Source organism: Cajanus cajan, chromosome 4, assembly GCF_000230855.2.
Source record: "Cajanus cajan strain Asha chromosome 4, NIPB_CcT2T_4, whole genome shotgun sequence".
Taxonomy (NCBI): domain Eukaryota; kingdom Viridiplantae; phylum Streptophyta; class Magnoliopsida; order Fabales; family Fabaceae; genus Cajanus; species Cajanus cajan.
This window is the reverse complement of record NC_138520.1, coordinates 25,638,356-25,710,444: the sequence shown is the minus strand read 5'-3', so window position 1 is coordinate 25,710,444 and position 72,089 is coordinate 25,638,356.

The following is a 72,089-nucleotide window of genomic DNA, read 5'->3' as shown; positions in this document are numbered from 1 at the left end:
AAAACTGTTTGTCGACTCAGTAACGCCGACAGTGGCCAGAAACTCCTTCGTCGCCGTCAAGTACAGGTGAGAAGGGGGATCAAGGAGGAATCCCCATTCTATACTGTCGAAGTAGCCTCGGACTTCATCCTCCAAGCCCACTGTACGGAGAATATCGAAGTCGAGCGCCCTCGACGGCTCGAAGGTGAATGACTCTATGAGCTGCAGCCGTTCCTGATGTCTGTCTGTCATCTCACGTCGAGCTGGGGCCCTCTGCCTCTTTCTAGATGATTCTGCCATTTCTGAGGTTTCTTCTTGGGGTTCACTCACAAGCAGGATGCAGAGGAATGAAGATTGGAATGCAAAAATGAGAAGGAAAACACTTATTTATAGACAAATTTTCGCCAATACGTCCCGTATTGATTCAATACGGCCGTATTGGTGTAGCCGTTATTGGGCAATTTTGGCAACCAATACGGCCCGTATTGAATTTAATACGGGCGTATTGGAGGTCAATACGGGCGTATTGGATTTAATACACCCGTATTGAAGCTGAAAGGTTGCTTCAACGGTCGTCTTAATACGGCCGTATTGAATTCAATACGGGCGTATGGACTCTTTTTTTTTTTTTTTTTTTTTTTTTTTTTTAAGATAAACAGAGAATAAGTGATCTTCTAGTACACCTATCATCTGTATGCATGTATGCAGTATGATGCACCTAATTCTATTTGATTCATTTTTCAAAAGAATTAATCGATGCGTTTTTTGCTTGGATTGTGCCATTCCTCCAGACGGACTGTGCGCTGCCGACTTTTATGACCAAGGAATGATGCATATTTGTTTTTTGTGTCATCAACCAAATGATCTTTCCCTTCCTTTAGAAGATGTGTCAACCCTCCTATTGACCACTATATCTCCATGTTTCCACTAGATTATTAAAAAATCGCTGGGACAAGAGAGAAAAGAAGGAAAGGATATATTTTCAAAAGTTTGTGTTTTAGAGGGGATTATTTATTTTTTGAAAAATGGATTTTGTAAGAATGGCTTGGCCAATGGTAGGCTTAAGTGTTTAGGCTTGTTTGATTAAACACTTATGAAGTTAAGCACGTCTTGGTTATTAACATTTGTGATTTGACAACTTGGATAGCTTTTCTTGAGCCCCTTTGTTGAATTCAGTTGGTGGTACCATCATGGATTTATTCTGTTTTTCGATTGTCCTTATTTTTGCCTAAAACACCCTTTTGTGGCGTTTTAGCGGACCTTTGTTTTTTGTTTATTTTTGCAACCCTAATTTTTGCCTAGGTCACCCTTTTGTGGGATTCCTAGCGGGTCTTTTGCTCTTATTTTTGCGCAGTCCCCCTTTTGAGTTTCCTACCGAGCTTCTTTTATTTTGAAAGATTTCTTTTTACCCATGATGGCACTTGTCAAGGCCAAGGGAAGGTGCTCCAAGTTGTCACACACACCTCCATATAAAAATGATGTGGGTTTATTATTATTAAGATGATTTTAATCCTCATTCATGTTTATTCAAACAGGGTTAAATAATGTGGTCTAGAATTTTATTGTAAGCAAGAAAAGAAGCAACAAGAAATAATGAAGAATGATTTTATTATAATCATAGTGGAAACATGTGCCCTATCGAGGCTCGGGGGTCGGGCTGTCCCCGAGGAGTAATCTCTAATAGTCATCAGGTCTATACATCCCTATTGGAAGGAGAAGAACACTTGATGACGACGACCGGCCTTGACGTTTGTGAACCGGCCTTCCTAAAGATCTGGCTTAAAGAACGTCGAGAAGGATCTTGATTCCTCTTCGTTCTTTGATCTTTAACAGGGTTGTATCCTAACCCTTGTTTCCCCGGATTATCCTTGATGATGGGTAGCTCCGGAATTCCTTGGGAATCCTTGCCAAGTCCTTGTCCCGGCAAGTATCCATTCTTGGTGAGCATATGGGCTACCTTCTTCATTTCTCGAGGAAATGTCTCAACATTGGCGATCTCCAATGCTTGGAAGGCGGTTTCTAAAGCTTCCTCTGCTGCATCCACATAAGGTATGTTGGATGGCTTGCTGATGAGTATGTCATCTTCAGCTTGTACGGTCACCAGTTTGTCACCCACTATGAACTTGACTTTCTGGTGGAGCGTAGAGGGTACAGCTTTCGCATCATGAATCCAAGGTCGGCCGAGGAGACAGCTGTATGCAGGAGTGATATCCATTACTTGGAATTCGACATTAAAGATAGTGGGCCCAATTTGGATTGGAAGACTGATTTCTCCCACCACTTCTCTTTTAGATCTGTCGAAAGCTCGAACGATCATGTTGCTCGGGCGCATTTGGACTCCCTTGATTGTCATTTGGTCGAACGTTCTCTTTGGCATTACGTTCAGGGAAGATCCATTATCCACCAAGACCTTTGCGATGTGATACTCCTTGCACTTTACAGAGATGTGCAAGGGCTTGTTGTGGTTTGGTCCCTCAGCGGGGATCTCTTCATCGGTGAAAGAGAGGTGATCATTAGCCGTGATGTGACTAACAATCCCCTCAAATTTGTCTTGGGAGATAGTATGCGACACATATGCCTCGTTCAAGACTTTCAACAGAGCTTGCCGATGCGGTTCGGAGCTTAGGATCAACGACAACAAAGTGATCTTTGCTGGTGTTTTGTGAAGTTGATCCACAATGGAATACTCGCTTTGTTTGATGATTTTTAACAGCTCATCAGTCTCCTCCTCGGATTCTCTATCTTCCTCGGTTTTCTCCTTTTCTTTTCCTTTATTCTTGGGAGCTTTATCGTGCAGATCTTCGGGAGTGTAGATCCTTCCACTCCTAGTCATGCCCCCAAGTCCAGCGATGTTGGAGATATCGCTATCGGCAGAAGAATGGATGTCGTATATCCACGGCACAGCCTTATTTGATTCGTAGGGGAAAGGCCTTGGAGCGATGATCCTTAACGGTGTCGGACCTTTCCCTTTGTCTGTCTTGATTACCAACAACGGAGTCGCCGTGTGCTTGCTTGGTGCAGTTGTTGGTTTGCATTTAATTACCAATGGCGTGCGATTCATTCTGAACATACGCATCGATTAATTCTTTCTTTTTATTAATATTTATTATTAAATTACCGGGAGAGATAAATGCAAATGAATGACTAATGAGATGCAAAGGCAATAAATCTCAAAAATACAATTTTTATTAATTGAAGAAAGTGTACAACTTTTATACAATGCTTTGAAGCAACTTTTTACAAAAAGAGAAAAGCCGGTAAAAACCCACAGGCGGGTTCATATGTCTTTGCCATTCATCTTCGGCTTCCTCCACATGGCGGCCCATTGCTTCAATCTGAGTATGGACCGCTTGGCTCATATCATCACTGATTTTCTGAGCATCTTTCGCTTTTTGTATATGATAGTTGATCATGGCCTGCAGCTCATTAAGCTCATCCTCGGCCCGATCCTTCTCCTCTTGGAGTTTGGCCATTTGTGCCAATCCTTCCCTTTCCTTTTTGCGGAAGTCGGAAAGGTTTGCGGCTTGTCGTTGAACAACTTCCCGCCATTGTTGCGCATCGGATCGAGTCAAAAGCAGATCGTCTTGCATATCCTTGATCAACTGTGCCTGCTTTGAATACTCGGCCTCAAGGTGTGCTATCTTCATGTTGACTTCTTGGAGTTGACTACTCGGTTCAACCTTTGGCATTTTGGGTGCCCGAGTAGCCTCCTCATTGAGGTTAGCACACTCATCCTTGAGCCGCTCTATCTCGTGGTCTTTCTTCTTGCATTGCCTTTGAAGACCACCAATAGTGAAACTGGATTCTTCATTTTTCTCTTCAAGAACTCTCATCTGAGCTCCCATGATTTCCAGTTTCTTGGTCAAGGCGTCGACTTGCTCTTGCAACACCTTCCTTATTGTTGTGGTTGCACAAGAAGTGGATGGTTGAGGCACCCCCCTCTCGCTCCTCCATTTCTCATAATCGATGGAGACGGATACCCGAGGCTTTCCAAGCTCGAGATCTCCCTCATAGGTTGGTCTCTCCCACGCTCTCATGACAGCGTGCATGTCCTTCTGATGCTCGGAATCGAAGGAGAAACACAACCCTCCAAGCTCCTCTATAGTAGGAATGGTCTGAGTCCTCATCAGTTGCCTCATAACCAATCTAGGTGAGTAGGCTATACAACCTCTGAGGCCCATCAATGGTATGCTTGGATAACTGCCGCATCTTATCAATACATGGCTTGGACGGAACCAAGGGCAAACCCACGTGAAGTGCTCGATACTCCACTGTTCCATCTCTTCCTTCCACTCAGAAGCATATCGGCGGCGTACGGGAATTTTCGAAAAACTCCTCAAAGGGTCGGGCAAGGTCCCCATATGACTAGAGGCATAGAAATGAGTGATGCTCCACACATACAGCAAGGAGGTGCAGCATCGGATGATTTTTCCTTGCTTCTGTTGAGACAGATGAACAGAGAGCAAGGTGTCGGCAAGAATAGCAGGCACGGGACTCTTCATGTGTACGTCCCAAGCGAAGAAAGCGTCCATCGCAGCATGGTCCACTGTGTTAGCGTGAAAGGGAAATAGGATCATCCCAAACACAGCTAACGCTAGAGGCTTGTTGAAAGCTAACCAATCTCCCTCACCAGCCAAGGAAGAAAGGTGGTCCTCAATCATAGCAAGCTTCCAACCTTTAATACTGCCGTTCCCCACTAAGGCAGCTGATCGTGATGGTAATTTGACCTGAGTGGCAACTCTCTCCACGGCCACATGGTTGTCATGAAAGATAAAGACCCCGGCTGATTTGGGCCATCGTAGCATGAGCTCGTACTCCTCGAGAGTAGGAACTAGGTCAAACTGGGGGAACTTGAAGCAGTGCAAATCGAGACTCCAGAAGTGAACCAGTGCTCTCAGAAATGCTGGATCCACACAGATCTTCATCAAGTAGAGGACTCGTCCATATGATTTCTCAAACTTGACGCGAGCCTCTCTTGGCATCAAAGTACAGAGGTGATCCAACCTCTCAGCACGGTATAACAAGAAGTCTACTTTCTTCAACTGCCCATGCATCTCCTTAGACCTCTCCATATTCTACAATACAATGCATGATATGAGATGATGGAGATGAATATGCATGCATAGTGTTTATTCAACTAAGCATTATCATGTTTTGGGATTTTCCTAAGATGATGCATGATATTGCTTGGTTTGGATAAATGCATATTTTTTCTTTTGGATATTTTGTATTTTTTTGTATTTTTTGGGTGAAAAGGGAAACTACCTATATGAATGCAATGAAGGTAGATGTTAACACCATGTACTAGAAGATCTTTATTTCTATTTATTCTTATTATTTAAAAAAAGAATGTTGTATGTTTAAAGAAATGCAATGTATGCTCAAGCAATTTCACATAATCAATGCACAAACAATTCACTCATCCACGAACAGTCACGAGCGAATCACGAGGTAGGGGTATCCTGCAGAAAAGTGCATATTCAAGGAGGTTCTAACTGTTCTCACCAGTCCAAGGCCCCCAAGGTGCCCCCATTATAGGGACCCAATTCCTCTCGTCGTAAGTCGATGGAAAGCTCCAACGCACTGTCGGACTCGAGTTCATGGTTATCACCTTGAGTGACGCTTTCGACAACCGGCCGTACTAAAATCCACTCCCTATGGTTTACCACTCATGCCCCCGGGTATAGAGGGAACTGTTGTGTGCAAAGGTTTGTGTGCAGTTTGTATTTCAAACAATTGCAGAAAATTAAACAAACAACAGTTATTAAAGCCAAATAGGTAAAACGTGTTATTATACAAGCAAGGGGTAATGAAGTAATTTTAACTATTATTTGTTAAAAATAATCTGTCACTAAATGGGACTGACTCTCGAGGCTTCCCCAGTGGAGTCGCCATCTGTCGCCACCGGCCCGAAACGGGCTTTCGGCATTCGCGAAGGATGGTTGGACTCTTTTATTTGTTTAAAAATATGGATTGCTAGAATGACTTATTCTCAAACTGAGACCTTGTCAAACGAGCAATTTTATTAAAAGGCTCACCAATCCATGTTAATCCCAAGCGGGACCCTCCATGGATTAGCGGTTTTCATAAAAAGGAAGGGTTCATGGAGTCGCCACCAATGTTTTACTCAAAACATCGGAAAAAGAAGTTTAAGGCAATCGATTCAAAAATCGACTTCGGCCATTACAACCAGAGTTGGGTAAGGGAGTCGGTTACGCGTGGGGAAGGTGTTAGCACCCCACAGCGCCCCTTTCGGGTTCCCTATGACAGATTATTTAAAAAATAATAGTGCGAAATTACTAAATTACCCCTATTTATTCTAAGCAATTATAAATTAACTATCTACATGATGACAGTTTAAATATGTACACACAGAAAGCGGTAAAAGAAGGGACTTTAAAGAGATAAACCTTTGAAGCGTGCTTTCTTATATATCTTGACAGAAATTGGGAAGCGTTTTGGCGTTCCCTCCCTCTACAAGACCGCTCGCTCCCTCCTATAAAATTTTAACTATGGAAATCCGGAGGATTTCCCTTCGACTAGGTTCGAGACTCAAGCAAATGGCTCGTGACTCAAGAACTTCGTCGGATCAACTCTCCGAGTGATTTCTAGGCAGAGCACTGCTCAAAAAAACCCAGAATACTCAAGAAGAGGGTTAAAACTCAGTCCCAAAGTCCCGAATGACGTCCCATTGACGTCATATTTATAGGGATGAGGCTCAATACGGACTCTGGGGGTCAATACGGTCCGTATTGAAGTTTTGAACTACAATACGGCCGTATTGAATTCAATACGGCCGTATTGAAGTTCAAAAACCTCAATACGGCCGTATTGAAGTTCAATGCAGCCGTATTGAAGTTCAGTGCAGCCGTATTGAATTCAATGCAGCCGTATTGAAGTTCAGTGCAGCCGTATTAAATTCAATGCAGCCGTATTGAAGTTCAGAAACTTCAATACGGCCGTATTGAGTTCAGTGCGGCCGTATTGTAGTTCAAAATGTGCAGTACGGCCGTACTGAACTCCAAGGAGGCCGTATTGAGCTCCAAACCTCCCACTTTCTTATTTTTGGCTACTCTAAGACCTCTAAACCGACAGATAGTCATCCTATGGTCTTCTGGGAGTCCTTCTGGGTGACTTTCCTTCGATCTTTGAGAGTCTTCGAGTCTTATTTCCGACCCGGACAATTTTAGGGGTCTACAGCAGTCCTTAGTGCTCTTGTACTAGTTTTGAGGCTCTAGCAACCTTTACTGCTCTTGTACTAGTTTTGTGGGTCTAGCAACCTTTGAGGGAGTATGTTTTGAGCTCAGCCTCTGTAGACTGGACTGATATTTGAGGCTTCAGCCAACCCAATGCTAATTTTGGGGGTCTAGCAACCCTTATTGCTCTTATATTGGTTTTGAGGGTCCAAAAACCTTTACTGCTCTTGTAGTATGTTTTGAGCTCAACCTCTCTAGGCTGGACTGCTATTTGAGGCTTTAGCCAACCCAATGCTAGTTTTGGGGGTCTAGCAACCCTTGCTACTTTTGTATTAGTTTTGAGGGTCTAACAACCTTTACTGCTCTTGTACTAGTTTTGAGGGTCTAGCAACCTTTGAGGGAGTATGTTCTAAGCTTAGCCTCTCTAGGCTGGACTGATATTTGAGGCTTTAGTCGGTCCAATGCTAGTTTTGGGGGTCTAGCAACCTTTACTGCTCTTGTATTTGTTTTGAGGGTCTAGCAACCTGTATTGCTCTTATGCTAGTTTTGAGGGTCTAGCAACCTTTTCTTCTCTTGTGCTAGTTTTGAGGGTCTAGCAACCTTTACTGCTCTTGTACTAGTTTTGAAGGTCTAACAGCCTTTGAGGGAGTAAGTTCTAAGCTCAACCTCTCCAGGCTGGACTGATATTTGAGGCTTCAGCCGGCCCAATGCTAGTTCTAGGGGCTAGCAACCCTTATTGCTCTTATACTTGAGGAACTCAACAGTGTCTTCTCATTGGTAACATGGGATGCCCCTTGGATTGACAGATAGGGGAATACCTGAGATGCCCCCCATTTTGGACTAGGGCTAGCGGAATGAGTGATGCCCCGCTACGTGAGTATTGTAGTGCCTTTCCAGGTGTCTTCTTTGGAGTATGAGATGGTTAGCAGGAATTTGGTGTTGTTCTTGCCAAAATGAGTATTGTGATGCCTCTCCAAGCGCGTTCTTCTTAGATGCTATGGCTCTTCTTTTGTTGATGATTGACCGTTGTGTTGTCGATGTGGGTTTGCTTGACCTTGTTTAGCTGTCTAATCTGATCATTATTGTGATGGGACCTTTCCCCTTGCTTGTAGATGGTTCCCCAGGTTGAGGACTTTCTAGCGTTCTTTTTTTATTTATTATGATTTTAGCTTTGTCTTTTTTTGACGCTTTGCCTTTTTCTATTTTGTCTTTTGTTGACATCATTGATGGAGGGATCCCTTCCCATGATGATGTTATTTGCTAAAGTATTATTTTGGAAAGCCATTCCTGGCTTTGGTGAGGGAGCCATTCCTGGTCTTGGCATTCTCTTGGATCATCTTTCATTCGGTTGAAGGGTAAGACGTGATGATCTCTTCATGCTTATAGGATTGCTTGTTCTTCCTTGTCCGTTCTACTCCATCTTACTATTGATGTGTCTTTCTTTGCTTGGTGGCTATACGGAACCACTAGTAGGGAGTGCCCTTGTTGGGGCTAGGCTTCTCGACATGATTTTGGCTCTTAAGGCCTTGTCTAGCTGTTGAGCTTTTTATGAGTTCTTCGACCTTTAAATTCCCACGTAACAGGTAGACACAAACAAAGAATGAAAAAGAAATGCAAATAAAGAATGCAAAAGAAAATGCAAAATAGGAATGGATTGGATTTTCTTTTTTTTTCAATTTTTTTTGAAAGTGAATTTATACCCTTTTGTGCATACTTGTGCCATATGTGTGCCATGTAATGATGCCTCTATGCTAATTCTTAAATGCAGATTGATTTTACTTTCAAGAAATTAATCTACGAGCATTTAATTATTGGCATGGATTTTTAGCCTTTAGATGTGTCGAATTCATTCCAAGTGTTGCCTTTTGAACCTGAGGCTTGTGTAGTTTGGCTCTCTTGCTCATATCGGATATGATATATTAGCCTTTTGAATCAAGTTTACCTAGACTCTATTCTAGGACACCTCCAACTTCTCCTTGTGAGTGTTCATTGTGTATACTCTGTGTATCTCTCAACATTACCTTAATATCATATAGGTCAAGAGGAAAGAAAGGAAGGGGATATATATAGATTTTTTTGCAAAAGTTTCGTTAAAAGAGATTTTTTCAAAAATGGTTTATAGAAGAATGGATGGCCGAGGTAGGTTAGTGTCTAGGTTAATAAATGAGGTGCATCCTTTGTAGGGAGGTTTGTTTTTGTACTTAGCCTTTTCCTTTTATAGAAGTGATAACTTGGGGTCGTGCTTTGAATGAATGATCCCCCCTGAGCTGCCTTTCGGTTTTCAACTCAGGTTGTTGCTTTAACATCCTAACTTTTGCGTAGGTCACTTGAGATGTGTTCCCTAGCGGACATTTTTCTTTTGATCCTTACTTTTTCCTAGGTTACCCTTTTTGTTTGTGGGTCTCCTAGCGCACCTTGCCCTAGTTTTTGTGCAGCCCCCCTTTTAGTGGGTTTCCTATCGGGCTTATGTTTTTGTAGCGTTCATTTGAGATATAGGATTCCTTCTTTGTTTTATTAACCCCAGTTATGTTTTCAAAATTTTATTGTAAGGCTTTCATTTGAAGGTTGCCCCTATTCCGAACATGCTTCGTTTATTGCGGGTTATTCAGTAAGGCTTAGAGCAAAGAGAAAGAAAAGAAATGAGATAGATAAAAAGTATGGCATTAAAATAAAATTTTGATTTACACGTTCCCTTTTAATGGAGCTCAAAGGCCTAGGCATGCCCTGAGATCATGATTCATACACAGAGAAGTAGAAGGAAGGTGCCCCTTAGAGAGGCCTAGATGATCTGACTACTAGAGCTAGTCCTCCACTTGCTTGGATGTCATCGCTTCAAAAGATCTCGTGTAGAGGGAGGTCCTTCGGCTTCTTCTCTCATGAAGGTGTTGTCAACCCATATCCTGAGCCTTTTCTAGGAAGTAGGGATAGGTAGAAGCGATGATAGAGCTTGGCATAACACTTCCATGGAGTCCTGCTTCTCAAGAGACATTGCCTTTTTTTTTTCCTAGAATGCCTTTTGCGGGTTTTTGTTCCAGCGATTTCTTAACAAGTAACGCTCTTAGGTATAATGCTTCCTTTCTCCATTGAAATTATCTTTGCAAGAAAGCTCTATTCACTTTGCCTTACGTATTTGAGGGATTCGTTTTCCTCCTCAGGTATTCTTTATTAGCTTGCAACTTATTAGGAGTGTGGGTCTGTTCACTCCTAGTCATTCATCCTATTCTGTTTGGATTTCACGGTCCCACGACACGACTTTATCTTCTTTTTTTTGGGCAAGAATTGGCGTCTTGGTGATTAACGGTTGTGGCGTCACTTGCCCTTTACCCACTCAAATCGTAACTAGTTTAACCATTAAGTATGTCCCATTTTAGAGCATGGGCTTGATTACTAGCGGCTTACTTTTCATTATTAATGCGCACAGTTCAATTTCCCTTTTATTCTTATTTATTTATTTACAAGGTAATATATGTTTTAAATGAATGTAATGCATAATGTAGAGAAATTTGAGAATTGATAAATATCAGTCTCATTGATTTGTTTATCGGTGAATGCCTAATGAATTTTGACAGTATTGCAAAAGATTCTAAAGAGATTTTAAGATGGCTAATGTCTGTGTGAAACATGCCTCATTAATTCCTAAATTTGTACTTTTTTTTACAAAAGGTCCATATTAGATTCTAAGAAGGCTTATTTCAACAGACATAGCAAAATAAGAGCCCAAGTATAATATTTTTAAAATCGATTTGGGCCTTTCTTTAGAGTAAAAATAATGTCGCATATTAGAGATTACTTTTCTGAACTTTCTATACATGCTGCTCCCTAATCCTTCCATAACTAATAAAATAAAATAAATGAGAATTAATGAGCTAGTCTAAAATGTATGTCATGTTTTTTTTTTGCCTAAACTTTATCATGTTTCCATTATCGAAAAGGGGATAATGCATGGTAAAGGTAAGGATTTTTTTTATTCAATTTTTTTAAACAAAATAAACTACATATATGATGCTTAATGAAATGATGAATTAAGAATGTACAAGAAGGCATAAATTTCTTTATTTATTATTTTTTTTCTTTATTATCTGTTTGCTTGTTTTAAAATTTCAATCCACTTTTATTGAGACAAATAATATAAACAAACAAATGCACACACACATGCTTAACCAACATATACCCACGAACAGTCACGTTCAAATCCATGGTCTGGGGTCCCTGTCAAATAAAGTGTGTTGTATATGACAGTTCTAATTATCCTCACTTGGTCTTTAAAGGCCCCCAAGGTGCCCCCATTATAGGGACTCAGTACCCCTGTCACCGTCACCTGACAAACTCTAAGGTCTGTCGTAGTATTTCGGGCTAGAGTAACTGGTTATCACCTTGAGTGTGATTTCTAATAAGACTTGCAGGCTCTAAGGCCATTCTTAGGCCGGTCGTACGTCAACCACTCCCTATATTTACTCTCTCATGCCTTCAGGTATAGAGGAAACTATTGTGTGCAAGGATTTGTGTACAATTGTTATTTCAAACAGGTGCAGAATTTAAACAAACAAATAGATATCAGAGCCACTCTAAAAAAAGATAAGCATATATTGGCAAAGGAGATAAAAGATAAAGAAAAAGATAAATAAGATAAAAGACAAAGATAAAAGATAAAGATAAAAGATGAAGATAAAAAATAAAAGATAAAGATAATAAATAAAGATAAAAGATGAAGATAAAAAATAAAAGATAAACATAATAAATAAAGATAAAAGATAGAAAAACAAGATAAAGATGAATATTTACAAACATGATGAAAGGGAAAAAATAATTAAATTATTATTCTTATAATGCTAACTTCATCAGGTATTGTTAGAAAAGAATGGCTCAATCTAAAAGGGGGGTGAATTGGATTCTATGACTTAAAAGATTTATCAGAGTTTTAAGGATCTTTATTTCAACTTAAACTTTTCTAATATGAATTCTCAAAGAAGTTTCTTGAAAGACTTGCCAATGGGAATGAGTCCTATTTGTTTTCTTGATTAATCTTGATTAAGTCTAGTTTTAAGAACAGATAATATGCAATACTTTGATTCAGTTTAAAGCAATGTTAAGCATACAAACATATTAATCTAGATCAGCCATTTTATCACTCAATTAAGGTTTTGCTCAATGTAAGAGATAAGGGTGAGAGAAGAATGCACAAGTGTTTTATCTTGGTTCAGCCACTCCACATGTGACCTACATCCAGTCCTCAATCATAACTTGATCAAGATTCGTTCCACTATCTTAATGTAGAAGTTTTACAAGCATACAACACATGCATATACTCTTACATTCAAGATAACCACTTTCTTTCCCCCAAGAAAGCACTTCTTGTAAAAACTCACTACAAGAATTCCTTACCACTTGAGACACCTACTCAAGATTTTCTTAAACATTACACAAAGAATTAAAGGAACGAATTCACCTGGAATCTAAACAAATCATATTGTGAATTCCAAACAAATCTTAATCTTTCTCTCCCAAGAATGTAGTGATGATGATGATCTTTTTCAAAGCATTTCACAAAATGTTTCTCTTCTTGGTTTCACAAAGAAAACATTCCAAGAAGGTCACAAAGACTTCAGAATATTATTTTTCTCTTTTTTTTTTTTTCATTTCATCTCACTTCTTAAAGTTTCAAAGTGTGAAAGCTATTTATAAAGTTTTCAGATCCAGATAATCGATTATTTTAAAGGATAATCAATTATTTTGCTCTTCATGATTTCTGGAAACCACTCAAGAACAGAATAATCGATTATTTTGCAGGATAATCGATTATTCCAAAGATTACTTCCTAGAATAATCGATTATTTCACAGATAATCGATTATTACAGCAGGGCTTTTTTCACCTGTTGTTGGAATAATCGATTACACTTAATGATAATCGATTATTTTGAGTTAGCTTTCAAAAACTCAATTTTATACTTCAAAAATCTTTCCAAGTATTTTCAATCATCATCAGACTCACTCTCAGTCAATTTAGATTAAGATTAACTCATGCACAAAGCATACACATGCAAAATAAACTAATCAAGGCAAATCAACACATAAGAAATCATGAGCTACTCCTATTACACATCATGAAATTCATATCTTCCTTTCTTAACTGGTTTGTGTCCTTGGTCAGCTTCAACTCCTTTGTTATCATCAAAACTCTCAAAATCCATCCTTTTTTATCATCAAAACTCTTAGACTCGATGATGTGCTTCCACTTGGATGCACATAGGAAGAACTTTAAGTCTCCACGGATCCTTGGAAGAGGCGTCAAGGATTGAAGCTCCAAAGAGACTCAAGGTGGCCGAAGCTTGCTTCTAGCTAAGTTCCACGGAAGAAAAGGGTGTCCTAGCTCTACAAAGAGAAGCACTCAAGGAGGGTAGAGTAGGAAACCAAAATGACTTTCGGAGGGAGAGGTTTCAAGTGAAGAAATCTCATTCAATTAATTCCAAAAGTGCTACAAGACTCGGCCATAGGAAGATTTATAGGTGAAATTAGGTTAAGGGTTTAAGTTGGGTTCACCTAGAGTTAAGTAAAACCATGGTGTGGTTAACTTAACTCTAGGCGCCAAAATTTGAATTCTAAAATTCAAATTTTGGTGCCAACCGGCCACCCCCTCCATGTGCTCCCATTTGGCATGTAATTAGGAGGCCATTTGAGTTGCATTTCGGATCACACCATGTGCATGTGTTGCACATGGCCGAAATGCACACCAAATGTGCTTCTAATTACATGCTAATGAAAATACACATGCAACCTTAATTAACCCTAAATTCCAAATGACCTCTACATGTAATTCCTACACTACAAAAGGCCGAAAATACAAGGCCCAAAAGAAAATACAAGGCACCAAGGCCCAACCCTATACTAACCCTAATCTAATGGGCTTGAACTAAAGCCCAACAAAATAAAGTGATGGGCCTTTCTTGGGCTTGGGCCCACTCTTCATGCATCTTTCTTGCCATTACTCTAGTAGTTGGGCCCTTAGCCCATGGGCCTCCTCCATCATCCCCTCCCTCTTGAAGAGGATTTGTCCTCAAATCCAAAGTGTCCTCCTCTTGTGTAGCTAGTCCTGTAAACAAAGAGAGATCAGAAACATTGAAACTAGAACTAACACCATACTCAGAAGGGAGATCTAGAACATAGGCATTGTTATTGATTTTCCTAAGGATTTGGAAGGGTCCATCTCCTCTAGGACTAAGCTTTGACTTTCTTTTGGAAGGAAACCTATCCTTCCTAAGGTGTAGCCAAACCCAGTCACCTTCCTTGAAGATAACTTCCTTCCTACCCTTATTATTGTATTTTTGGTATTTTGCTGTTTGGGATTGAATATGATCTCTAACCCTCTCATGTAATTTCCTAACAAACTCAGCCCTTGAAGTACCTTCTTTATGAATGAAAGAAGTCACATCAGGGAGAGGTAATAAATCCAAAGGGGTAAGAGGATTAAAGCCATAAACAATCTCAAAAGGAGACATGTTAGTGGTCTTGTGAACCACTCTATTATAGGCAAACTCCACATGAGGGAGATAGTCATCCCATGACTTTTTATTGCCTTTGAGGATTGCCCGCAACATAGTCCCGAGAGACCTATTGACTACCTCAGTCTGTCCATCAGTTTGAGGATGACATGTGGTAGAAAATAGAAGTTTAGTTCCAAGCCTTGGCCAAAGAGTTTTCCAAAAATGGCTTAAGAACTTAACATCTCTATCAGAGACTATAGTTTTGGGTAACCCATGTAGTCTCACAATCTCCTGAAAGAATAACTTAGCAATGTTACTTGCATCATCCACTTTGTGGCATGGAATAAAGTGTGCCATTTTGCTAAAACGGTCCACAACCACAAATATGGAATCCTTTCCTCTTTGGGTTCGAGGCAAACCAAGGATAAAATCCATGGAAATGTCTACCCAAGGAGAAGAGGATATAGGCAAGGGTGTATATAGCCCATGAGGTTTAGTGGTAGACTTTGCTTGTAAGCAAGCAATGCAACTACTACAAAACCTTTGGACATCTCTCTTCATATGAGGCCAAAAGAATTTCTCTCTCAAAAGTGAAAGAGTCTTGTCAATTCCAAAATGCCCCATGGGCCCACCCTCCCTAACCAAAAGTTTTCTAATAGATCCTTGGGGAATACAAAGTTTGTTTTCTTTAAAAAGAAACCCCTCAGAAATATAGTAACCTTGGTAAGGTTTTTGAATACATAAAGAATAAAAGTTAGCAAAATCAAGGTCTTTCTCATACAACTCCTTGATGTCATCAAACCCTAGTATTTGAGAACCTAGGGTATTTAACAAAACATGTCTTCTTGACAGAGCATCAGCCACTACATTGGTAGAGCCCTTCTTATATTTGATGACATAAGGAAATTGCTCAAGGTACTCAACCCATTTTGCATGCCTTTTATTTAATTTATGTTGTCCTTTCAAATATTTAAGTGATTCATGATCACTATGGATGACAAATTCCTTGGTCACAAGATAATGTTCCCAAGTTTGAAGGGCACGAACTAAAGCATATAACTCTTTGTCATAGGTAGGGTAGTTCAAGGCAGCCCCATGAAGCTTTTCACTGAAATAAGCAATGGGGTGGCCACCTTGTAACAACACAGCTCCTATGCCAAGTCCTGAAGCATCACACTCTAGCTCAAAGGTTTTTGAAAAATCAGGCAGAGCTAGAACAGGTGCTTGAGTAAGTTTATGCTTTAAATCTTGAAAAGCTAAGTTATGTTTTTCCTTCCATTCAAAGACCACATCCTTCTTCACCAACTCATTGAGAGGTGAAGCTAATGTAGAGAAGTTAGGAACAAATCTCCTATAAAAACTTGCCAATCCATGGAAGCTCCTAACTTCACTTACATTAGTAGGAATAGGCCATTCTTGGATGGCTTTGATTTTCTCGGGGTCCACATGAACCCCATTTTTACTCACCACAAAACCTAGAAAGATAACATTATCTACACAAAAAGTGCACTTGTCTACATTGGCAAACAAGTGATTGTCTCTAAGAACAAGAAAAACTTGTCTTAGGTGATCCACATGATCACTTAGACTTTGGCTATAGATTAGAATATCATCAAAATAAACAACTACAAACCTACCAATGCAATCCCTAAGGGCATGATTCATCAACCTCATGAATGTGCTAGGTGCATTAGTAAGCCCAAAAGGCATTACCAACCATTCATATAGTCCAAACTTAGTCTTAAAAGCGGTTTTCCACTCATCACCTTCCTTGATTCTAATTTGGTGATATCCACTCTTAAGATCTACTTTGGAAAATATGGATGACCCATGCAATTCATCAAGCATGTCATCAAGCCTAGGAATTGGGTGCCTATATTTTATGGTGATGTTGTTGATGGCTCGACAGTCACAACACATCCTCCATTTTCCATCTTTTTTTGGCACCAAGATGACTGGTACAGCACAAGGGCTTAGACTCTTTTGAATCCAACCCTTCTCCAACAACTCTTGTACTTGCTTCTCTATCTCTTTGGTCTCTTGTGGATTAGTCCTATAAGCTGGTCTATTTGGAAGACTAGCCCCAGGCACAAGATCTATTTGATGCTCTATTCCCCGAAAAGGTGGGAGTCCCATTGGACCTTCCTTGGGAAATATATCATCAAATTCATGTAAAAGATTTTTCACCTCAAGAGGTAGAGAAGTTTCCAAAGAAGATGTGGCAGTGCAAGTTAATGTTCCTCTACACATGAGGATATGAGAAGATGGTTCAATAAAGAGAGAAGTTTTGTGCAAAGGTTTTGATTGAAAACTCTCTTCTTGAACTATCTCTAGAGAGGGAACATTAATCTCTCTAGAATCCTCTTTTTCATTAATTTTTAGAAGTTTTTTTTTTCAACCTTTTTTTGTTTTCCTTTTTCTTGCTCACGTTTGGCCTTCATTTGTACTTGATCTTCTATCACTTGTGAAGGTGACAAAGGATGAAGCACAAACTTTTTACCCTTATGAGTGAAAGTTATTTTATTAGTTAGGCCATCATGATGAGTTTGTTTATCAAATTGTCATGGCCTACCCAATAAAATATGACAAGCCTCCATAGGAACTACATCACATTTAACTTTATCTTGATAGCTCCCTATAGAAAACTCTACTTCCACTTGTTGGTTGACCTCCATATCCCCATCATCATTAAGCCATTGAAGTTGATAAGGTTTTGGGTGGGGTATGGTAGTCAAACCCAACTTTTCAACCATCCTAGTGCTACAACAATTGCACCAAGACCCACTATCCACTATGAGAGAACAAGCTTTGTTTGCAATGTTACATCTTGTATGAAAAATGTTCTCTCTTTGGGATTGTGTATCACTAGGTTGGTTATTGAGGACCCTTCTCATCATAAGAAGTTCCCCATTATAAGGATAAGTGACTTCACATGATTCTCCTTCACTTGCTTCTTCTTCATCTTCACTTGAAGATGAAGAAATAGGAGCTTCATCTTGGCTACTATAAATGTCTTGGCCCCTTAAAATCATAACTTTCTTAGTAGGGCATTGAGAAGCAATGTGGCCTCTCCCAAGACACTTAAAGCACTTAATGTCACTAGTCTTAGTGCTAGTGTGTGAAGTGTTTGTTTTTTTCTTTTTTTCCTTTTCTTTACCCTTGTCTAGGCCTTTAGAGGGAAAAGTGTTTTTCTCAAAATCATTTTTCTTGCCCTCCCTCTTGTAGTCAACTTTAGAATAAGATGATGAGTATGAGCTTTTAAAACCTTTTCTCAAATTTTGTTGTTCAACCTTGATGCAAAGTTGAACCAAATCATTCAAATCCCTATAAGGGAGAAGCTCTACTTTATCTCTTATTTCAAAAGTCAAACCACTTAAAAACCTAGCAATGGTAATGTTTTCCTCCTCCCTAATTCCAGACCTCATTAAGTATAACTCCATCGTTTTCCTATATTCTTCCACAGTCATATTTTTTTGATGGAGTCTTTGGAGCTTATTGATAAGCTCCCTAGTATAGTAAGAGGGTATATGCCTCCTCCTCAAGGCACTCCTTAATTCATTCCAATATTGAATTGGAGGGTCATTATGGAGACGCCTATCTCTCACAAGAGAAGTCCACCAATACATGGCATGACCTTGAAAGCTTAGGGTGGCTAAGGGGACTTTTCTTTCTTCACTCACTTGATGGCAAGTGAAAATTTGTTCTACCTTCATTTCCCAATCTAGGTACCCCTCAACATCATCCTTTCCATGAAAATAAGGGAGATCTACCCTAGATTCCCTTGGTTTGGGGGTCCTATGCACCCTTCTAGGAGGTGGTTGATAATGATCTCCTAAAGCAAGGCTATCATCATTCATTGACTCTCCTAGAGTTAAACTATGTTGGGAGCTATGTCTACTTCGGTGCTTGTGGTGTAATTTTTCTTCTTTCTCCTTTAATAAACGAATCTCTTCCTCTAAGATAGCAAGTTGAGCCTCTCTTTCAAGTTTTTCTTTAAGTTTTTGCTTGGCTTCTTGCTTCTTCCAAATCTTAAGTGATCTTAATTCATGTGTTACTTTTGACAAGTCATTGTAATCACTTGAATTACTATCACTTTGAGGAGTAGAAAACTCTTCCATTATAGGAGAAAGTTGCTTTTTGAAGAATGATCTTTGAAAATCAATTGTTTTTTATGCAAGGTTAAGACTAAGTACTTAGAGGATTATGTATACAAATTGAACTTTGGAGGGAGATGAGCTACTAGGAGCCACTTAAAAACCAAGCCTCTTCAAGTAAAAATTACTAATCCCCTTTGTAGTTAATCTCTACCAAATTCTTTTCAATGAAAATTGTTTTTGATGTTTTTGTGAACTATGATAAACTAGACGTATGAAAGCAAGTAAAACAAGTATTAAGCAAAAAATTAAACTACCTAAACGTGTCCTAAGGTGAGAGCTTGAGAGATACCAAAGATCAATCAAGGACCACTCCCACCAAGTACTAACGAAAATTGTAAACTTAAGGAGAGATGGTTGTGTACCAAAGACACTCCCAAGACACTCCTTGAAATGGCCAAATACAAAGTATAAACAACAAATAACAAGTGGCTGGAATGAAGGATTAAAAACAGCCACAAAGAATTAGTGATGGATTAGTGACCAAATTTTGCAACAAAAATTCAAATTAGTAAGGTAAAGTCGGTCACTAACATCCACTCCCTGAAGGTGAGGAATTGGAGGTGAATCAACAAGTGAAGGTCAAGTTTTCTATAGGGGATTATAAAGACAAAGTTTTATGTGATGTGATCCCTATGGAAGCTTGTCATATTTTGCTTGGTAGGTGTAGACCCCTAAAATTGTCCGGGTCGGAAATAAAGCTTGAAGACTCTCGAAGACTAAAGGAAAGTCAGCCGGAAGGACTCCTGGAAGACCCTAGGATGATTATCTATAGGTTTAGAGGTCTTAGAGTAGCAAAAAATAAGAAAGTGGAGGGAATGAAGCCCAATACGGCCTCCCAAGAGTTCAGTACGGCCGTATTGAACATTTTAAACTACAATACGGCCGCACTGAACTCAATACGGTCGTATTGAAGTTCAATACGGCTGCATTGAACTCAATACGGCTGCACTGAACTTCAATACGGCCGTATTGAGGTTTTTGAACTTCAATACGGCCGTATTGAATTCAATACGGCCGTATTGTAGTTCAAAACTTCAATACGGACCGTATTGACCCCCAGAAACCGTATTGAGCCTCTTCCCTATAAATATGACGTCAATGGGACGTCATTTCACACTTTTACACTGAGTTTTAACCCTCTTCTTGAGTATTCTGGGTTTTTTGAGCAGTGCTCTGCCTAGAAATCACTCGGAGAGTTGATCCGACGAAGTTCTTGAGTCACGAGCCATTTGCTTGAGTCTCGAACCTAGTCGAAGGGAAATCCTCCGGATTTCCATAGTTAAAATTTTATAGGAGGGAGCGAGCGGTCTTGTAGAGGGAGGGAACGCCAAAACGCTTCCCAATTTCTGTCAAGATATATAAGAAAGCACGCTTCAAAGGTTTATCTCTTTAAAGTCCCTTCTTTTACCGCTTTCTGTGTGTACATATTTAAACTGTCATCATGTAGATAGTTAAGTTATAATTGTTTAGAATAAATAGGGTTAATTTAGTAATTTCGCACTATTATTTTTAGAAATAATCTGTCATAGGGAACCCGAAAGGGGCGCTGTGGGGTGCTAACACCTTCCCCACGCGTAACCGACTCCCTTACCCGACTCTGGTTGTCATGGCCGAAGTCGATTTTTGAATCGATTGCCTTAAACTTCTTTTTCCAATGTTTTGAGTAAAACATTGGTGGCGACTCCATGAACCCTTCCTTTTTATGAAAACCGCTAATCCATGGAGGGTCCCGCTTGGGATTAACATGGATTGGTGAGCCTTTTAATAAAATTGCTCGTTTGACAAGGTCTCAGTTTGAGAATAAGTCATTCTAGCAATCCATATTTTTAAACAAATAAAAGAGTCCAACCATCCTTCGCGAATGCCGAAAGCCCGTTTCGGGCCGGTGGCGACAGATGGCGACTCCACTGGGGAAGCCTCGAGAGTCAGTCCCATTTAGTGACAGATTATTTTTTAAATAATAGTTTAAAATTACTTTATTACCCCTTGCTTGTATGATAAAATGTTTATCTATTTGGCTTTTAATAACTGTTGTATGTTTAAATTTTCGCAAATGTTTGAAATAAAAACTGCACACAAACCTTTGCACACAACAGTTCCCTCTATACCCGGGGGCATGAGTGGTAAGCCATAGGGAGTGGATGTTAGTACGGCCGGTTGTCGAATGGGTCTATAGGTGCCCGTAGACCGTTGTCGGAAAGCATCACTCAAGGTGATAACCATGAACTTGAGTCCGACAGTGCGTTGGAGCTTTCCATCGACTTACGACGAGAGGAATTGGGTCCCTATAATGGGGGCACCTTGGGGGCCTCAGACCGGTGAGAACAGTTAGAACCACCTTGAAAATGCACTTTTCTGCAGGATACCCCTACCTCGTGATTCGCTCATGACTGTTCGTGGATGAGTGAATTGTTTGTGTAAATGCTTATGTGCAATTGTTTGTGCATTAATAAATAACCTCGTGATAAGGTCTAAGAATAAAACCCCATGCATGAAAATGCCATGACATGAGGGAAAAGACCATGTGTGAAAATATAATAAAAAGCGAGGAGCATGTACATCATTGCCAATAAGACCTCATGCATCCTCATCAATTATTCATTTTAGGATCACCAATACCCTCTCGATGTGAGTAAAAGGGACCCATGACTATTGAGATTCTCTGTTGGGGAGAGATCATAGGCTAGGGAGGGTGATAAACCTTCATCTTAAAAAGGCAGCGCCTTAAAGATGGAGTCTTATCAAGCTCACATCGAGAGTGTATTCATATCATGAATAAACTAATTAGAATAAAACATTCATTTTAGAAAGTGGCTGGTCATCTCTCTGTCCTCACACGCGCGCAGAAAATCAAGAAAATGGAAGCATTGGAGGAGCAAAATAAGAAGCTCACAACCGAGCTTTCACAGCTTAAAGAGCAGATGGCGCAAATGATGGAGCTCATGCGTCATCATAATGTACATGGGTCTCACCACAGTGACCATGAGTCCCATCATCATGAGGAGGAGGAGCACGAGGAAGAACCTCCACGAGCTGTACCCCTTGGGGCGGGGATCATGATTAAAGAGCCCGAAGTTTCAAAGGAACAATTCCACGCCCTAGAGGATCGGCTAAGGGCTATGGAGGGGCATGACTTCGATATTAAAGATGCCGCCGACATGTGTTTAGTGAGGGACATCCAATTCCCTCCTAAATTTAAAGTGCCGGATTTCCCAAAGTACGTGGGATCGACTTGCCCTAAAAGTCATCTCACCATGTACTGTCGCAAAATGGCTGCATATGCCACAAATGAAAAGCTCTTGATCCATTGCTTCCAAGAGAGCTTAGCCGATACTGCGCTCAATTGGTATATGCAGCTAGATGGAAATCTAGTACATACATGGAGGCAGTTGGCCGACGCCTTTCTCAAGCGCTATAAATACAACATCGACCTAACACCCGATAGGTCAGATCTTCAAGCCTTGAGTAAGAAAAATGATGAATCTTTCAAGGCGTACGCCCAACGATGGAGGGAGTTGGCGGCACAGATAGAGCCCCCGCTGTCGGATAAGGAGACGGTGTCCTTATTCATCAACTCGTTGACTGGTCCCTATTACGATAAAATGATAGGGAACACAACGACACTCTTCTCGGACATCATCACCATTGGGGAGAGAGTGGAACAAGGACTTAAAAGTGGGAAGCTGGCTAAGCCTTCCCAATCATATGAAGCTAAGAAGACCTTCGGGAAGAAGAAAGAGGGAGGAGTCAATGCTATAACCATACCCTCGGCTACTTTCACTTCGAAGTCGGGAAGATCGCAATTCACCCCTGTGAAGAAGTTTGATAAACTTCCGACCACTTATAGCGATCTCCTGCCGAAGCTAGTAGAAGCCAAACTTCTAGCTCATGTTCCACCAAGGAAGATCGACCCACCTTACCCCGATTGGTACAAGCCACAAGACAAATGTTTATACCATTCGGGGGCACCAGGGCATTCAACAGAGAAATGCCTAGCTCTCAAATACAAGGTCCAAAACCTTATTGATGCCGGGTGGGTCACCTTCGATTTGACAGCGCCCGACGTGAGCAAGAATCCTCTGCCAAAGCAGGAGTAGAGAGAAGAACAAGCCACGATAGGGCCCTTTCATTTTTCTCTTTTAGGGACTCATGATCAGTACCCGAGATCATGAGAACCTTTTCATGTAAATAAGGGTTTTTGTACAGTTTTAATACATATCAATAAAGAGGCATTTTTCGCACATTACTCTCTTTTTTGTTCTTTTCTCTCTTTCCTCATTAACATTAATAATTCTAAACCTAAACAGAACCAATAAAATAATTATGTCTGTAATTGTTCGCTCTGACCGGGATCCGAAGGTGAATGGGTTGAGTTGGACAGTGATGAGGAGACCATCTCTCCGGATCTGCAAAGACTGCTAGAACGAGAAGCTCGCATACTCCAACTCATCAAGAGAAATTGGAGACTGTGAATTTGGGGCATGGCCGAGAGATATAAGAGGTCAACATTGGGACCCATATCAGTGATGAAATAAGGACACATGTTTCCGCTATGATTATAATAAAATCATTCTTCATTGCTTCTTTTCTTGCTTATAATAAAATTCTAAACCACATTATTTTTAACCCTGTTTGAATAAACATGAATGAGGTTAAAATCATCTTAATAATAATAAACCCGCATCATTCTTTATGTGGAAGTGTGTGTGACAACTTGGAGCACCTTCCCTTGGCCTCGACAAGTGCCATCATGGATAAAAATAAATCCTTTAAAATAAAAGAAGCTCGACAGAAAACTCAAAAAGGGGACTGCGCAAAAATAAGAGCAAAAGACCCGCTAGGAATCCCACAAAAGGGTGACCTAGGCAAAAGTTAGGGTTACAAAAATAAACAAAAACAAAGGTCCGCTAAAACGCCACAAAAGGGTGTTTTAGGCAAAAATAAGGACAATCAAAAAACAAAAATAAATCCATGATGGTACCATGAACCGAATTCAAAAAGAAAGGTTCAAAGGAAGCTATCCAAGTTGTCAATCACAACACGACTTTTTAACTTCATAAGTGTTTAATCAAACAAGCCTAAACACATAAGCCTACCTTGGCCATCCATTCTTACAAAAACCATTTTTGAAAAATAAATCCCCTCTAAAACACAAACTTCAGAACAAAAAATATCTTTCCTTTCTTTTCTCTCTTGTCCCAAACGATTTTAGAATAATCTAGTGGAAGCATGGAGAAATAAATCATCACTGATAATGGATCTAATCTGAACAACAAAATGGTGGAAGAACTGTGCTAAGAATTCAAGATCCAACACCATAACTCTTCCCCATATCGGCCAAAGATGAATGGGGCAGTCGAGGCAACCAATAAGAACATCAAGAAAATAGTGCAAAAGATGGTTGTCTCATTTAAAGACTGGCACGAGATGTTACCCTTCGCTTTCCATGGTTATAGGACTTCTGTACGCACATCTACAAGAGCTACTCCATTCTCCCTCGTCTATGGGATGGAGGCAGTGCTACCCGTCGAAGTCGAAATACCTTCCCTAAGGGTAATCATGGAAGCAAAACTTTCCGAAGCAGAACGGGTTCAAAGCCGGTATGACCAGTTGAACCTCATTGAAGAAAAACGGCTGAACGCCATATGCCATGGTCAAGCCTATCAGAGGAAGATCAAAAAGGCTTTTGACAAGAAAGTCCACCCTCGAGTCTACCATGAGGGAGAGTTGGTAATGAAGAAATTGCTACCAACTCGAAAGGACAAAACCGGAAAGTGGGCCCCAAATCACGGAGGACCATACGTGGTAAAACGAGCCTTCTCAGGAGGAGCATTGATCCTCACAGACATGGATGGAAAAGAACTTCGATACCCAGTCAACGCTGACGTGGTAAAGAAGTACTATGCTTGAAGACGTTGCTTGCATAGGCCCGCTAGGATGAAAACCCAAAAAGGGCGTCCTAGGCAAAAGTTAGGGCAAAACAAAAAGCCCGCCAGTACAAGGGTACTAGGCAAAACAAAGGCAAAATTATCCCCGCTAGGATATGTCCTAGGCAAAAGTTAGGGGCAAAAGAATAAGATGTAAAAGCAAAGCAAGCAACGGTCACTTGAATCGAAAACCGAAAGGCGGTTCAAGTGATTATCTTCTAGAAGCAAGCGTCTTGCAGCATCTACGCTCCTGGCTCAGGCATCTCACCCGAAGCAACTAGGGGAATGTAAAGAGCAACAATTACAGATATAATTGTTAAGCCCAATGTATATAGCCTACCCTGGCCAGCCATTCTTCAGAAAATCCTTCTGTATATCTTTCTGTAAAAACACTTGTGAATATCAATAAAATATCTATTCATTTTCTCTTCTCTCTTGACCATGTGATTATGCCTCTAAAATTGGTATTTCTAAAAAAATTGTATGAAATTCCTTAATAATCGGTCAATAAAGAAAATTGGAGGGGTTCCTATAAAATCCATAATCTCCTGCATAAAAGGCTCACAAAAATATTCCCTCACGTCGATGACAGAAATCCCTCCAAGAAAAGGAGGATAGGGAGAGCCATTCATTTTTCTAAAAACATTAAATAATAAAACTTGCATTTGTGCATCACACACATTAGTTGCACATTCAAAGACCTTATCATGAGGCAATTGCATAAAATAGAAAAAATAGAAAATTGCTTGTGTATGACAACAGTCAACAAAAGCCGAAAACGAAAAAAGGCAAGGATACAAACAATACTCCCACAGAATAACTGAGCCTGGAGAGGCTTGCCGAAATAATACTCCCACAGAATAATTGAGCCTGGAGAGGCTTGCTGAAAAAATACTCCCACAAAATAATTAAGCCTGGAGAGGCTTGCCGAAATAATACTCTCCAAAAGACGTCTCAGCTCGCATTCTCGGGCTGAACAAAAAACAATACTCATGCAGAATAACTGAGCCTGGAGAGGCTTGCCGAAACAATACTCCCACAGAATAATTGAGCCTGGAGAGGCTCGCCGAAATAATACTCTCTCAGAATAATTGAGCCTGGAGAGGCTCGCCGAAATAATACTCTCTCAGAATAACTGAGCCTGAAGAGGCTTGCCAAAATAATACTCCTCAGAGACATTTCTGTACAGAAAAAGCCGAAATCAACCAAAAAAGGCAAAAACACAGAAAAAGCCAAAATCAACAAAAAAGGCAAAAACACAGAAAAAGCCAAAATCAACAAAAAGGCAAAATACAGAAAATCCAACAAATTATACAGAATAACTGAGCCTGGAGAGGCTTGCCAAAATAATACTCTCCAAAAAGACATCTCAGCTTGCATTCTTGGGCTGAACAAAAAAACCAATTCATCATGCAGAATAACTGAGCCTGGAGAGGCTTGCCGAAACAATACTCCCACAGAATAACTGAGCCTGGAGAGGCTTGCCGAAATAATACTCCCACAGAATAATTGAGCCTGGAGAGGCTTGCTGAAAAAATACTCCCACAAAATAATTAAGCCTGGAGAGGCTTGCCGAAATAATACTCTCCAAAAGACGTCTCAGCTCGCATTCTCGGGCTGAACAAAAAATAATACTCATGCAGAATAACTGAGCCTGGAGAGGCTTGCCGAAACAATACTCCCACAGAATAATTGAGCCTGGAGAGGCTCGCCGAAATAATACTCTCTCAGAATAATTGAGCCTGGAGAGGCTCGCCGAAATAATACTCCCCAGAGATATCTCAGCTTCCACTCACGGGCCAAATTCCATAGTGAAAGCTATCAAAGCGAGATCAGCAAAATTCCCCAACGGAAGCATGATCCAAACAAAATATCCAAGTCAAAGGACTTAGACTTCCTCAGTGGAAGATAGCTTTCCAACTCAAACGAAGAGTGAAGCTAAGCCTGAAGAGGCTTTCTAAATAATACTCTGGGATACATAAGATCCCCAAATCCCCAGTCGCCTACTCAAGAGGCATTCCTACAAAAAAAAAAAAAAAAAGAAAAAATCAAAAGATCAATAATCATTCCCCAAGTGGAATCCGGCTCTTGGCCAAACATCAAGCGTCAAGATGATCTGCCTAACAGAAGAGGCTAATCACAATCAATGACAAAATCCCCCAGCGGATAACAGCCTACACAGAGGCGACAAAACCAGAAAAACAAAAAGAGTCACCCGAATAAGGATAACCGGGATACTCCACCATCGTCGAAAAGACGTCAGCCAATCATAAGGCACCGCTCATCTCAGAAAGAGCATCTTCGTGTCTACACCCCAGGGAAACAGAAATTCCTCAATGGGCACCAACTATGCAAAGGAAAGTTGGGACACAAGAACCTATGAGTAACTGCACATCCCCTAGACGGATCCCTGCGTTATCCAGCCCTCAGTGGCACAAAAATCAAAAACAATCGTCAAAGCAGCATCGTGGACTGTGGAGACAAAATCAAAATCAACATCCAGAATCCCCCAGTGGATAATAGCCTACACAGAGGCTACAAAAATCAGAAAAATCAAAGAGAGACACCCGAATAAGGATAACCGGGATACTCCACTTACGTCAAAAGGACGTCAGCCAAACATAAGGCATCGCTCAAATCAAGAAGAGCATCTGTGTCTACACCCCAAGGAGTCAGAAATTCCCCATGGGTACCAACTATGCAAATGCAAGTTGGGGCACAAGAACCTATGAATGAATGCACATCCCCTAGACGGATCCCTGCGTTATCCAGCCCTCAGTGGCACAAAATCAGAAAAACGTCGAAGCAGCATAGTGGACTGTGGAGACAAAAAAATCATCTCAGATCCCTGGAGAGGGTAAACTCGCATTGCCGAAGTGATCAGAAGACACAGACGCAGACCCTGGAGAGGGCAAACTCAGTTGCCTAGGTCATCAGAGACCAAACAAAGTCTGGAGAGACGGTACTCAAACAAAGTCTGGAGAGACGGTACTCAAACAAAGTCTGGAGAGACGGTACTCAAACAAAGTCTGGAGAGACGGTACTCAAACAAGGTCTGGAGAGACGGTACTCAAACAAGGTCTGGAGAGACGGTACTCAAACAAGGTCTGGAGAGACGGTACTCAAACAAGGTCTGGAGAGACGGTACTCAAACAAGGTCTGGAGAGACGGTACTCAAACAAGGTCTGGAGAGACGGTACTCAAACAAGGTCTGGAGAGACGGTACTCAAACAAAGTCTGGAGAGACGGTACTCAAAGAAAGTCTGGAGAGACGGTACTCAATCAAAGTCTGGAGAGACGGTACTCAAAGTCTGGAGAGACGATACTCAAAGTCTGGAGAGACAGTACTCAAGGTCTGGAGAGACAGTACTCAACCATCAGCGTCGTCAGAGGCACGTTGGTGTTCAACTTCCGGCTCGGGCGTCGAGTGAAGTTGACCCTGGAGAGGGTAAACTTAGCTACCGAGGTTGTCAGAAGCGCCGAGGTATGCAACAACCTGGAGAGGCTACTCAACAATTTTCCACCGGAAGACGCTACAAGTCAGAAGGTTGGCACATCACCCGGACAATTGGGTCAACTCCTTTACTTGTCAGCCGGTACACCAAAAGGCCGTCCGACTAAGTAAAGGGGGGGCAGCTGTAGACCCCTAAAATTGTCCGGGTCAGAAATAAAGCTTGAAGACTCTCGAAGACTAAAGGAAAGTCAGCCGGAAGGACTCCTGGAAGACCCTAGGATGATTATCTGTAGGTTTAGAGGTCTTAGAGTAGCAAAAAATAAGAAAGTGGAGGGAATGAAGCCCAATACGGCCTCCCAAGAGTTCAGTACGGCCGTATTGAACATTTTAAACTACAATACGGCCGCACTGAACTCAATACGGCCGTATTGAAGTTCAATACGGCTGCATTGAACTCAATACGGCTGCACTGAACTTCAATACGGCCGTATTGAGGTTTTTGAACTTCAATACGGCCGTATTGAATTCAATACGGCCGTATTGTAGTTCAAAACTTCAATACGGACCGTATTGACCCCCAGAAACCGTATTGAGCCTCTTCCCTATAAATATGACGTCAATGGGACGTCATTTCACACTTTTACACTGAGTTTTAACCCTCTTCTTGAGTATTCTGGGTTTTTTGAGCAGTGCTCTGCCTAGAAATCACTCGGAGAGTTGATCCGACGAAGTTCTTGAGTCACGAGCCATTTGCTTGAGTCTCGAACCTAGTCGAAGGGAAATCCTCCGGATTTCCATAGTTAAAATTTTATAGGAGGGAGCGAGCGGTCTTGTAGAGGGAGGGAACGCCAAAACGCTTCCCAATTTCTGTCAAGATATATAAGAAAGCACGCTTCAAAGGTTTATCTCTTTAAAGTCCCTTCTTTTACCGCTTTCTGTGTGTACATATTTAAACTGTCATCATGTAGATAGTTAAGTTATAATTGTTTAGAATAAATAGGGGTAATTTAGTAATTTCGCACTATTATTTTTAGAAATAATCTGTCATAGGGAACCCGAAAGGGGCGCTGTGGGGTGCTAACACCTTCCCCACGCGTAACCGACTCCCTTACCCGACTCTGGTTGTCATGGCCGAAGTCGATTTTTGAATCGATTGCCTTAAACTTCTTTTTCCAATGTTTTGAGTAAAACATTGGTGGCGACTCCATGAACCCTTCCTTTTTATGAAAACCGCTAATCCATGGAGGGTCCCGCTTGGGATTAACATGGATTGGTGAGCCTTTTAATAAAATTGCTCGTTTGACAAGGTCTCAGTTTGAGAATAAGTCATTCTAGCAATCCATATTTTTAAACAAATAAAAGAGTCCAACCATCCTTCGCGAATGCCGAAAGCCCGTTTCGGGCCGGTGGCGACAGTAGGCCATGGCAATTTGATAAACAAACTATACATGATGGTCTCACTAACAAAATATCCTTCACTCATAAAAATAAGGAAATTGTTTTTAATCCTTTAACACCATCCCAAGTGTTTGAGGATCAAAAGCAAATGAAAAAGAAAAGAAACAAAGAAAAGAAAGAAGGAAATAGTGTGGATAAATGGGACTCCACTAAGACCTTTATGACAAAAGAGAGTTATTTTATGACCAAACAAGACTTGAAAAGAACTCTCTTTATTCACAAAAGTCTTGACTCTTATCCTAATGCTGCCACTTATCTTAAAGTTGAGAATGAGGAACAAAATGAATTTCAAGTAAAGAATTCTTCTCAACTTCGAGATATAGTGAAGAAGGAGTGGACTATACCTAGTGTTACTCCTTATACTACTTCCTTGAAGGTGCACAAGGAAGGAAGTATTTCTTTAGATTTCATAAAGCACCCAATTTTCGGTTTACATTGTTTAGTAGATATAACTTGTAATAATCTATATTCTATGTTTGATCTTATGGGAAGTTCTTATTTTTTTGAACTTAATATGTTTCCTTCCCTACAAGACAAAAATAGATTATATGACTATGAGTATCTAATAAACAATCAAATCCAAAATTGTTTAGGACGTTTTTTAGTAGTATTTTCTTTATATTTTAGGAAAAGCCTAGGATACCATTTAGGGTACTTTAGGCAAGATATTGTAGTGTTTAAAAATCAGTCTTTTCATTGTCTTAGTCATAGTGTTCTTACATTTTTAGGTTTTACTTCTAGGTTATGCTTAGAAGAGGAGCCTATTTCTAGAGAGTCTAATATTTTATCTTTCTTTGTTAGGTTAGATACTAGGACTCCTCTTAGGATCCATGATCTTTTATCTTATCATGTTACTTCTTATTCCTTGCATGTTTTATATGTAGGTGTTAATTTTTCTTCTTCCATTCATCCTCGAGATTTGAGGACAAATCCTTTTCAAGAGGGAGGGGATGATGGAATCATGCTTTGGAGTGCAAGAGGTGACATACTCAAAGAACCAAGAGGAGTTGGCTAGACATGAAGGTTTGGGCCAGTCAGGGCCCAATGGGCCTGATGGGCCTGGGAAGGCCCAAGTTGAACTTTTCATGGGCCATATTTTGTTATAGCTATTTTCATATATTTTGTATACATCATGTTAGTATAGGTATCATATATTTTGGTCTTGTATTTTGGACCACATAGAGTAGCATTTTAGGTTTTAGGCTAGTTGGGCCTAGTTTTGGGCTTCATGGGCCTTTGGGCTTTTGGTACCCAATATTGGGCTCATTTTCATTCTTGTAATTTTTCCTTTCCATTGTAATTGTTTGACCAATTTAATTAGGTCATTAGAATAGGAAAATACAAGGAATACTAAAGTATGCTAATTAGGTTAAATTAGGTTTAATTTGGAAGTCATTTAAGTTACATTTGAGTCACATGTTTAGCACCATGGGTGGCTGAACATGTGCCACTCAAATTAACCCTAAATGACTCTCAAATCACACCTAAATGCACCTTGGTACCTAAATTTTCGGACTTACACATGTGCACCAAAGTTTGAATTCAAAATTCAAATTTGAATTCAAACTTTAGGCGCCATTTTGTGAGGCTTTAGTTTAGGCACCTATGGGTCAGAATTCCGTGCATACTTAAGCCATTCTTTCACCTTTTGTATTCACTTTGAATGATTAATGAAATTTGTGAGCCATAGTGCCGAGTTTCCCTCTCAAAGTCTCCTTAGAGTTCATCTTCAAAACCTTAGGATTTCACCTTAGAATCCTCCTCTTTGAAGTGTGCTCTCCATTGATGCTTGAGCTTGGATGCTTCCCTCCTAATTCTAGGTTGAGTTCATCCGTGAGTTCTTAAGCTTCTAAGTGTTCTTGAGTTGAAGAATCAAGCCTCCATTGAAGAAGATCCGGCCTAAGCAAATCCGTGGAGAAGATCATCCATCACTTCTCCTAAGTTTGCTATCACTTGATCAACCATCATTTGATGTTTTGTATAGCTCAACCAGGCTTCGTCTGGTTTAACCATAGTATGTGTAATAACACGTACTTCGTTTTTTCAGTTTTTCCTCTTCTTATGTTTATCTGAAACACTAACACACATGTTAGAAATAACAATATGTATTATATTTGTCATATTCAAAACCTTGTTGGGAATTTCTTCGTCTGACTTAACAAAGGTTGTTGTAGAGCGAGGAGGTTGCCACAAAGCGCATTCATTTTCTTGTTATAAAGCTTTCTTTGGAGGTTTCATTCTCTCTTCCTTTCTTTATTTATTGCTTTAAATAATGTAGAATAGATGGCATGTAGTTAATTTATCATTAAATGCTTAATAAACGGGTAAAAATAATAATCTTTGCTTTAATTTGTTAATGAATACGTCACATGGTACTAATATTAGGCGTGTTGGGGTACTTAATACCTTCCCTAGACATAATCGACCCTCGTACTCAACTTTTTTTGTGAAAACCATTTATTTTTCCGATGTTCTAAGCAAAATATCGATGGCGACACCATGAACCTTTTCAAAACAATTGGCAAAGGTTTAGTCGGATTATCGGGCATTCCAATGTCGATGAGATTTTTAATAATGGAAATCAATAAACCATCTAAAACCTAAAGACTCAATAGATTTTTTAGGATTGGTTTCGACAATAATGACTTGGTATTATCAACAAAAGGCTAAAAAAACGCAATGAATATGTGATGACATGAGTAGAGTGGTCCACACGCAGGCAAAAATAATGAGAAAAAATGTTGTGGAGGCTGAAGATGAGTTAAAGAAACGTCAGCTGACTATCGGCTTCTTTAGACTTTTACACTATTGTCAAAATATGTTGAAAAGCATTGTATGAAAGCATTCACCAAAAGAAAAAATCAATGAGAATGATATTTGTTAAATTTTCAACTTTCCTTGCATTCTACATTGCATTCATTTAGAAAATTATTCCTTCCTTGTAAATAAATAAATAAGAATAAAAAGAGAAATTTAACTTATGCGCATTAATTAATCAGATAATGAAGTTGTTGGTATTTGACTACAAACCCAACACACAAGGTTGGGAAACACTTAAAGTAAAGCCAGTAACAATACAAGTGGAAAAGGGGCAAGAAATGCTAAAGCAGTTAACAATCCAAAACAAACTGAAAAATATGCCAAATACAACAATAAAGAGAGGAAAAAGGCAACCTTTGAAGTTGTGGATTCGGTTTGGCTTCACTTGATGAAGGATAAATTCCCTACTCAAAGGAAGTCCAAACTCAACCCTAGGGCGATGGTCCTTTCGAAGTTCTTAAGAAGATCAATGACAATGCATACATCCTAGACCTTCCCTCCAAATATGGAGTTAGTTCCTCTTTTAATGTTTGTGATCTTACACCTTTTTTACGGACTAATGACAAGGATGAGGTTGAAGATTTGAGGTCAAATCCTTCTCAAGAAGGAGGGGATGATGGAGGACCATCCTTGAGACATCATATAGGGCCTATAACAAGGTCCATGGCTAGGAGAGTAGAGGAAGATGAAGAACACGCCACACCTAAAGCCATGCTTATCATGTGTGTGGATTTTGGGCCCTATCCTTAGCTTGTTGCTTTCCTTTCGTATTTTTCCCTTGTAATTTTGGGTCAAAAGTCCATCTCTTTCATTTTTTAGACCTAAGGGTACTTTAGTCTTTTGGATAGATGAGAGCCATTTCATTTGGGATGCATCTAGGGTTCATTTAGGGTGCATTTGGGCTTGAAATTTTTGGCCAAATGACTTCCAAGACACCCTAGATGCTCTACTCTCTCTATAAGTACTCTAGGCCATGCACCTTGTTCACACTTTGGAATATATGCATTTTGTGATGGAAGAACTTTGGAGGAGGCCGGGTTGATGTAGCTTCCTTCAAGTCTTTCCCTAGATCTTTGTACTCCTAGAATCCTTCCAATGCTTGTGTAAGGCTCCAATGGAGGGAGGAACCTCACGGCCACCTTAAGATGGTGGGGGAAACCTCTCAAGAATGCGCCACTCTTGGTGAAGGGATAAGCACTCTTCAATCCGCCACACTTGTCTTTGGAGAAGTGATAAGAGATTGGTTTTGCACAAAGAGATTTAGGACCTTTGGGAGGAGAGAATTCTGATCTCTAATCTGAACACTCAATTCTCATTAATGCCAAAAGTGTTATACAAGTGAAATTTTGAAGCTATATAGGCGTGGCCACCTAGGGGTTAAGCTAGACTAGACCATGGTTCACTAGGAACCATGGTTGGGTCCGTCCAACTTAGGGAGCAAGAAAAGACTAGACCATGGTTCACTAAGAACCATGGTTGAGCCTTCCTAAACCGCCCTTGTGTAGGAGAGAAAAGAGGTCCAAGCATTTGGCCAAGTGTGCACCAATGTGAACACAAGGTGTGAACACAAAGGTGTGGACGGTTTTGATTGGTTTCATTTAACTCCACCCGGTTTGAAAATGGTTCATTTGGTTTAGTTAGGTTCATTCAATGTGAATGGAACCTAGCTAAATCAAATCTATGAAAAATTAGGAGTTAAATGAGTCCAATATGTAAAACCTTTATCCTAAGACCACATTTGGCTAAAATGCTAGGAGCACACTTTAGTCTACTAATGCCACTCCTATGCCTACTTCTAACAAGAAAAAGGTGCCTCCAAAATACAAAGGCAAAACAATCCTATACAAAGTCTACTATATACAATATATACAATGGGACTACTCAAGATACTACTAAGGAGAAAAGTACACAATGCTCATGGTGAGCAAGGGTCTAAGAAGCACCTCCTCCTTAGATGTCTCTTCTAGCTTCCTTACCATGGACCTTGTCAAAGGTCCAATGGCCTTCATGTATTCCTCTTCCTTGGATGGTCCTCCATCATTTTGAGTGAGCCTTTGTGCCTCAAAATCCTTCCTTAGTCTCCTAGGATGCTCACGCCCAACCTCATCTCCTCTATATCCTAAAGAGAGTTTGAGTTCCCTTGAGTGGCCTCCACCATTCCTTGGTAGAGAGAGCTAGCCAAGAGCACCATAAACACTTTCCATCTTCCTTTCTCCATTTTTGCCCACCTTGACCTCCAACCTTCAATATTGCTTTTCCACCACCCTTGAGGAACATCCAGCCATCATCCTTCCTCCTAGTCCGTGGAGAAAGAGGGAGCTCCTCCTTGGAAGCCAAAGCACAAGCCATGGAAGGAAGGAGCCCATCACCTAAACACTAGCCTACCCCGACCGGCCATTCTTCTAAAAAGATTTTTAAAAAAATCCTTCTAAAGAAAAAATATACTTGTAAATATCATTTTCCACCCTTTCCTACATGGCATCTAGATAATGTTAAGAGATACAAGAAGAATGCACAATCAATACTCTTAGGGAACAGTTAAAACATCTTTTAAAGAAAAGGGTCGAGGAACATCTTAACCAAGACATTGTCCACAACAAGCAAAAAATGGTAAAATGCGGACAAAAAGAACATTTCCCGGTAATTAAAGGAACAGGGGCACAAACAAGCAACAAGTCGTCTAAGTACACGGGTCATTAAAGGAACAGGGGCACAAACAAGCAGCAATTTCCATTTAGGACAGAAATTAAATGCATGCCACAGGGGCAAATGGGAGGTAAAAAAGAAAAAAGAAAAACGAATAGGGGGAACGAGCCATTTTGGACCAGAACACCCCGTTCCAAAAAGGTAAAAATCAAAACGGATCGTTCCTGCTCAATGCTATCTAGAATGGCCCGTTCCAGAAATGGAACGAGTCATTTTCATTGAAGCTAAAGTAGAACGCCTCGTTCCCGACCCAAAACAAGCCGTTCCTGAGGGAGAACGGGCCATTTCGGGATCGGAATGGGCTGTTCTGCCCTCTTTGCCTATAAAAAAGGTTGTTTCCCCCTCACCATCCTCATTCATTTTTCCAAAATCCCTTCGCTTTCTCTAAAGAACTTTTGGCATTTTCACACACACATTGATCATCATGCATAGAGGTAGTTCTTCCCACGACCGAGGCAAGAGGTTTCACGTATCATCTCCACCACAGCAGCTAGTCGTACAGTCGCCCACATTTCCTTTGTCATTGAATAGCCCAATAAACCTCAAAATAATAAAATATGGCAAGAGAAAACAATTAGGCACTAACAATATTTAATAGGAGATTACAAAGGTAGAAAATACATGAAAATTATGATTTATCAGTTACCCTAATGGCTTCCCACATTTCCTTTGTCATTGAACAGCTACAAAACTTGTTGTATTCAGTTCGAGACAAAGAGCACGCCAAAATACATTTGGTTTTTGTATTAAGATGTAGATAGTAGTAGTCATCTTAAGTATATTGGCTCTCAAGCTTGGAAACAACTGCATCACCTTGAGAGATGATCTTCAAAAGGTGATATTGGGTGAATTTAATGAACATCTCCATTCTATCCTTCCAATACGAGTAGTCTTGATAGCAAAACTAGGAGAAGTGAAGGTAGTTCTTCTCCACGGATTTGCTTAGGCCGGATCTTCTTCAAAGGAGACTTGATTTCACAACTAAGAACACTTGAAGACTATGAACTCACGGATACACTCTTCCAAAGTTTAGGAGGGAAGCATCTAAGCTCAAGCATCAATGGATTCTCACTTCAAAAAGTAGGAAAGTAGACAACTAGCCTAGGGTTTTGAAGGTGAGAGGTTAGAGACTTTTGAGAGAGGAAACTCGGCCAATGGCTCACAAATTTCTATAATGTTCAAAAGTGAGTACAATAGATGAGAGGAGGGAAACATATAGCATCCGAATTTGAGGAGAACACTTGGCGCCACATGATTGGTCACATGTTGGCGCCAAGATTTGAATTCAAATTCAAATTTGAATTCAAACCTTGTGTCACATGCTCATGACCGGTCATGTAGAGCTAAATGAGAGATTAGGTTGAATTTAGAGTGAATTTAGGGTTGCATTTCGGTGTCACACTTGTGCAACCAAGGTGGTGCCAAAAGTGTGACCTAAATGCAACTTAAATTCATCCTAAATTTGACCTAATCTGTCCTAATTCAAATGAACTATTAAACCTCCTTAAACCCTAAACTAATGACCAAAATACAATGGTCTAATGAATACAATCAATAGGAAATATTACAAGGAAAATAATGAGCCCAATATTGGGTAACAAAAGCCCAAAGGCCTATGAAACCCAAAACTAGGCCCAACTAGCCTAAACCCTAATCTATGGTCAAAATACAAGACCAACATGAAAATAGATTCCTAAACTAAGAAAGTACAATTAAACATGGTGTATAATCAATTAAGCCCAAGTAAGAATCACCCTAGGCCCACCAAGCCCATTGGGCCCACTAAGCTCTGAAGCAGTCAAATCTTCAAGTAACCTCCTGGCCATAGCTCTAGTGGTTGGGCCTTTAGCCCATGCTCTTCCATCATTCCCTCCCTCCTGAGAAGGATTCGTCCTCGAATCTGAAGACTCTTCCTCATCATCACTAGCACCTACAAAAGGTTTAAGATCACTGACATTAAAAGTGGTGCTGACTCCATAGTCAGAGGGTAAATCAAGTCTATAGGCGTTATCATTGATACGCTGTAAGACCTGAAAGGGACCATCTCCTCTAGGACTGAGTTTAGACTTCCTTTGATTTGGAAAACGTTCTTTTCTTAAATGAAGCCAAACCCAATCACCTTCCTCGAAGATCATAGACTTCTTGCCTTTACTTCCTTGTTTTGCATATTTCTCATTTTGATTTTGAATATGAATTTTAATCCTTTCATGAAGTTTCTTAACAAAATCAGCCCTTGAAGCCCCTTCCTTATGAATGAAATGTTCAACATTAGGAAGAGGTATCAAGTCCAAAGGAGTTAAAGGATTAAACCCATAAACAGCCTCAAAAGGAGAAATATTGGTAGTTTTATGAACTACCCTATTGTAGGCAAATTCAATATGAGGTAAAAACTCATCCCAAGATTTGTGATTACCCTTTAGGACTGCCCTAAGCATAGTAGATAGAGATCTATTCACTACCTCAGTTTGGCCATCTGTTTGAGGATGACAAGTAGTTGAAAAGAGGAGTTTAGTTCCTAGTCTTGACCATAAGACACGCCAAAAATGGCTTAGAAACTTTGTATCTCTATCTGAAACTATAGTTTTAGGAAGCCCATGAAGTTTAACCACATCTCTAAAGAAGAGTTTTGCAATGTTGCTTGCATCATCTACTTTGTGGCATGGAATAAAATGAGCCATTTTACTAAAACGGTCCACTACCACAAAAATAGAATCCATTCCCCTTTGGGTTCTAGGTAAACCTAGCACAAAATCCATGCTAATATCCACCCAAGGAGAAGAAGCAACAGGCAAAGGTGTGTAGGTTCCATGAGGCATTACTTTAGACTTAGCTTGTAAACAAGCTAAACATCTAAAACAATGCCTTTGGACATCTTTTCGCATATGGGGCCAATAAAATTTTTCTTTTAGCAAACTAAGGGTTTTATCAACACCAAAGTGCCCCATAAGCCCACCTTCATGACTCTCTTTAATTAATAGTTTCCTAATGGATCCTTGGGGTATACACAATCTTCCTTCTTTGTATAAATACCCCTCAGCCATATAGAAACCATCAAAAGCTTTTTGTTGACATTTTTTATAATTAACACCAAATTCAAGATCTTCTTCATACAATTCCCTAATATTATCAAATCCAAGAATTTGAGTCCCTAGGGACACAAGCAAGGTATGTCTCCTAGATAAAGCATCAGCTACAACATTGGATTTTCCTTTCTTGAATTTAATAATATATGGAAATTGTTCAAGAAACTCTAACCATTTGGCATGTCTCTTATTTAATTTACCTTGACCTCTTAAATATTTAAGTGACTCATGGTCACTATGGATGACAAACTCTTTGGACACAAGATAGTGCTCCCAAGTTTGTAAAGCTCTAACCAATGCATACAACTCCTTATCATAGGTAGGGTAATTGAGGGAGGCACCTTTTAGTTTTTCACTAAAATATGCAATGGGGTGTCCTCCTTGCAAAAACACAGCTCCTATGCCAACTCCTGATGCATCACATTCTAGCTCAAAAGTCTTTTCAAAATTAGGTAGAGCTAAAATTGGTGCATTAGTAAGTTGATCTTTAAGTAATTGAAATGCTTGGTCATGTTTGGAAGTCCATTCAAATAAAATATCTTTTTTGACAAGCTCATTCAAGGGTGAAGCAATGCTAGAGAAGTTAGGTACAAATCTTCTATAAAAACTTGCTAAACCATGAAAACTCCTAACTTCACTAACATTTTTAGGCTTGGGCCACTCTTGAATGGCTTTAATTTTCTCGGGATCCACTTGAACCCCATTTTTGCTTACAATGAACCCTAGGAAAACCACATGATCCACACAAAAAGTACATTTTTCAAGATTTGCAAATAATTGGTTTTCCCTAAGGATCATCATAACTTCTCTAAGATGTCCTAAATGATCATCTTGAGACCTACTATAGATTAATATATCATCAAAATAAACAACAACAAATTTTCCTATACATTCTCTCAAGACATGATTCATAAGCCTCATGAAGGTACTTGGTGCATTAGTTAAACCAAAAGGCATAACTAACCACTCATACAATCCAAATTTGGTCTTAAAAGCAGTTTTCCACTCATCACCCTTTTTAATTCTTATTTGGTGATAACCACTTTTAAGATCAATTTTAGAAAATATGGAAGCACCATGTAACTCATCAAGCATATCATCAAGTCTAGGGATTGGGTGCCTGTACTTGATTGTGATATTGTTAATGGCCCTACAATCACAACACATTCTCCATTTTCCATCTTTCTTGGGCACTAACAATACAGGCACAGCACAGGGACTCAAACTCTTTTGTACCCAACCCTTATTCAATAATTCATGGACTTGATTCTCGATCTCCTTAGTTTCTTGAGGATTTGTCCTATAGGCTGGTCTATTGGGTAGACTAGCCCCAAACACAAAATCAATTTGATGTTCTATACCCCTAAAAGGAGGAAGGCCTTGTGGACCTTCACTAGGGAATATATCATCAAATTCTTTTAATAAATGAGAAACTTGAGGAGATAAAGAACTAAGTTCAATGCTTAAATTATGACACTGAAGCATACCTTTACAAAGAAGAATGTAAGAAGGTTTTTCAACAATCAAAGTTTCTTTTAAAAGTTCTTGTTGAATTCCTTCTTTTGGAAAAGATTTCTCTTCATCCTTCTTTGAAAACTTATGCTTCTTTTCCTTTTTTTTTTTTTATTCAAGTTTTTTTTTTCTTCTTCTCTTTTCTTTTTCATTTGTACTTGATCCTCTATCACTTGTGAAGGAGACAAAGGATGAAGTACAAATTTCTTTTCTTTATGAGTGAAAGTGATTTCATTGGTAAGGCCATTGTGCATGGTTTTCTTGTCAAATTTCCATGGCCTTCCCAACAAAATATGGCAAGCTTCCATTGGAACTATGTCACAAACCACTTGGTCTTCATAGTTACCAATAGAGAACTTGACTTTCACTTGTTGATTAACATTAATATCCCCATCTTCATTAATCCAATGAAGTTGATATGGTTTCGGATGAGGAATAATAGTAAGACCAAGCTTCTCCACCAACCTTGTGCTACAACAGTTGCAACAAGACCCACTATCTACAATGAGAGAACAAGCATTGTTTAAAACTTTACACCTTGTGTGAAAAATGTTCTCCCTTTGTGAAAGATGGGACTCTTGAGGTTGGCTTCCTAGAAGCCTTCTAATCATGAGAAGTTGACCATCACAAGGATATGCACTTTCAATGGAATGGTCTTCCTCACTTGATTCACTATCACTTGAAGTAGTGGAACTAGATTCATCAACACTACTATAAATGTCTTGCCCCTTCAAAATCATCACCTTTTTAGTTGGGCATTGAGAGGCTATGTGTCCTCTCCCAAGACACTTAAAGCATTTGATATCACTAGTTTTGCTACTAGAAGTGACAATATTTTTATTTTTCTCATTTTCTTTTTCTTTTTCTTTTTCTTTGCCAAATTTCTTAGAGGAATCAAAGTGACCCTCCCTCTTGTAGTCTTTCTTAACATAAGAGCTAGATTGAGTTTTACCTTTAAAAGAGGATTTTCTCAAATTTTGTTGTTCCACCCTTATACAAAGTTGGACCAAATCATCAAGGTCCCTATAAGGGAGTAACTCAACTCTATCTCTTATGTCAAAATTAAGACCACTTAGAAATCTAGCAATGGTCAATCTTTCTTCTTCCCTTATCCCAGCCCTCATGAGATATAACTCCATCTTTTGCCTATACTCCTCAACACTCATACCCTTTTGTTGGAGTCTTTGGAGCTTATCCATAAGCTCCCTACTATAATAGGAAGGTATATGCCTTCTTCTCATAGCACTCCTTAACTCATTCCAATAAGTGATGGGAGGATCATTATGAAGTCTTCTCTCTCTTTCCAAGGATGTCCACCAATACATGGCTTGTCCTTGAAAAGCTAGAGTGGCTAAGGGAACTTTTCTTTCCTCACCTACTTTATGACAAGTGAAGATTTGCTCCACTTTCATCTCCCAATCTAAGTAGGTGTCCACATTATCTTTTCCATGAAAGTAAGGGAGATCAACCCTTGATTCCCTCACTTTGTGTTCTTTAATGACTCTCCTAGGTGTTGGTTGATAGTAAGCATCCATATGCATACTACCATCATTATCTTGGCTTTGAGAATCATTGGAGCTCTTGGTTGAGCTCCTAGAAGAACCTTTTGGACTTTTATTTTTATTTAATCTTTTTAAAAGTTTTTCTTCCCTTTGCTTAATCTTTTGGATTTCTTGTTCCAAAGCCATGATTTGTACTTCTTTTTCAAGTTTTTCTTTTTGTTTTTGAAGCATCTCATCATTTTTCCAAAGTTTTAGTGCTTCAACCTCCTTGACAATTCTTTCAAAACTTTTAGGAGTATCAAAGTCACTACTACCTTGAGAATGATGACTCATGGTTAAGCAAAAAGAAATTTATATGCTATGCAAAAAGTTATAAAATGTTTTTGGTATTTCTAGGAATGAAAATAGCACTTGGAAGTCTAAGTGTACAAGTTGCACTATCAAGGGAGGTGAGCTACAAAGAGCCACTTAATAACCAAGCCTTTTCAAGTGGAAATCACTAAACTCCTTTGTGGTATTTCCAATTCCCCAAAACTTTTCACAAAACTTTTTGTATGCTTTTTACAACTTTGTTTGTTTTTGACACTTAACTAAGCGTAAGCAAATAAGACTACACAATTCTAGACGTTTATAGGCAACAAAGTAAAGCAATTAAGTACAAGAAAACTTAAAAGAAGCAAGTTAAGCAACTAGTCGGATATCCTAAGTGGAAGCTTGAAACATATGAAATTTCCAAGCCACTTCCACTAGTACTACACGTGAGAGTCTATCAAGGATGTAGATATACCTGACCAGCTTCTTAATACTCCCTCCAAGCTTTACAAATTGGTTTAAAAATACAAGAGAATTGACAAAAATTAAACTAGCCTAAAAAGCAATAAAGTGGCGGCTTTGGTGACCAATTAGTGGCTGTTTTGTGTTCAACTTTTCTAACACTTAACCAAGTGTTTAATCCGCCACTAATCCTTCAATATGCTGCTCCTGGACCTGCAAAAGAAACACAACAAAGAGGTTAAGGTGGCTGCCTCACAAGGTGAAGGAATTGGTCACTCAAGTGAAGGAGATTTAGGAGGATTTTGGTCACTAAATTAGGTCAAATTTGGTGAATATAGTGTCCAAAATTTTTCCTACTCTTTGTTGAGCAATGCTTGATCCTTGAGCAAGGATTTAAGGCCACTTCCAGCACAGGAAAATTATTGAAAGAAAACTAGACAAGCAACAAAGCACAATTTGGAAAGCTTATACCAAAATTAAGAGTAATATGTGTATATGACAAGACTCAAAGAAGTTCAACAAGTAAAACTGGAAAATTAAGACTCCAAAATGAAGCTAGCACTCAGTTAGAATGAATCCTAGATAGGTACTAGAGTAGATGAAGAAAACAAAAAAAATTTGAAGACAATTGGACAAGTATAGCAAAAGTAGTAGCCAAAACAATAACAAGGAATCAAGTAGGTTTTTCAACTTGTATACCTCTCGGCTTTTTCCTTTTAATTTTATTTCTCTATTTTTTTTTTTTAATTCTTTCTTTTTCCAGTATCAAATTAAGAGTCCAGAGAGTATATTTGCCTTTTGTTTCAAAATTTTCAATGATTCCAAGCTATAGAAACCGAGAATACAAATCAGCCAAAAATTAGGTCAAATTTCAAGTAACTTGAATAACTAGTGCACTAGTCTTTAGGTTTTTGGTTTGGATTCCTTTTGAACTCTTTTCTTTTTGATCTTTTGAACACTTTAGGCTCTGTTTTATCTTTGTTTTCAGCCTCTAATTTTTTTTTAAAATTTGAATCCACAAGAAGAGTACACTAGAAGTAGGTTTACACTTGAAATTTTGAGTCACAAAAATTTTTATAAGATTTTCAATGGAATGTGATTTGAAAACTTAAGAACATAATAGAAACCTAACTCTAAAGAAACTTGCTAGGACTAATAGCAAATTATGAACACAAAAAGGTAAATAAAAAGCACATATAGGTAGGCACAAAGAGAAGCAAAAACCGAGAGCAATATGTAGACACAAAATTCAAAATAAAACTAGGTTAAACATGCTATTCAAGGAATTGGCAACATTTAAGGATTAAACACAAACTTCTAAGACAAAACATAGATTCAAAACCAAAATCTAAATGCAATGCATGAGGTCCAATCACGGACACATACAAGAATGGAGAGACTCAAAATAAAATCAAAATAGCACAAGCAAATAGTTCCTAAACAAGTTGATTGAGGAAGAAATTCAAGACAATCAACCAATGGATCTATGAACACAAGAACTTCAAAATATAGATCCGAAAATTGAAAAACTCAAACAAGACAAGACAAGAACATACAAACACAAAACGGACACAAAATTTTGAAGAACACTTATCTCCTTGAAGACCTTGCTCTTGATACCAAAATTGATAGCAAAACTAGGAGAAGTGAAGGTAGTTATTCTCCATGGATTTGCTTAGGCCGGATCTTCTTCAAAGGAGACTTGATTTCACAACTAAGAACACTTGAAGACTATGAACTCACGGATACACTCTTCCAAAGTTTAGGAGGGATGCATCCAAGCTCAAGCATCAATGGATTCTCACTTCAAAAAGTAGGAAAGTAGACAACTAGCCTAGGGTTTTGAAGGTGAGAGGTTGGAGACTTTTGAGAGAGGAAACTCGGCCAATGGCTCACAAATTTCTATAATGTTCAAAAGTGAGTACAATAGATGAGAGGAGGGAAACATATAGCATCCGAATTTGAGGAGAACACTTGGCGCCACATGATTGGTCACATGTTGGCGCCAAGATTTGAATTCAAATTCAAATTTGAATTCAAACCTTGTGTCACATGCTCATGACCGGTCATGTAGAGCTAAATGAGAGATTAGGTTGAATTTAGAGTGAATTTAGGGTTGCATTTCGGTGTCACACTTGTGCAACCAAGGTGGTGCCAAAAGTGTGACCTAAATGCAACTTAAATTCATCCTAAATTTGACCTAATTTGTCCTAATTCAAATGAACTATTAAACCTCCTTAAACCCTAAACTAATGACCAAAATACAATGGTCTAATAAATACAATCAATAGGAAATATTACAAGGAAAATAATGAGCCCAATATTGGGTAACAAAAGCCCAAAGGCCCATGAAACCCAAAACTAGGCCCAACTAGCCTAAACCCTAATCTATGGTCAAAATACAAGACCAACATGAAGATAGATTCCTAAACTAAGAAAGTACAATTAAACATGGTGTATAATCAATTAAGCCCAAGTAAGAATCACCCTAGGCCCACCAAGCCCATTGGGCCCACTAAGCTCTGAAGCAGTCAAATCTTCAAGTAACCTCCTGGCCATAGCTCTAGTGGTTGGGCCTTTAGCCCATGCTCTTCCATCAAGTCTTCTTCATTAAAGGCTGGACGCCTTGTAAGAGAAGTTTTTCCTGGTAAGTACTAGCCTTCACTAGTTCCCATAATATATAAATTTTCTTTAGCATGATTAGATGTTGTCGCCACCCGCCGAAACGGACATTGGCATTCGCGACGATGGTTGGACTCTTTTTTAGTTTTGAAAAATGATGGATTGTTAGAACGAATTATTCTCAAACTGAGACCTCATCGAACTAACAATTTTGTTAAATGATTCTCACCAATCCGTGTTAATCCCAAACAGGACCCTCCATGGATTAGTGGTTTTCGCAAAAAGGGGTTCTTGGAGTCGCCACCAATGTTTTACTCAAAACATTGGAAAAAGACATAAGGCAATTGATTTTCGCAAATCAACTTTGGCCATTACAACCAGAGTTGGGTAAGGGAGTCGATTACGTGTGGGGAAGGTGTTAGCACCCCACAACGCCCCTTTCGGGTTCCCTATGACGGCTTATTTCATAAATAATAGCGTAAAATTACTAAACTACCCCTATTTATTAGAACGATTATAAGTAAACTATCTACATGATGAAAGCTTTAAACGTGCAATGCACCAATCAAAAAACGATAAATGAAAGCGGTAAAAGAAAGGATTTGGAAAGAAACCTTCGAAGCGGGCTTTTATATATTCAAAAAGGAGTTAGGAGGCTTTTTGGCGCTCCTTCCCACTACACGTTCGCTCGCTCCTTTCCCTAAAAATAAATATTAACTATGGAAATCAAAGAGATTTCCCTTCGACTTGTTCGAGTCTCAAGCTAAAGGCTCGTGAACTCAAGAACTTAGTCGAATCAGCTCTCGGAGAGATTTCTAGGGCAGAGAATAGCTCAAAAACCCAAAAATACTCAGCCAGAGGGTGGAGAAATGCTCCAAATGTGTGGAAGGACGAGCCAATGACGTCCTATTTATAGGATTGAGGCGCAGTACGACCTAAGGAGTCAATACGGCCCGTACTGAGTTTTTGAACTACAGTACGGCCGTACTGAGTTTTTGAACTACAGTACGGCCGTACTGTACTGAAGTTCAAAAACTTCAGTACGGCCGTATTGATTTCATTATGGCCGTATTGTAGTTCAAATGGCTCAGTACGGCCGTACTGAACCTCTAGGAGGGCGTATTGAGCTCCAATCCTCACACACCCTTATTCTAAGCTACTCTAAGACTTCTAGACCTACAAAGAATCATCCTAGGGTCTTCCAGGAGTCCTTCCGGCTGACTTTCCTTCGGTCTTCGAGAGTCTTTGAGTCTTATTTCCGACCCGGACAATTTTAGGGGTCTACAGCTGCCCCCCCTTTACTTAGTCGAACGGCTTTTTTTGGTGTACCGGTTGACAAGTAAAGGAGTTGACCCAATTGTCCGGGGAGTAAGCCATCCTTCCGACTTGTAGTGTCTTCAGGTGGGAAAATTTTTGAGTAGCCTCTCCAGGTTGAGTTTGCCCTCTCCAGGGTGAGTATTAGTCGTCGCCTCTCCAGGCTCGTGCATACCTCGGTGTTTCTGACGACCTCGGTAGCGTGAGTTTGCCCTCTCCAGGGTCTGCATGCCTCCGTGTTTCTGACGACGTTGGCAGCTGCATACCTCCGTGTTTCTGACGACGTCGATAGCTGAGTATTAGTCGTCGCCTCTCCAGGCTCGTGCATACCTCGGTGTTTTTGACGACCTCGGTAGCGTGAGTTTGCCCTCTCCAGGGTCTACATGCCTCCGTGTTTCTGACGACGTTGGCAGCTGCATACCTCCGTGTTTCTGACGACGTCAGTAGCTGAGTATTAGTCGTCGCCTCTCCAAGCTCGTGCATACCTCGGTGTTTCTGACGACCTCGGTAGCGTGAGTTTGCCTTCTCCAAGGTCTGCATGCCTCCGTGTTTCTGACGACGTTGGCAGCTGCATACCTCCGTGTTTCTGACGACGTCGGTAGCTGAGTATTAGTCATCGCCTCTCCAGGCTCGTGCATACCTCGGTGTTTCTGACGACCTCGGTAGCGTGAGTTTGCCCTCTCCAGGGTCTACGGTTTGCCCTCCCCAGGGTTGCATACCTCCGTGCTTCTGGTCACTTTGGTAGCGTGAGTTTGCCCTCTCCAGGGATTTGTGATGATTTTGTCTCCACAGTCCACGATGCTGCTTCGACGGTTGTTTTTGATTTTGGTGCCGCTGAGGGCTGGATAACGCAGGGATCCGTCTAGGGGATGTGCAGTTACTCATAGGTTCTTGTGTCCCAACTTTCCATTGCGTAGTTGGTGCCCACTGGGGAAATTCTGATTCCTTGGGGATGCAGACACAAAGATGCTCTTTCTGAGGTGAGCGATGCCTTATGATTGGCTGACGTCCTTTCGACGTTGGTGGAGTATCCCGGTTATCCTTATTCGGGTGACTTTTTTTGATTTTCTGGTTTTGTTGCCTCTGCGTAGGCTGTTATCTGCTGGGGGATTCTGTCGTATTGATCTTGATTGGCCTCTTCTGTTAGGCGGATTATCTTGACGTTCGGTGTTTAGCTGAATACCGAATTCCGCTTGGGGAATGGTTATTGATCTTTTCGGATTTTCTCTTTTTGAAGGAGTGCCTCTGAGTAGGCGAATGGGGATTGAGGATCTTATGTATCCCAGAGTATTATTTAGAAAGCCTCTTCAGGCTTAGCTTCACTCGTCGCTCGAGTTGGAAAGCTATCTTCCACTGAGGAAGTCTAAGTCCTTTGACTCGGATATTGTGTTTGGATGATCATGCTTCCATTGGGGAATCTTGCTGATCTTGCTCTGATAGCTTTCACTGGGAATTCGGCCCAAGAGTGCAAGCTGAGATGTCTCTGGGGAGTATTATTTCGGCAAGCCTCTCCAGGCTCAGTTATTCTGTACGATTGTTGGATTTTCTGAATTTTTTGCCTTTTTTGTCGATTTCGGCTTTTTCGGCTTTTTCCGTACAGAAATTAAAGTGCTAAAGAGTTTTGAACTCGAAAGTGGAAAATTTCATTAATCAAACGGAATGAAATTTGTACAATGATGATAAAAAGAGTGGGGCACAGCCCGATCAATCAAAATAAACAAAAAGCAGGAAAACACAGCAAATGGCCGGTCTTCATTCCTCTGCCGGCGGATCCTGTGGAGGGTCTGGGAAGCGACGATGCAGCCAGACTGACAGGTTGTCAAAATCCTGTCTCAGGGCGTCAATGCTGTGCTGCGCATTGTCGAATCGGGCGTCGATGCTCTGCTGCAACGCGTCGAAACGAGCATCAAAGTAGGCCCTGTCTTGCTGCGAGGTGTCGGCCTCTGTCTGCGGGTCCCCTTCACCCGGGAGCTCGATGTTCTCGAAAAGCTCACTGAAGGTGTCGTGGGTGGTCGCACGTACATATTGCCTCCCTGCCTTAGCAATGATCTTCATATTGAGCAGGGTGGCAGCATTGATAGGCTTGGGCGCCAACTCCCCCGCATCTACGCCATCAGGGCACCCCCAAGTCTCGGCGAGTCGTGAAAGAAACGTAGAGACCAAAATGTATCCTCGCCGAGCGTCGCTGCCCTCTCTTGCCCCCAGATTCTTTATATGCTCGAGAAAAAAGAATCCGGGGTTGGCCTTCTGCCTGGTGGCCATGCAGTAAAGAGCTAGCAGATCCTGCTGCGTTACTGACTCTGGACTCTTCAGTCTGGCGTGGATGGAGCCGGTGATCAGCTTGTGGCAAATCCGGAGCGCAGTCGGCAGCCGGGTACCTTTTACTCCAGCGTGATAATCCATCTGACCCGTGACCTCTCTCCACATCTCGGTCGGGGTCAGATTATCAGGGCACTCACAGACGGCGTCCCGATATTCCAACTGATCGGCTCGCCGAAAGAAACCAGCCTGGACGTTGAATTCAGCCAGTGTCAGGGAGCGGTATCCTCCCTTCATCCAGAAGTCTGCAGAGTAGACCGTTGCGCCGTAGCTGTTCGTCGACTCTGTGACACCGACGGTAGCCAGAAATTCCTTTGTCGCGGTCGGATAGATCTTAGGGTGGGGATCAAGGAGGAACCCCCATCCTATGGCATCGATGTAGCCTCTGACCTCATCTTCCCATTCCATTGCCCGAAGGATGCTGAAGTCGAGCACCCTCGACGGCTGGAAGACGAATGACTCGAGGAAATCCAACCGCTCTTGGTGCCGCGTGGTCATTTCAAGTTGCGCAGGGATCCTCTGCCTCTTCCTTGAAGACTCGGCCATTTTTTCAGAATCGGAGGGATCTCAAACACACTCACAGATAAAGTATGCAGAGGAATGAAGATGTTGTGATGAATGAGAGGAGGAGGGACGTATTTATAGAAAAAATTAGGTCAGTACGGCCCGTACTGAATTCAGTACGGCCGTACTGATCTTACAGTTGATGTACAAAAGAATGGGCCAATACGGGCCGTATTGAATTCAATACGCCCGTATTGGTGTGGACGTTATGGCCAATACGATCGTATTCATTTCAGTACGCCCGTATTGAGTTGAAAATTTGTTCATAACCCTAATTTTAGTACGGGCGTACTGAACATGGTACAGCCGCATTGTTTTTTCTGAAGTTCATTTTTTTTTTCAATAAACAGAGAATAAGTGATCTTCCAGTACACCTATCATCTGTATGCATGTATGCGGTATGATGCACCTAATTCTATTTGATTTATTTTTCAAAAGAATTAACCAATGCGTTTCTTTGCTTGGATTTTTGCCATTCCTCTAGACGGGCTGTGCGCTGCCGATTTCTGTAACCGAGGAATGATGCGTGTTATATCGAGATTGGTGTCATCAACCCAGTGATCCTTCCCTTCCTTTAGAAGACGTATCAACCTTCCTATTGACCACTATATCTCCATGTTTCCACTAGATTATTCTAAAATCGTTTGGGACAAGAGAAAAGAAAGGAAAGATATTTTTGTTCAAAAGTTTGTGTTTTAGAGGGGATTATTATTGTTTTGAAAACGGTTTTTGTAAGAATGGCTGGCCAAGGTAGGCTCATGTGTTTAGGCTTGTTTGATTAAACACTTATGAAGTTAAGAAAGTCTTGTTATTGACGTTGTGATTCAACAACTTAGATAGTTTCCCTTGAACCTTTCTTTTTGAATTCAGCTCATGGTACCATCATGGATTTCTTTTGCTTTTTGATTGTCCTTATTTTTGCCTAAAACACCCCTTTGTGGCGTCTCAGCGGACCTTTGTTTTTGTTCATTTTTGCAACCCTAATTTTTGCCTAGGTCACCCTTTCGTGGGATTCCTAGCGGGTTCTTTGCTCTTATTTTTGCGCAGCCCCCTTTTTGGGTTTCCTGCCAAGCTTTTTTTGTTTTTTAGGATTTTGTCCCTAAAGGATTTCTTTTTTATCCATGATGGCACTTGTCGGGGCCAAGGAAAGGTGCTCCAAGTTGTCACACACACTTCCACATAAAAATGATGCGGGTTTATTGTTATTAAGACGATTTTAACCTCATTCATGCTTATTCAAACAGGGTTAAAAATAATGTGGTCTAGAAATTTATTGCAAGCAAGAAAAGAAGCAATAAGAACTAATAAAGAACGATTTTATTATAATTCTAGCGGAAACATGTGCCCTATCGAGGCTCGGGGGTCGGGCTGTCCCCGAGGAGTGATCTCTAACAGTCATCAGGTCTATACATCCCTATCGGAAGAAGAAGAGCACTTGATGACGACGACCGGCCTTGACGCTTGTGAACCGACCTTCCTAAAGATCTGGCTTAAAGAACGTCGAGAAGGATCTTAGTTCCTCTTCGTCCTTTGATCTTTATTAGGGTTGTATCCTAACCCTTGTTTCCCCGGATTATCCTTAATAATGGGTAGCTCGGGAATCCTTGCCAAGTCCTTGTCCAGGCAAGTATCCGTTCTTGGTGAGCATGTAGGCTACCTTCTTCATTTCTCGGGGAAACGTTTCGACATTGGCAATCTCCAATGCTTGGAAGGCGATCTCTAGAGCTTCCTCTGCTGCATCCACGTAAGGTATGGCAGATGGCTTGCTGATGAGTATGTCATCTTCGGCTTGTACAGTCACCAGCTTGTCACCCACTATGAATTTGACTTTCTGGTGGAGCGTAGAGGGAACAGCTTTCGCATCATGAATCCAAGGTCGGCCGAGGAGACAGCTGTACGCGGGAGTAATGTCCATCACTTGAAATTCGACATTAAAGATGGTGGGTCCAATTTGGATTGGAAGATTGATTTCTCCCACCACTTCTCTTTTAGAACCGTCGAAAGCTCGGACGATCATGTTGCTCGGGCGCATTTGGATTCCCTTGATTGCCACTTGATCAAACGTTCTTTTTGGCATCACATTCAAGGAAGATCCATTATCCACCAAGACTTTAGCGATGTGATATTCCTTGCACTTTACAGAGATGTGCAAGGGCTTGTTGTGATTCGGTCCCTCAGCGAGGATTTCTTCATCGGTGAAAGTGAGGTGATCATTAGCCGTGATGTGACTAACAATCCCCTCAAACTTGTCTTGGGAGATAGTGTGCGACACGTACGCCTCGTTCAAGACTTTCAACAGAGCTTGCCGATGCGGTTCGGAGCTTAGGATCAACGACAACAGAGTAATCTTTGCTGGCGTCCTATGAAGTTGATCCACTATGGAGTACTCGCTCTGTCGGATATATTTTAACAGCTCGTCAGTCTCCTCCTCGGATTCTTTATTTTCCTCGGTTTTCTCTTTTTCTTTTTCCTTTCCTTTATTCTTGGGAGCTTTATCATGAAGATCTTCGGGAGTGTAGATCCTGCCACTCCTAGTCATGCCCCCAAGTCCAGCGATGTTAGAGATATCGCTGTCGGCAGAAGAATGGATGTCGTATATCCATGGCACAACTTTATTCGATTCGTAGGGAAAAGGTCTTGGAGCAGTGATCTTCAACGGTGTCGAACCTTCCCCTTTATTCGTCTTGATTACCAACAACGGAGTTGATGTGCGTTCGCTTGGCGCGGTTGTTGGCTTACACTTAATAACAAACGGCGTGCGATCCATTCTGAACATACGCATCGATTAATCCTTTTTTTATTATTAATGTTATTAATGAATTACTAGGAGAGATGTATGCAAATGAATGACTATGAAATGCAAAGGCAATTGAAAGATTTCATAGATCTCAAAAATTCGATTTATTAATCAAAGAAAGTGTACAACTCATTATACAATGCTTCGAAGCAAATTTTTACAAAATGAGAAAAACCGATAGAAACCCACAGGCGGGTTCATGTTTCTTCTCCATTCAACTTCGGCTTCCTCTACATGACGGGCCATTGCTTCGGCTTGCGTATGGACCGCTTGGCTCATATTATCACTAATCTTTTGAGCGTCCTTCGCCTTTTGAATATAGTAGTTGATCATGGCTTGCAGCTCATTAAGCTCGTCTTCGGCTCGATCCTTCTCCTCTCGGAGCTTAGCCATATGTGCTAATCCTTCCCTTTCCTTCTTGCGAAAATCGGAAAGGCTTGCGGTTTGTTGTTGAGCAACTTCCCGCCATTGCTGCGCATCGGATCGAGTCAAGAGTAGATCATCTTGCATATCCTTGATCAACTGTGCCTGCCTTGCGTACTCGGCTTCAAGGCGTGCTATCTTTGCGTCGACATCTCGGAGTTGACTACTCGGTTCGACCTTTGGCATTTTGGATGCCCGAATAGCCTTCTCATTAAGGTTAGCACACTCGTCCTTGAGCCGCTCTATCTCATGGTCTTTTTTCTTGCACTGCCTTTGTAGACCGTCAATGGCGAAACTGGATTCTTCGCTTTTCTCCTCAAGAACTCTCATCTGAGCTCCCATGATTTCCAGCTTCTTGGTCAAGGCATTGACTTGTTCTTGCAGCAAAAGAATGGCAGGCACGGGACTCTTCATGTGCACGTCCCATGCGAAGAAAGCATCCATAGCGGCATGGTCCAATGTGTTAGCGTGAAAGGGGAATAGGACTGTCCTAAACACGGCTAACGCTAGAGTCTTGTTGAAAGCTAACCAATCTCCCTCACCAGCTAAGGAAGAAAGGTGATCCTCAATCATAGCGAGCTTCCAACCTTTGATACTGCCGTTCCCCACTGTAGACCCCTAAAATTGTCCGGGTCGGAAATAAGACTCAAAGACTCTCGAAGACCGAAGGAAAGTCAGCCGGAAGGACTCCTGAAAGACCCTAGGATGATTCTTTGTAGGTCTAGAAGTCTTAGAGTAGCTTAGAATAAGGGTGTGCGAGGATTGGAGCTCAATACACCCTCCTAGAGGTTCAGTACGGCCGTACTGAGCCATTTGAACTACAATACGGCCGTAGTGAAATAAATACGGCCGTACTGAAGTTTTTGAACTTTAGTACGGCCGTACCAAATTCAATACGGCCGTACTGTAGTTCAAAAACTCAGTACGGGCCGTAGTGAAATCAATACGGCCGTACTGAAGTTTTTGAACTTCAGTACGGCCGTACCAAATTCAATACGGCCGTACTGTAGTTCAAAAACTCAGTACGGGCCGTATTGACCCTCTAGGCCGTACTACGCCTCAATCCTATAAATAGGACGTCATTGGCACGTCCTTCCACACTTTTTCCACACTTCTGGACCCTCGTGCTGAGTATTCTTGGGTTTTTGAGCTATTCTCTGCCCTAGAAGTCTCTCCGAGAGCCAATCCGACGAAGTTCTTGAGTCATGAGCCATTAGCTTGAGACTCGAACAAGTCGAAGGGAAATCTCTTTGATTTCCATAGTAAAAATTATCTTTAGGGAAAGGAGCGAGCGGACGTGTAGTGGGAAGGAGCGCCAAAAAGCCTCATAAACTTCGTTTTGAATATATAAAAGCCCGCTTCGAAGGTTTTTTTTCCAAATCCCTTCTTTTACCGCTTTTATTTATTGCTTTTTGATTGTTGCATTGCATGTTTAGAGTTTTCATCATGTAAATATTTTACTCATAATCGTTTCTAATAAATAGGGGTAATTTAGTAACTTTACACTATTATTTATGAAATAATCCGTCATAGGGAACCCGAAAGGGGCGTTGTGGGGTGCTAACACCTTCCTCGCACGTAACCGACTCCCTTACCCGACTCTGGTTGTAATGGCCAAAGTTGATTTGTGAAAATCAATTGCCTTATATCTTTTTCCAATGTTTTGAGTAAAACATTGGTGGCGACTCCAAGAACCCCTTCTTTTTGCGAAAACCACTAATCCATGGAGGGTCCCGCTTGGGATTAACATGGATTGGTGAGAGCCATTTAAACAAAATTCTTAGCTCGATGAGGTCTCAGTTTGAGAATAAGTCGTTCTAACAATCCATCATCTTTCAAAACTAAAAAGAGTCCAACCATCGTCGCGAATGCCAATGTCCGTTTCGGCGGGTGGCGACAGATGGCGACTCCACTGGGGAAGCCTCGAGAGTCAGTCCCATTTAGTGATGGATTATTTCTAAAATGATAGTTCAAAATTACATCATTACCCCTCGCTTGTATGATAATATGTTTTATCTAATTGGCTTTAATAACTGTTGAATGTTTAAATTTTCGCAATTGTTTGAAATACAAACTGCACACGAACCTTTGCACACAACAGTTTCCTCTATACCCGGGGGCATGAGTGGAAAGCCATAGGGAGTGGATGTTAGTACGGCCGGTTGTCGAATGGGTCTATAGGTGCCCGTAGACCGTTGTCGGAAAGCATCACTCAAGGTGATAACCATGAACTCAAGTCCGACAGTGCGTTGGAACTTTCCATCAACTTACGACGAGAGGAATTGGGTCCCTATAATAGGGGCACCTTGGGGGCCTTGGACCGGTGAGAACAGTTAGAACCTCCTTGAATATGCACTTTTCTGCAGGATACCCCTACCTCGTGATTCGCTCGTGACTGTTCGTGGATGAGTGAATTGTTTGTGCATTGTTTATGTGACATTGTTTGAGCATACATTGCATTCTTTAAACATACAACATTCCCTTTTAAAATAAGAATAAATAGGAATAAGAATCTTCCATTACATGGTGTTAACATCTACCTTCATCACATTCATATAGGTAGTTTCCCTTTTCACCCAAAAAAATACAAAAAAACAAAATACCCAAAAAAAGATATTTATCCAAACCAAGCAATATCCAAACACAATGCATGCATATTCAACGCCATCATCTCATATCATGCATTCTTATCGTAGATCATGGAGGGATCTAGGGGAGTGCATTGCATACATCTCTCCTAGTAATTCATTAATAACATTAATAAAAAGAAAAGATTAATCGATGCGTATGTTCAGAATGGATCGCACGCCGTTTGTTATTAAGTGTAAACCAACAACCGCGCCAAGCAAACGCACATCAACTCCGTTGTTGGTAATCAAGACGAATAAAGGGGAAGGTCCGACACCGTTGAAGATCACTGCTCCAAGACTTTTTCCCTACGAATCGAATAAGGTTGTGCCATGGATATACGACATCCATTCTTCTGCCGACAACGATATCTCTAACATCGCTGGACTTGGGGGCATGACTAGGAGTGGCAGGATCTACACTCCCAAAGATCTTCATGATAAAGCTCCCAAGAATAAAGGAAAGGAAAAAGAAAAAGAGAAAACCGAGGAAAATAAAGAATCCGAGGAGACTGACGAGCTGTTAAAATATATCCGACAGAGCGAGTACTCCATCGTGGATCAACTTCATAGGACGCCAGCAAAGATTACTCTGTTGTCGTTGATCCTAAGCTTCGAACCGCATCGACAAGCTCTGTTGAAAGTCTTGAACGAGGCATACGTGTCGCACACTATCTCCCAAGACAAGTTTGAGGGGATTGTTAGTCACATCACGGCTAATGATCACCTCACTTTCACCGATGAAGAAATCCCCGCTGAGGGACCGAACCACAACAAGCCCTTGCACATCTCTGTAAAGTGCAAGGAATATCACATCGCTAAAGTCTTGGTGGATAATGGATCTTCCTTGAATGTGATGCCAAAAAGAACATTTGATCAAGTGGCAATCAAGGGAATCCAAATGCGCCCGAGCAACATGATCGTCCGAGCTTTCGACGGTTCTAAAAGAGAAGTGGTGGGAGAAATTAATCTTCCAATCCAAATTGGACCCACCATCTTTAATGTCAAATTTCAAGTGATGGACATTACTCCCGCGTACAGCTGTCTCCTCGGCCGACCTTGGATTCATGATGCGAAAGTTGTTCCCTCTACGCTCCACCAGAAAGTCAAATTCATAGTGGGTGACAAGCTGGTGACCGTACAAGCCGAAGATGACATACTCATCAGCAAGCCATCTGCCATACCTTACGTGGATGCAGCAGAGGAAGCTCTAGAGACCGCCTTCCAAGCATTGGAGATTGCCAATGACGAAACGTTTCCCCGAGAAATGAAGAAGGTAGCCTACATGCTCACCAAGAACGGATACTTGCCTGGACAAGGACTTGGCAAGGATTCCCAAGGAATTCCCGAGCTACCCATTATTAAGGATAATCCGGGGAAACAAGGGTTAGGATACAACCCTAATAAAGATCAAAGGACGAAGAGGAACCAAGATCCCTCTCGACGTTCTTTAAGCCAGATCTTTAGGAGGGTCGGTTCACAAGCGTCAAGGCCGGTCGTCGTCATCAAGTGCTCTTCTTCTTCCGATAGGGATGTATAGACCTGATGACTGTTAGAGATCACTCCTCGGGGACAGCCCGACCCCCGAGCCTCGATAGGGCACATGTTTCCGCTAGAATTATAATAAAATCATTCTTTATTAGTTCTTATTGCTTCTTTTCTTGCTTGCAATAAATTTCTAGACCACATTATTTTTAACCCTGTTTGAATAAGCATGAATGAGGTTAAAATCGTCTTAATAACAATAAACCCGCATCATTTTTATGTGGAAGTGTGTGTGACAACTTGGAGCACCTTTCCTTGGCCTCGACAAGTGCCATCATGGATAAAAAAGAAATCCTTTAAGGACAAAATCCTAAAAACAAAAAAAGCTCGGCAGGAAACCCAAAAAGGGGGCTGCGTAAAAATAAGAGCAAAGAACCCGCTAGGAATCCCACGAAAGGGTGACCTAGGCAAAAATTAGGGTTGCAAAAATGAACAAAAACAAAGGTCCGCTGAGACGCCACAAAAGGGTGTTTTAGGCAAAAATAAGGACAATCAAAAAGCAAAAGAAATCCATGATGGTACCATGAGCTGAATTCAAAAAGAATGGTTCAAGGGAAACTATCTAAGTTGTCGAATCACAACGTCAATAACAAGACTTTCTTAACTTCATAAGTGTTTAATCAAACAAGCCTAAACACATGAGCCTACCTTGGCCAGCCATTCTTACAAAAACCATTTTCAAAACAATAACAATCCCCTCTAAAACACAAACTTTCGAACAAAGATATCTTTCCTTTCTTTTCTCTTGTCCCAAACGATTTTAGAATAATCTAGTGGAAACATGGAGATATAGTGGTCAATAGGAAGGTTGATACGTCTTCTAAAGGAAGGGAAGGATCACTGGGTTGATGACACCAATCTCGATATAACACGCATCATTCCTCGGTTACAGAAATCGGCAGCGCACAGCCCGTCTAGAGGAATGTCAAAAATCCGAGCAAAGAAACGCATCGGTTAATTCTTTTGAAAAATAAATCAAATAGAATTAGGTGCATCATACTGCATACATGCATACAGATGATAGGTGTACTGGAAGATCACTTATTCTCTGTTTATTAAAATCCGTAATCTCCAGCGTAAGAGGCTCACAGAAATCCTCCCTCACATCGACGACAGAAATTCCTCCAAGAAGAGGAGGATAGGGAGAGCCATTCATTTAAAAAAAAAAAAAAAAAAAAAAAAAAAACATTAGCAAAATGATTAAACTTGCATTTTGTGCATCACACACATTAGTTGCACATTCAAAGACCTTATCATGAGGCAGTCACATAAAATAGAAAAATAGGAAAAATTTCTTGTGTATGACAGCTGCCAACAGGAAAAGCCGAAAAATCGACAAAAAAGGCAAAAATTCAAAAAATTCAACAATCGTACAGAATAACTGAGCCTGGAGAGGCTTGCTGAAATAATACTCCCCAGAGACATCTCAGCTTGCACTCTTGGGCCGAATTCCCAGTGAAAGCTATCAGAGCAAGATCAGCAAGATTCCCCAATGGAAGCATGATCATCCAAACAAAATATCCGAGTCAAAGGACTCAGACTTCCTCAGTGGAAGATAGCTTTCCAACTCGAGCGACGAGTGAAGCAAAGCCTAAAGAGGCTTTCTAAATAATACTCTGGGATACATAAGATCCTCAATCCCCATTCGCCTACTCAGAGGCATTCCTTCAAAAAAGAGAAAAATCCGAAGAGATCAATAACCGTTCCCCAAGCGGAATTCGAACGTCAAGATAATCCGCCTAAAAGAAGAGGCCAATCAAGATCAATACGACAGAATCCCCCAGCGGATAACAGCCTACGCAGAGGCAACAAAACCAGAAAATCAAAAAAGTCACCCGAATAAGGATAACCGGGATACTCCACCAACGTCGAAAGGACGTCAGCCAATCATAAGGCATCGCTCACCTCAGAAAGAGCATCTTTGTGTCTGCATCCCCAAGGAACCAGAATTTCCCCAGTGGGCACCAACTATGCAATGGAAAGTTGGGACACAAGAACCTATGAGTAACTCCACATCCCCTAGACGGATCCCTGCGTTATCCAGCCCACAGCGGCACCAAAATCAAAAACAACCGTCGAAGCAGCATCGTGGACTGTGGAGACAAAATCATCACAAATCCCTGGAGAGGGCAAACTCACGCTACCAAAGTGACCAGAAGCACGGAGGTATGCATCCCTGGAGAGGGCAAACTCACGCTACCAAAGTGAACAGAAGCACGGAGGTATGCATCCCTGGAGAGGGCAAACTCACGCTACCAAAGTGACCAGAAGCACGGAGGTATGCAACCCTGGGGAGGGCAAACCGCAGACCCTGGAGAGGGCAAACTCACGCTACCGAGGTTGTCAGAAACACCGAGGTATGCACGAGCCTGGAGAGGCGACGACTAATACTCAGCTACCCCGTCGTCAGAAACACGGAGGTATGCAGCTACCGAGGTCGTCAGAAACACCGAGGTATGCACGAGCCTGGAGAGGCGACGACTAATACTCAGCTACCCCGTTGTCAGAAACACGGAGGTATGTAGCTACCGAGGTTGTCAGAAACACCGAGGTATGCACGAGCCTGGAGAGGCGACGACTAATACTCAGCTACCACCGTCGTCAGAAACACGGAGGTATGCAACTACCGAGGTTGTCAAAAACACCGAGGTATGCAACGAGCCTGGAGAGGCGACGACTAATACTCAGCTACCCCGTCGTCAGAAACACGGAGGTATGCAGCTACCGAGCTTGTCAGAAACACCGAGGTATGCACGAGCCTGGAGAGGCGACGACCAATACTCAGCTATCGACGTCATCAAAAACACGGAGGCATGCAGACCCTGGAGAGGGCAAACTCACGCTACCGAGGTTGTCAGAAACACCGAGGTATGCACGAGCCTGGAGAGGCGACGACTAATACTCAGCTACCCCGTCGTCAGAAACACGGAGGTATGCAGCTACCGAGGTCGTCAGAAACACCGAGGTATGCACGAGCCTGGAGAGGCGACGACTAATACTCAGCTACCCCGTTGTCAGAAACACGGAGGTATGCAGCTACCGAGGTTGTCAGAAACACCGAGGTATGCACGAGCCTGGAGAGGCGACGACTAATACTCAGCTACCACCGTCGTCAGAAACACGGAGGTATGCAACTACCGAGGTTGTCAGAAACACCGAGGTATGCAACAAGCCTGGAGAGGCGACGACTAATACTCAGCTACCCCGTCGTCAGAAACACGGAGGTATGCAGCTACCGAGCTTGTCAGAAACACCGAGGTATGCACGAGCCTGGAGAGGCGACGACCAATACTCAGCTATCGACGTCGTCAAAAACACGGAGGCATGCAGACCCTGGAGAGGGCAAACTCACGCTACCGAGGTTGTCAGAAACACCGAGGTATGCACGAGCCTGGAGAGGCGACGACTAATACTCAGCTACCCCGTCGTCAGAAACACGGAGGTATGCAGCTACCGAGGTTGTCAGAAACACCGAGGTATGCACGAGCCTGGAGAGGCGACGACCAATACTCAGCTACCGACGTCGTCAGAAACACGGAGGTATGCAGCTGCCAACGTCGTCAGAAACACGGAGGCATGCAGACCCTGGAGTGGGCAAACTCACGCTACCGAGGTTGTCAGAAACACCGAGGTATGCACGAGCCTGGAGAGGCGACGACTAATACTCAGCTACCCCGTCGTCAGAAACACGGAGGTATGCAGCTACCGAGGTTGTCAGAAACACCGAGGTATGCACGAGCCTGGAGAGGCGATGACCAATACTCAGCTACCGACGTCGTCAGAAACACGGAGGTATGCAGCTGCCAACGTCGTCAGAAACACGGAGGCATGCAGACCCTGGAGAGGGCAAACTCACGCTACCGAGGTTATCAGAAACACCGAGGTATGCACGAGCCTGGAGAGGCGACGACTAATACTCAACCTGGAGACCCCACTCAACAATTTTCCCACCGGAAGACACTACAAGTCGGAAGGATGGCTTACTCCCCGGACAATTGGGTCAACTCCTTTACTTGTCAACCGGTACACCAAAAAGTCGTTCGACTAAGTAAAGGGGGGGCAGCTGTAGACCCCTAAAATTGTCCGGGTCGGAAATAAGACTCAAAGACTCTCGAAGACCGAAGGAAAGTCAGCCGGAAGGACTCCTGGAAGACCCTAGGATGATTCTTTGTAGGTCTAGAAGTCTTAGAGTAGCTTAGAATAAGGGTGTGCGAGGATTGGAGCTCAATACACCCTCCTAGAGGTTCAGTACGGCCGTACTGAGCCATTTGAACTACAATACGGCCGTAGTGAAATAAATACGGCCGTACTGAAGTTTTTGAACATCAGTACGGCCGTACCAAATTCAATACGGTCGTACTGTAGTTCAAAAACTCAGTACGGGCCGTAGTGAAATCAATACGACCGTACTGAAATTTTTGAACTTCAGTACGGCCGTACCAAATTCAATACGGCCGTACTGTAGTTCAAAAACTCAGTACGGGCCGTATTGACCCTCTAGGCCGTACTGCGCCTCAATCCTATAAATAAGACGTCATTGGCACGTCCTTCCACACTTTTTCCACACTTCTGGACCCTCGTGCTGAGTATTCCTGGGTTTTTGAGCTATTCTCTGTTCTAGAAATCTCTCCGAGAGCCAATCCGACGAAGTTCTTGAGTCATGAGCCATTAGCTTGAGACTCAAACAAGTCGAAGGGAAATCTCTTTGATTTCCATAGTAAAAATTATCTTTAGGGAAAGGAGCGAGCGGACGTGTAGTGGGAAGGAGCGCCAAAAAGCCTCCTAAACTTCGTTTTGAATATATAAAAGCCCGCTTCGAAGGTTTCTTTCCAAATCCCTTCTTTTACCGCTTTTATTTATTGCTTTTTGATTGTTGCATTGCATGTTTAGAGTTTTCATCATGTAAATATTTTACTCATAATCGTTTCTAATAAATAGGGGTAATTTAGTAACTTTACACTATTATTTATGAAATAATCCGTCATAGGGAACCCGAAAGGGGCGTTGTGGGGTGCTAACACCTTCCTCGCACGTAACCGACTCCCTTACCCGACTCTGGTTGTAATGGCCAAAGTTGATTTGTGAAAATCAATTGCCTTATATCTTTTTCCAATGTTTTGAGTAAAACATTGGTGGCGACTCCAAGAACCCCTTCTTTTTGCGAAAACCACTAATCCATGGAGGGTCCCGCTTGGGATTAACATGGATTGGTGAGAGCCATTTAAACAAAATTGTTAGCTCGATGAGGTCTCAGTTTGAGAATAAGTCGTTCTAAAAATCCATCATCTTTCAAAACTAAAAAGAGTCCAACCATCGTCGCGAATGCCAATGTCCGTTTCGGCGGGTGGCGACACCCACTAAGGCAGATAATCGTGATGGTAGTTTGACTTGAGTAGCGACCCTCTCCACGGCCACATAATTACCATGAAAAACATAGACTCCTGCTGATTTGGGCCATCGCAGCATGAGCTCGTACTCCTCGAGAGTAGGAACTAAGTCAAACTGGGGGAACTTGAAGCAATGCAGATCGAGACTCCAAAAGTGAACCAATGCTCTCAGAAAGGCCGGATCCACACATATCTTCATCAAATCGAGGACTCGTCCATATGATTTCTCGAACTCAACACGAGCCTCATGTGGCATCAAAGAACAGAGGTGGTCCAACCTCTCGGCACGGTATAACAAGAAGTCCACTTTCTTCAACTGCCCTTGCACTGCCCTAGATCCCTCCTTGATCTTCGATAAGAATGCATGATATGAGATGATGGCGTTGAATATGCATGCATTGTGTTTATTCAACTAAGCATTATCATGTTTTCAGGATGCTCCTAAGATGATGCATGATATTGCTTGGTTTGGATAAATAACTTTTTTTTTTTTTGGGTATTTTGTTTTTTGTATTTTTTGGGTGAAAAGGGAAACTACCTACATGAATGTGATGAGGGTAGATGTTAACACCATGTAATGGAAGATTCTTATTGCTATTTATTCTTATTCTAAAAGGGGAATGTTGTATGTTTAAAGAATGCAATGTATGCTCAAACAATGTCACATAAACAATGCACAAACAATTCACTCATCCACGAACAGTCACGAGCGAATCACGAGGTAGGGGTATCCTGCAGACAAGTGCATATTCAAGGAGGTTCTAACTGTTCTCACCGGTCTAAGGCCCCCAAGGTGCCCCATTATAGGGACCCAATCCCTTTCGTCGTAAGTCGATGGAAAGCTCCAACGCACTGTCGGACTTGAGTTCATGGTTTTCACCTTGAGTGATGCTTTCCGACAACGGTCTCCGGGCACCTATAGACCCATTCGACAACCGGCCGTACTAGCATCCACTCCCTATGGCTTTCCACTCTTGCCCCCGGGTATAGAGGGAACTGTTGTGTGCAAAGGTTCGTGTGCAGTTTATATTTCAAACAATTGCGAAAATTTAAACACCCAATAGTTATTAAAGCCAATTAGGTAAAACATATTATCATACAAGCGAGGGGTAATGAAGTAATTTTAAACTATCATTTTAGAAATAATCCATCACTAAATGGGACTGACTCTCGAGGCGTCCCCAGTGGAGTCGCCATCTGTCGCCACACGCCGAAACAGACATTGGCATTCGCGACGATGGTTGGACTCTTTTTTAGTTTTGAAAAATGATGGATTGTTAGAACGACTTATTCTCAAACTGAGACCTCATCGAACTAACAATTTTGTTAAATGATTCTCACCAATCCGTGTTAATCCCAAACGGGACCCTCCATGGATTAGTGGTTTTCGCAAAAAGAAGGGTTCTTGGAGTCGCCACCAATGTTTTACTCAAAACATTGGAAAAAGACATAAGGCAATTGATTTTCGCAAATCAACTTTGGCCATTACAACCAGAGTTGGGTAAGGGAGTCGATTACGTGTGGGGAAGGTGTTAGCACCCCACAACGCCCCTTTCGGGTTCCCTATGACGGATTATTTCATAAATAATAGCGTAAAATTACTAAACTACCCCTATTTATTAGAACGATTATAAGTAAACTATCTACATGATGAAAGCTTTAAACGTGCAATGCAACAATCAAAAAGCGATAAATGAAAGCGGTAAAAGAAAGGATTTGGAAAGAAACCTTCGAAGCGGGCTTTTATATATTCAAAAAGGAGTTAGGAGGCTTTTTGGCGCTCCTTCCCACTACACGTTCGCTCGCTCCTTTCCCTAAAAATAAATATTAACTATGGAAATCAAAGAGATTTCCCTTCGACTTGTTCGAGTCTCAAGCTAAAGGCTCGTGAACTCAAGAACTTAGTCGGATCAGCTCTCGGAGAGATTTCTAGGGCAGAGAATAGCTCAAAAACCCAAAAATACTCAGCCAGAGGGTGGATAAATGCTCCAAATGTGTGGAAGGACGAGCCAATGACGTCCTATTTATAGGATTGAGGCGCAGTACGGCCTAAGGAGTCAATACGGCCCGTACTGAGTTTTTGAACTACAGTACGGCCGTACTGAAGTTCAAAAACTTCAGTACGGCCGTATTGATTTCATTATGGCCGTATTGTAGTTCAAATGGCTCAGTACGGCCGTACTGAACCTCTAGGAGGGCGTATTGAGCTCCAATCCTCACACACCCTTATTCTAAGCTACTCTAAGACTTCTAGACCTACAAAGAATAATCCTAGGGTCTTCCAGGAGTCCTTCCGGCTGACTTTCCTTCGGTCTTCGAGAGTCTTTGAGTCTTATTTCCGACCCGGACAATTTTAGGGGTCTACAGATGTTCAACCTCATCAAAAGGTGAGCTTTGATACCAAATTGAAAAGAAAAGACAAACAATAGAATGGGGGTTGAATAGATTCAATCAAAAACTAATACCTTTTCAAGTAGTGAAATAGTAATGCTAACAATTATGAGGGATGAAAAGAGAGTAGATGAAATGTAGACACTAGTTTTTGTCCGAGTTGAGGATCCAAAGATGGGAAGCTTCTAAAGCGAAAGAAATAACCCTCAGAGGTTCTGAAAGACTTTGGGTTGAAGAATCCGAAGACGGGAAGCTTCTAAAGCGAGAGAAATGACCCTTAGAGGATCTGGAAGACCCTGGGTTGAAAGATGAGAAGCTTCTAAAGTGAGAGAAGTGACTCTCATAAGATCTGGAAGACTCTAGGAGAAGAATCCGAAGATAGAAAGCTTTTGAAGCGAGATAAATGACCCTCAGAGGAGCTGGAAGACTCTGGAACACTTCAGGAAGGATCAGGAGACCTCTAGAATACATTCCAAGGATGAAATAACCAAGAACCAATCCTAGAAGCAAGAAACCAAGCCTGAGACCCATGAGAATGGTCATACTCTCCATAAGAACGAGCATACTCATGGTCTCTGAGAATGGTTGTTCTCATGAGGAGTATGGCTGTTCCAAATTGAAATTCATATGCAAAAAATAGGGTGAGAACAGCCGTTCTAAAAAGAGAGCAGTTGTGATGCAATCTCCCTACCATTGATGGAAGGATGAGTCAATGGTGGAGTCTCCTTTGTCTAAGGAACACGACACACCAAGAGACTCTAGTCTTCAAGGATGAAATAGAGGTTCAAGGTAAGAAGGAAGGAGACCGTGAGGAGGATGCTCTCATGGAAGGTTGGCACACTCCAAGATGAAGGTGGAAGCCATTCTAGGGTTTTCACTCTTCAAGGGTGGATGATGGAGACTTGCTTTGGAACCGGATTGATGATAATTCCTCTTCAAGTTTCTCCCTAGATCTTTGGCTCCTTGATTCTTCTCAAGCTTTTCCAAAGCTTCCAATGGAGGAGTAGCTTCGGATTTCACCAAGGTTTGGTGAAGAACACTCTTCAAGAGGTGCCACTCCTTGGAAGAGAGATAAGCCACTTCAATCCTCACCACACTCTTTCTTGAAGAGGATAAGAGAATTGGTTGAATATCAAAGAGGTTGGAGACTTTTATAAGAGAGAATTTCTGAAAAATTTCAGAATTCACTCAATATATGATCAAAAAGTGATTACATAGGTAAGAAAAATGTTTATACAGAGTAGGGAAACTTGTGGTGCAAGCTAGGCTAACTACGACTTAAGAGAACCATGTTTAGCTTAACTTGACTGGCCTAGTTGGTTTAGGAGGCTTGTGGAGCAAGCTTCTAACTTACAAGCTTGGGAAGCAAGCTAAGTTAGAAGCTTGTAGCACAAGCTTCCCAAGTGTGCAAAGCAAGCCAAGTAATTTGGCCAAGGGAACTAGGTTAGGCGGCCAAGGCTTGAATTCCATATTTATCCAATCCAAAAACTTGGAGTTGGTTTAGTTAGGTTCACCAAATGATGGTGAGACCTAGCTAAATCAATTCATTGGAAAATATGTAGCGAAACAAGCCCAATATGTAAAATTTGGCCTAGGCCCAATTCTAGCCCAATTACTAGTTGCACTTACACACCTTGCTATTTGTCACACCACTTCTACTACTGAAAATATGAAAATGAATGACCTTTAATACAAGGTCAAATGGAGTCTCCAAGTAACATAACTTAAAATCCTAAAGGATAACCTATAATAAAAGAAAGAAAGTGTCTCACAAATACAAAGGTAAAATACACCTATACAAGCAACTACTATGTACAAGTAGCATACAATGTATATATGTCGCCACCCGCCGAAACGGACCTTGGCATTCGCGACGATGGTCGGACTCGTTTTAATGTTTTGAAAAGTGGTGGATTGTTAGAACGACTTATTCTCAAACTGAGACCTTGTCGAACTAACAATTTTATTAAAATGGTTCACCAATCCATGTTAACCCCAAGCGGGACCCTCCATGGATTAGTGGTTTTCGCAAAAGGTAAGGTTCTTGGAGTCGCCACCAATGTTTTACTCAAAACATTGGAAAAAGGGATAAGGCAATTGATTTCATAAATCAACCTTGGTCATTACAACCAGAGTCGGGTAAGGGAGTCGGTTACGTGCGGGGAAGGTGTTAGCACCCCACAACGCCCCTTTCGGGTTCCCTATGACGGATTATTTCATAAATAACAGTGCAAAATTACTAAATTACCCCTATTTATTATAAACGATTATAAATTAAATATCTACATGATGACAAAATTAAATATGCGACAATCAGAAAGCAATAAAAGAAGGGATTTTAAGGAAAACCTCTTGAAGCGTGCTTTTATATATCTAAACAGATGTTAGGAGGCTTTTTGGCGCTCCCTCCCACTACACGCTCGCTCGCTCCTTCCCTAAAAATTAATCTTTACTATGGAAATCAAAAAGATTTCCCTTCGACTAGTTCGAATTCTCAAGCTAAATGCTCAGAACTCAAGAACTTCGTCGGATCGGCTCTCGGAGAGATTCCTAGGGCAGAACACTGCTCAAAAACCCCAGAATACTCAAGAAGAGAGTCCAAGAAGTGTGTAAAAGTGTCAAATGACGTCCAAATGACGTCTTATTTATAGGGGTGAGGCGCAGTACGGCCCCTGGTGTCAATACGGCCCGTATTGAAGTTTTGAACTTCAATACGGTCGTATTGAATTTAATACGGCCGTATTGAGGTTCAAAAACATCAATACGGCCGTATTGGTTTCAGTACGGCCGTATTGCAGTTCAAAAATGTAATACGGGCCGTACTGAGCTCCAAAGAGGCCGTATTGAGCTCCACTCCTCTCACTTTCTTATTTTTAGCTACTCTAAGACCTCTAAACCTACAGATAGTCATCCTATGGTCTTCTGGGAGTCCTTCTGGCTGACTTTCCGTTGATCTTTGAGAGTCTTCGAGTCATATTTCCGACCCGGACAATTTTAGGGGTCTACAGCTGCCCCCCCTTTACTTAGTCAAGCGGCTTTTTAGTGTACCGGTTGACAAGTAAAGGAGTTGACCCAATTGTCCGGGGAAAAGGCCATCCTTCCGACTTGTAGTGTCTTCCAGTGGAAAATTGCTGAGTAGCCTCTCCAGGTTGAGTACCGCCTCTCCAGGCTTTGCTTCCGTTGTTTTTGACGACGTTAGCAGATACACCTCCGTTGTTTCTGACGACGTTGGTGGCTGAGTACCGCCTCTCCAGGCTTAGCTTCACTCGACACCCGAGCTGGAAGCTACATACCTCCGTGTTCTTGACAACCTCGGGGTAACTGAGTACCGCCTCTCCAGGCTATACCAGCGTGTTCTTGACAACCTCGTGGTAGTTGCATACCTCCGTGTTCTTGACAACCTCGGGGTAGCCGAGTACCGCCTCTCCAGGCTATACCAACGTGTTCTTGACAACCTCGTGGTAGTTGCATACCTCCGTGTTCTTGACAACCTCGGGGTAGCGTGAGTTTTCCCTCTCCAGGCTATACCAACGTGTTCTTGACAACCTCGTGGTAGTTGCATACCTCCGTGTTCTTGACAACCTCGGGGTAGCCGAGTACCGCCTCTCCAGGCTATACCAACGTGTTCTTGACAACCTCGTGGTAGTTGCATACCTCCGTGTTCTTGACAACCTCGGGGTAGCCGAGTACCGCCTCTCCAGGCTATACCAACGTGTTCTTGACAACCTCGTGGTAGTTGCATACCTCCGTGTTCTTGACAACCTCGGGGTAGCCGAGTACCGCCTCTCCAGGCTATACCAGCGTGTTCTTGACGACACTGGCAGTTGCATACCTCTGTGTTCTTGACAACCTCGGGGTAGCCGAGTACCGCCTCTCCAGGCTCTGCTTCGGTGTTTCTGGCAACCTAGGCAGTTGAGTTTGCCCTCTCCAGGGTTTGCCTCCGTGTTCTTGACGACGTTGGCAATGTGAGTTTGCCTTCTCCAGGGATCTGTGATGGTTTTGTCTCCACAGTCCACGATGCTGCTTCGACGATTTGTTTTTGATTTTGGTGCCGTTGAGGGCTGGATAACGCAGGGATCCGTCTAGGGGATGTGCAGTTACTCATAGGTTCTTGTGTCCCAACTTTCCATTGCGTAGTTGGTGCCCACTGGGGAATTTCTGATTCCTTGGGGATGCAGACACAAAGATGCTCTTCCTGAGGTGAGCGATGCCTTATGATTGGCTGACGTCCTTTCGACGGTGGTGGAGTATCCCGGTTATCCTTATTCGGGCGACTCTTTTTGATTTTCTGATTTTTGTTGCCTCTGTGTAGGCTATTATCCGCTGGGGGATTTTGTCATTAATTGTGATTAGCCTCTTCTGTTAGGCAGATCATCTTGACGTTCAATGATTGGCTTGATGCCGAATTCCGCTTGGGGGAATGATTATTGATCTTTTCGATTTTTTGCTTTTTTTTTTTTTTTTTGAAGGAGTGCCTCTGAGTAGGCAAATGTGGATTGAGGATTTTATGTATCCCAGAGTATTATTTAGAAAGCCTCTTCAGGCTTAGCTTCACTCATCGCTTGAGTTAGAAAGCTATCTTCCACTGAGGAAGTATGAGTCCTTTCGACTTGGATATTTTGTTTAGATGATCAAGCCTCCCTTGGGGAATCTTGCTTGATCTTGGTTTGATAGCTCTCATTGGGGAATTTGGCCTGTGAGTAAAAGCTGAGATATCTCTGGGGAGTATTATTTCGGCAAGCCTCTCCAGGCTCAATTATTCTGATGAGGGAGTATTATTTCGGCAAGCCTCTCCAGGCTCAGTTATTCTGAGAGAGTATTATTTTGGCAAGCCTCTCCAGGCTCGGTTATTCTGATGAGGGAGTATTATTTCGGCGAGCCTCTCCAGGCTCAATTATTCTGAGAGAGTATTATTTCGGCAAGCCTCTCCAGGCTCAGTTATTCTGTATGAGTATTATTTCGGCAAGCCTCTCCAGGCTCAGTTATTCTGTACGATGCGGAATCTTTGCCTTTTTTGTCGAATTTTGACTTTTTCTGTATTTTTGCCTTTTTTGTCATTTTTTGGCTTTTTCTTGTATTTGATTGCTTTTTCTGTCGATTTGCGGTTTTTTCTGTTGACCGCTGCCATACACAAGCAATTTTTCCTATTTTTCTATTTTATGCAATTGCCTCATGAAGAGGTCTTTGAAAATTTCTTTGTGGCTAATACGGCCATATCCATTTCAGTACGCCCGTATTGAGTTGAAAATTTGTTCATAACCCTATTTTTAGTACGGGTGTACTAAACATGATACGGGCGCATTTATTTTTTCTGAAGTTTATATTTTTTTGTTTTTTTTTTGTTTTTTTGTTTTTTTTGTTTTTTTGTTTGTTTTTTCAATAAACAGAGAATAAGTGATCTTCCAGTACACCTATCATCTGTATGCATGTATGCGGTATGATGCACCTAATTCTATTTGATTCATTTTTCAAAAGAATTAACCGATGCGTTTCTCTGTTTGAATTTTGCCATTCCTCTAGACGGGCTGTGCGCTGCCGATTTACTGTAACCGAGGAATGATGCGTGTTATATCGAGATTGGTGTCATCAACCAAGTGATCCTTCCCTTCCTTTAGAAGACATGTCAACCCTCCTATTGACCACTATATCTCCATGTTTCCACTAGATTATTCTAAAATCGTTTGGGACAAGAGAGAAAAGAAAGGAAAGATATTTTTTGTTCAGAAGTTTGTGTTTTAGAGGGGATTTATTTTTCAAAAATGGTTTTTGTAAGAATGGTTGGCCAAGGTAGGCTTATGTGTTTAGGCTTGTTTGATTAAACACTTATGAAGTTTAAGAAAGTCTTGTTATTTGACATTGTGATTTGACAACTTAGATAGCTTTCCTTGAACCTTTCTTTTTGAATTCGGTTCATGGTACCATCATGGATTTCTTTTCGCTTTTTGATTGTCCTTATTTTTGCCTAAAACACCCCTTTGTGGCGTTTTAGCGGACTTTTGTTTTTGTTCATTTTTGCAACCCTAACTTTTGCCTAGGTCACCCTTTCGTGGGATTCTTAGCGGGTCTTTTGCTCTTATTTTTGCGCAGCCCCCTTTTTGGGTTTCCTGCCGAGCTTCTTTTATTTTAAAGGATTTCTTTTTATCCATGATGGCACTTGTCGAGGCCAAGGGAAGGTGCTCCAAGTTGTCACACACATTTCCACATAAAAATGATGCGGGTTTATTGTTATGATTTTAACCTCATTCATGTTTATTCAAACAGGGTTAAAAATGTGGTTTAGAATTTTATTATAAGCAAGAAAAGAAGCAATAAGAAATAATAAAGAATGATTTTATTATAATCATAATGGAAACATGTGCCCTATCGAGGCTCGGGGGTCGGGCTGTCCCCGAGGAGTAATCTCTAATAGTCATCAGGTCTATACATCCCTATCGGAAGGAGAAGAGCACTTGATGACGACGACCGGCCTTGACGCTTGTGAACCGGCCTTCCTAAAGATCTAGCTTAAAGAACGTCGAGAAGGATCTTGGTTCCTCTTCGTCCTTTGATCTTTATTAGGGTTGTATCCTAACCCTTGTTTCCCCGGATTATCCTTGGTAGTGGGTAGCTCGGGAATTCCTTGGGAGTCTTTGCCAAGTCCTTGTCCAGGCAAGTATCCGTTCTTGGTGAGCATGTAGGCTACCTTCTTCATTTCTCGGGGAAACGTTTCGACATTGGCGATCTCCAATGCTTGGAAGGCGGTCTCTAGAGCTTCCTCTGCTGCATCCACGTAAGGTATGGCAGATGGCTTGCTGATGAGTATGTCATCTTCAGCTTGTACGATCACCAGCTTGTCATCCACTATGAATTTGACTTTCTAGTTGAGCGTAGAGGGAACAGCTTTCGCATCATGAATCCAAGGTCGGCCGAGGAGACAGCTGTACGCGGGAGTAATGTCCATCACTTGAAATTCGACGTTGAAGATGGTGGGTCCAATTTGGATTGGGAGATTGACTTCTCCCACCACTTCTCTTTTAGAACCGTCGAAAGCTCGGACGATCATGTTGCTCGGGCGCATTTGGATTCCCTTGATTGCCACTTGATCGAGCGTTCTTTTTGGCATTACGTTCAAGGAAGATCCATTATCCACCAAGACTTTAGCGATGTGATATTCCTTGCACTTTACAGAGATGTGCAAGGGCTTGTTGTGGTTCGGTCCCTCAGCGGGGATTTCTTCATCGGTGAAAGTGAGGTGATCATTAGCCGTGATGTGACTAACAATCCCCTCAAACTTGTCTTGGGAGATAGTGTGCGACACATATGCCTCGTTCAAGACTTTCAACAGAGCTTGTCGATGCGGTTCGGAGCTTAGGATCAACGACAATAGGGTAATCTTTGCGGGCGTCCTATGAAGTTGATCCACGATGGAGTACTCGCTCTGTCGGATATACTTTAACAGCTCGTCAGTCTCCTCCTCGGATTCTTTATTTTCCTCGGTTTTCTCCTTTTCTTTTCCTTTATTCTTGGGAGCTTTATCGTGAAGATCTTCGGGAGTGTAGATCCTGCCACTCCTAGTTATGCCCCCAAGTCCAGCGATGTTAGAGATATCGCTGTCGGCAGAAGAATGGATGTCGTATATCCATGGCACAGCCTTATTTGATTTGTAGGGAAAAGGTCTTGGAGCAGTGATCCTTAACGGTGTCGGACCTTCCCCTTTATTCGTCTTGATTACCAACAACGGAGTTGATGTGCGCTCACTTGGCGCGGTTGTTGGCTTACACTTAATAACAAATGGCGTGCGATCCATCTTGAACATACGCATCGATTAATTCTTTCTTTTTATTAATGTTTATTAATGAATTATTAGGAGGGATGTATGAAATGCAAACCTAGATCCCTCCATGATTTTCGATAAGAATGCATGATATGAGATGATGGCGATGAATATGCATGCATTGTATTTATTCAACTAAGCATTATCATGTTTTCGGGATGTCCCTAAGATGATGCATGATATTGCTTGGTTTGGATAAATAACCCCTTTTTTTTTTTTTGGGTATTTTGTTTTTGTATT